Source organism: Arachis ipaensis, chromosome B1 (genome assembly GCF_059453495.1).
Source record: "Arachis ipaensis isolate K30076 ecotype BB chromosome B1, ASM5945349v1, whole genome shotgun sequence".
Classification (NCBI taxonomy): domain Eukaryota; kingdom Viridiplantae; phylum Streptophyta; class Magnoliopsida; order Fabales; family Fabaceae; genus Arachis; species Arachis ipaensis.
In genome coordinates, this window is record NC_142436.1 from 105,836,403 (window position 1) to 105,908,491 (window position 72,089).

The following is a 72,089-nucleotide window of genomic DNA, read 5'->3' on the forward strand; positions in this document are numbered from 1 at the left end:
GCTATGTGCATTCGCAAGTCCTGTAATTTCTGCTTTCTATGCGTGCGCGCAGGCTTCTGTGCCTACGCACACGACTCATTTTGGGCGTTAATAGGGCAACCTACCCTGTTGAGAAGCAGTTTCCTTTTCTTCTTATTCTCACTGCTGCTGCTCTCTCCACCTCCGCCCAATCTCGGGCGACCCTGCCGCCGGCCACTGCCGTCGTTACCCCGCCACCACCTTTCTCTCTCATACTCTCATACTCTCTCTCTCTCTCTCTCTCTCTCTCTCTCTCTCTCTCACTTCTCTTCTCTTTTCTTTTCTTTCTTTATTTCCTTTCTCTTTTCTTTTCTTCACCACCGGTGAGTTTTCTCCCTCCGGTGTTTTTTCGGTGAACCAACCGCCGCAAGTTCGCAGTGGCTATAAGAAGTGCCATTGTTTCTTCCCCAATTCTTGTTTTCTCAACCTTCAATTTTCAGGTGCTTATTTTCTATTTTTGTTGATTTTTGATATAGTGTTTATTGTCTTTTCATGTTGCTTAGATTAAATTTAGAGCTTTTCCTTGTCCCTTTGTTTTGCAAGTGTCGATATATGATTATTGGGTTGATTATGATTGAATTTGTTCATTAATTGTGATAAGCTTGTACATTGCATACCACATGTTTGATTAAATACCTCTATGAACATTTTGTTTCATTCATATGACATGGCCATCATATGTGTTCAATTTATCTCTTGTTAGGCATATTGTATGAATTGTGCAACTTCAATTATGACTTTTGATGGTAGTCGAGTGAACTCACCAATGCATTTCCTTGCTTGTGATGTGCGATTTTGGTGTAAATGCATTGTGCTTTGTGGAGTTGAAATTTAATTTTTCATTACGGAATTATTGAATAGGTGATCACTTTACAAATGTTCAATCTTTGATGATGTCTTGATCAAACATCTTTTGACTTTAAATCAAGGACATTGTACATGTGATTACCACTTCTTGTAAATGAACAATTGACAACCCTTATTAGTGCTTCCTCAGTAATTTTATTTTATTCTTGCTCAATGATCTCGAAAATCTTTTATCTTCAGTTTCAGGATGCGAAAGAAGGGTAAGGCACCAGTTACTTCACCGGTTGTGCAAACTACAGCTCGCCCTCTTGATATTTGGTGGAATCGCCAAGGTGATAAACCGAGTACCTTGGTTAACCGAAGAGCCGACTCCTAATTCGAGGCAATTGAGAAATGCACAATCCATATGGAGCGAACATTGAAGGTTCCAAGCCAGTACAAGGCGACCATTCATCAAAGGATTGCCTCGCTTTATTGGGAATTTCTCGAGTAAGAACCCATTGAAGTCAATGAATCTTTGGTGCGGGAATTCTATGTGAACTACCATGATTGGGAACTGAAGTCAGTATTCCTCCGAGGAATGATGTTGGATACTTCCAATCAAGCTCTAAAAGCTATTCTGCACATCCCCCAAATTTTGCCTGAGAATGATGATTATTTAAGGGAAGAATATCTCTGACTCCCGTTCTTGGGAGAATAGGTTGTCCTGGTGCATTATGGGAGTATAGCAAAGGGAGGAATTCCGTTCCCACTAGTATTGCTTACTCTGATTTGAATGCCGAGGCTCGTATATGGCATTAGATTGTGGCGGACTACATCATCCCGAGCACCCATGCTACCCATGTCAGATTTAGGACTGCTTTGCTATTTTGGGCTATCATGGAAGGAAAGCATATAGCCATTGTACCTTTGATGCGTAAATCGATTTGAAAATTGGTTGAGAAGAAAAACATCAACATTCCATTTCCATCGATGGTGATGCGCTTAGCAAACGCAGTGGGGGTAGAGAGGCAACCAACGAACATCATGTTCGAGTTTCCTAGAGGCAACAAGTTCATTTCGAGGGGAGAATTGGATGGATCATCAAAGACAACACCCTGATGAATGGATTTTTGATGGTTTAGAATTTCATAATAAATTCTCGTTGCTAGTATAGTTTCTAAACCAACAATAATCCTTTCATACAAAAAATTATTTATCACAAGTACAAACCCTTAATAAAACTAATAACCGAAGTATTTAAACCTCGGGCCGTCTCTCAAAGGAATTGCAGGGTAGTGTTCTTGTTATTGGCTATGGACATGTATATTTTGGGTTTTGAATAAGAGACAAGAAAAGTAAGTGGCAAAGGAATTCAAACGATGAAAAGGTCTTGCCAAGGTTTGGTGGTCAAGGATCTCTATCCTTATCACTAACCACAATATGATAATTTGCAAGGATCAATCCCATTAAATCATCCTCTAACAAGTAGAGGAAAGTCAAATGAGCTATATCAATCCAAGTCCATAAGTCCTAGCTATTTACTAACTGAATTAATGAGAGCTAGAATCAATGGCTACCAACTATCAATCACTTGGACATTAGTAACTCAAGAATTCCTAAGTTACCTTCCCAAGCCAAGAACATAAAATTCTACTTTAACATCCTTTCAAGAATTTTGACAAACACTTGGAAGGTATAAAAGGAAATCATAGTAAATTGACAACAAGAATGAAATCTAACAATAACTAAGTGTAAATAATTACCTCAAATTGCATTAAAAGAAAATAAATGGAACAAGATTAGATCAACAACAAAGTATAGAGACAAAATAGAGAAAATTACAACAAGAGAATAGAAGAACAAGATGTAGCAACAAAGAATTGAAAGGTAGAAGTAGATGAAAACATGAATTAAAGCCTAGATCTAAGCTTATTAACCTAAACCTAATCCTAATTCTAGAGAGAAGAGAGAGCTTCTCTCTCTAGAAACTAACTAAAGCATTAACTAAACTAAACTATTTCCTCATGTGTAAAGTAATGCATTCCCCTTCAATCCTTGGTCCTTTTAACCTTTTTCCGCCGAAATTCAGCTCCAAACTGGGCCAGGGGCACTTCTGAATTCGCCAGGCATGATTTCACTAAAGAAGTCACATGCGGACATCGATGCGTATGCGTACAGCACGCGTGCGCGTCCTTGGAGTTTTACGATCCACGCGTGCGTGTCCATTGCGCGTGCGCGTGGATGAGTGCATCCCAAATCTTTGGCTTTCCATGATTTCTCCACTTTGCATGCTTTCCTCTTCAATCCTTTGATCCATTCCTAGCCTTTTCAACCTGAATTCACTTAACAAACAAATCAAGGCATCTAGTGGAACCAAAAGTGGATAAAAGTCATCAAATTAAAGGCCTAAAAGCATGTTTTCACACTTAATTGAATAAATGTGAGAAAAGGTTAATAAAATGCTCTAAATTCAACACAAGATAAACCCTAAAAATGGGGTTTATCGACCTCCCCACACTTAAACCATAGCATGTCCTCATGGTAAATCAAGAAGGAAACAAGGGGTATGATATTTATTCAATGCAACTAAACTATATGCAAACTATCTATATGAATGCAAATGCTTGGTCAAAACAAATTAACTTCCAAGAAAACATAGAGACACATAGGGCTAAGGCAATGGATATTAAATCAAACCAAACCTACAATTGTATTGAATTATCAAAAAGATTTACAAACTTGCATGAAGAAGAATGATCATGGTGAAAACATGTAGTTGAGCAATCGAACCCTCACCGGATGTGTATCCGCTCTAGTCACTCAAGTGTTTAGGCGTTGATTCACTCAATTCCCTCCTAATCATGCTTTCCAAGATTTGTTCTTCATCTAACAATCAACAATTATTCAATGCGTGCATACAATTATCATGAGGACTTTCTCAAAGGTTGTAATGGGGCTAGGGTCAAGGTAGGGTCATATATGGTTAAGTGGACTAGAATTTGAATCTTTGATTAGCCTAGACTTTCCCACCTAACCTATGATAACCTATACAACTAAGTTCTAACCTAACTATCCATTCTTCACTTTTTCACATACTCATGCATTTTCTTTTCATTTCACAACACTTATGCATTGATTCTTATTGAACTTTACTTTGGGGCATTTTGTCCCCTTTTTATTGCTTTTCTCTTTTTTTTCTTTCTTTTTTCTATATTTTTCCTTTCTTTTCTTTTCTTTTCATATTCACTTTTCTTTTTCTTTTGCTTTTCTCATTTTTGTTTTTTTTCTTTTAAACTATATACAAGAATATCAATGCATAAGGTCTAACATTTGATTAATACATGAGCATGCACCCAATTCCCAAATATGGAAATACAAAACACCCTTTTATCCCAACCAATGTTCCCAAATCTCCCCAAACTTGAATAATAAGCACTCTCACTAGCCTAGGCTAATCAAAGATCCAAACAAGGGACATTTATTATTTTTCGCTTTAGGCTTGTAATGTGCTAAAATAAAGAATAATTAGGTTAAGCATAGGCTCAAAATTGGCTAACAATAGACGGTAAAAGGTAGGCCATTTGGGTAAGTGAGCTTTATGAAACAATAGCCTCAATCATATAAATGCATGTATACAAGGAATAATGGACATATAGAATTAAACAAATCAAGGATCACAATTATAGAAAGAGAATAATGCACAAAAGAAAGAAAATAAGTGGTTATAAGATGTAACCACATCATTAGGCTCAAATCTCACATGCTTGTATTTTTAGCTCAAAAACATGCTTCACAAAATATATAATTCAAGCAAGTTCCACAAAAATTTTTTTCAATCAAATGGGGTGGCGCCCTATGGATAAATTCTTTGGAAATTTTCATTGTTTGACTAAGCTTATTATATGTGCATCCTAAATGCAATGTTGTGATTTAGAAATTTTAAAATTTCCTTAGTTTATCCCTTCTTTTTCAATCAAACCAAATTTCTTATGGGAAAAGGGTAAACTTGGATTTCAACAATCCAAAATACTTTTCTAATCACAACCAAAGAGCTAAAACAACTACATAAAGCAAATCCAACTAAAGAGATCAAATGTCTACAATGATCCAAAATCTAAAATGCAACAAACTAAAGCAAAAGTATCCCAAAATACTAATATGTACAATAATCCATAAGTGCAAAATAAACCAAAGTGAAAATGCTAAAAGTAACACAAAATACGGGATAAATGTCCGAAATTGTTCACCCAAAATAGTAATTCCACCGACGGTGACGACGGTGACCACCCCACACTTAGAATGAAGCATCATCCTCGATGCTATGGCTCAGATTTGGGGTGATGGTCAACAGTCGCATCCGGTTGGGACTGAGGCTGTGGCTCCACGAAGGTCTGCTGCGCCTCTGGGGTCGCCTGGGTCAGTGGGGCGCCTCTGGCTGAGCCTGCTCCTCCTCCTCTACGGAAGAAGGGTCAACATCAGGGGGCATCTCGGCACCCAATGCTACTAGCATCTGATCCACTCGATCAAGGCATCGCATGATGCGGTGCTCACTATGCTCCATAAATCGGAAAAGACGCTGTACCAGTAGATATATCGGCTGGGGTGCTGGTGGTGGTGCTATAGGTGCTGCTGGTGCCGTAGAAGGACCTGCTACAGCTGAAGAGGAAGAAGGTCCAGGTGTTACTGCTGCTGAGGCTCGAGCTCTAGATCGACGCCGGGATGGAGGCTTCTCATTCACCCATGTCCCCCACGGAATCAGGCTCTCCTTCCCGTGGACTGGGGGTGGTGACTCGTCATCCGCTCTCCCTGGAGCACCGGCTCGCTGAGTGATAAACCCCAATTTTGTGGTTTATATTAGGTAGAATTTGGGGGGTTTTGTCAATATTTTTCACACTTATTCACAAGAATTGAATGGTTTTGTGTTCCCTTCCTAATATTGCTTCATGATGGAAAACATACTTCTTTTGCCTTAAAATGGCTATATTTTGATCCTCTTTTATTACCATTCGATGTCGTGACGTGTTTGTTGAGTGATTTTAGAATTAATAGGACAAGAATGGCCTAGAAGAGGGAAAGAAAGCATGCACAAGAGGAAGGAACATGAAGATTTGGATTTTGGGAGTTTCAGCATGGGCGCGCAAGCGCACCACCCGCACACGCGTGGATGTGGACAGCTGGAAATGGCGCGCGTAGATCGGTGCATCTACACGGATTAGAGAAATCCACACCCGCGCGCACGCATACATGGCGTGCACGAGTGGATCGCAAAATCAATCGGCGCGCACGCACGCTTGGCGCGTACGCGCGATAAGCTGCACGTGACCTCATTAAAGGAAATCGTATCTGGCGATTTCTGAGGCTCAAGAGGCCCAAATTCAAGCTGGTTCTGTATGGAAAAGACCCAAGGATGCTAGGGAGAAAGGGAGGGATCATTCATTCACACTTAGACACAATTTTTAGCTAGTTTTTTGTTCTTGTTCTTCTAGAGAGAGAAACCCTTGTTCGTCTCTAGATCTAGTTTTGATTTGATCTTCCCTTGTTGAATTCTGAATTGGATCTTGTTAATTACTAGTTTTAATTGCTTAATTTGAATTCCTTAGTATAATTTTGTTTAGATCTTGTGTTAGTTTTATGTTTTCTTGTCAATTGTTATTTTATACCCATTTCATGAATGTTGTGAATCTTGAATTGTTAATGTTACATTGATGATTTTCATGATTAATTGTGTTGTTTGAGTGATTGTATATTGATATTGTTAGTGGGTACTTGTTAATTTCAATTTAATTGTAATTTGAATATGTCTTTTAGTAATGCTTACCATGTGTTTGATGAAATGTTTCCTTTGATTATGGAGTAGTTCTTTTTACTCTTAATCTAGGCTAAGGGAATTGGGTAAACTTGAGTCATTGGGTCTAATGGATTTGATGATTTGGGAGCCTGATGAGCGGATATTTATACGCTTTTTGGCATTGTTTTTACATAGTTTTTAGTATGATTTAGTTAGTTTTTAGTATATTTTTATTAGTTTTTAATTAAAAACCACATTTCTGGACTTTACTATGAGTTTGTGTATTTTTCTGTGATTTCAGATATTTTCTGGCTGAAATTGAGGGACTTGAGCAAAAACCAGATTCAGAGGCTGAAGAAGGACTGTAGATGTTGTTGGATTCTGACCTCCCTTCACTCAAAGTTGATTTTCTGGAGGTACAGAAGTCCAAATGGTGCACTCTCAATTGCGTTGCAAAGTTGACATCCAGGGCTTTTCAGCAATATATAATAGTCCATACTTTGCCCGAGTTTTGAGGATGCAAACTGGCGTTCAACGCTAGCTTCCTGCCCTATTCTGGAGTTAAACGCCAAGAACAGGTTGCAAAGTGGAGTTAAATGCCAGAAATAGGTTACAAACTGGCGTTCAACTCCAAGAGAAGCCTCTACACGTGTAAAGCTCAATGCTCAGCCCAAGCACACACCAAGTGGACCCCAGAAGTGGATTTCTGCATCATTTACTCATTTTTGTAAACCCTAGTAACTAGTTTAGTATAAATAGGACTTTTTACTATTGTGTTTACATCTTTTGGACTATCTTGGAATCTTTGGATTATCTTTTGATCCTTTGATCACATTTTTGGGCTGGCCATTCGGCCATGCCTAGACCTTGTTCTTATGTATTTTCAACGGTAGAGTTTCTACACACCATAGATTAAGGTGTGGAGCTTGATGCACATAAACTAGTTATGCTACGATTTAGGAAATTGCACGATCGGCAAAATTCCTTCCGGCAAGTGCACCGGTTATCGTCAAGTAAAAACTCACAATAGAGTGAGGTCGAATCCCACAAGGATTGGTTGAATGAGCAATTCGGATTAGAAGTGTGTTCTAATTGAGCGGAATCAAGGTTTGAGATGAGAATTGCGGAATGTAAAATTGGCGGGAAAAGTAAATAGCAAGAAAATTAAATGGCGGAATCTTAAATTGCATGAATTAAAGAGCAGAATGTAAATTGCTGAAATTAAAAGGGAATGGGGGTGATTGCAAGAATTGAGTTGCAGAATGTAAAGAGAAGATGGAAATCAGAAATGGGAATTCATTGGGTTATAGGAGATATTGAGATCTCCGAATCAAAACATGTTTATCTCTTCCTCAACCAATGCGTTCATTGAATTTTGCTTGGCAATCTTATATGATTGGATCCCAATTCCTTAGCTCACCAATGCTCTCTAAAAACAAACAAATTCCCAATCCCTTGGTTTAAATGTTCATAAGAAGAGATGATGCTTGATCACTGATTATACCACACAATTTCATGAACCACAATTTGGTAGGATTACATGTCACAATATCCATCCAAACCCCAATCCAATCCACTGTGAGAAAGCTTCTCTAGCATGAATCCTCCATTCCTTTCCCAAGGCTCCGAAGGATTCCAAGTATGAGTAGTTTCTTTCCCAAGACAACTACTCAATGGAATTAGATCGAGAAGCTTTCTAACAAAATTCAAGAGAAAAGATTGAAGAAGAAGATAAACTATTATTGATTCATTGAATTACAATAGAGCTCCCTAACCCAATGAAAGGGGGTTTAGTGAATCATAGCTCTGAATTCAATTACAAAGAAAAGGAAAACTAGCTAAAAGTGAAAGTAAAAGTCCCCTCTAACTTAACTTCTATCCTATTTATACACTTTCTATATTGAGCTTCAGTTGTGCTTCTTGGGCTTTGAGGCCTCTCCTTGCTTTCCTTTTGCCTTGGGTTTATGATCCATAATCTTGATGAGGTTGTTGATCCAAATCCTGTAACATTTATTGAGCCAACTTAGTGATAATCAAATAATGACACATGACTCAATAAATTGAGATTTCAAACTCATCAATCCTTCAGGCCCAATCCCATAAACCATGATATTCAATTGGGTTTCATACCAAAGTAAGTTTAAGTTAATATTTGTGCTCAAAGACTAACTTAAATCACAATATTTTTGGCCCAGAAACCTTTTCCAAGAGTGGCGTTTAAGTTGTAGTTTAAGCTTAAACTGCAGCTTAAACGCCAGACACTTCCAGTGAGGCCTTTTGTAGAAGCACGTTTAAGCTTCAGTTTAAGGTTAAACTGAAGCTTAAACGTGGAAATGGAAGAAGGTAGCCCTGGAGAGTCATGTAGTCGAACACGTTTAAGCTTCAGTTTAAGGTTAAACTGAAGCTTAAACGTGGAGATAGGAAGGGCAGCCCTGGAGGTCGAACACGTTTAACCTCCAGTTTGAGGTTAAACTGGAGGTTAAACGTGGAAAAGGGTGGAGGCATACTGGAGGTCGAACACGTTTAACCTCCAGTTTGAGGTCAAACTGGAGGTTAAACGTGGAAGCTTAGAATGGTGGCCCTGGAGGTGTCGAACACGTTTAACCTCCAGTTTGAGGTCAAACTGGAGGTTAAACGTGGAAATGGAGAGAGCAACCCTGGAGTAGAAAAGCTGTCGAACACGTTTAAGCTCCAGTTTGAGGTCAAACTGGAGCTTAAACGTGGAATGGCTCCCTGGTACTCTTCCTGGTTCTGGCGTTTAACCTCCAGTTTGAGGTCAAACTGGAGGTTAAACGTGGAACTCCTCCCTGGGTGGCATACTCATTCTGGCGTTTAACCTCCAGTTTGAGGTCAAACTGGAGGTTAAACGTGGAATGCTTCTTTAGTGAGGCTTTTCATTCTGGCGTTTAACCTCCAGTTTGAGGTCAAACTGGAGGTTAAACTTCAATTCCAGCATTTCTTATCCTTCATGATTTTTGGCGTTTAAGCTCTAGTTTAGGCTTAAACTGGAACTTAAACTCCACATGTGATATTCAAGCTTCCTTTATTGATTTTGTTGCTTCCTTGCCTAGCCTCTTCTTCCCTGAAATCATCCAAGCAATTGCATCAAAGTCTTGCAAAATTTCATGAGAAATCTTCCATTCATAGCATTTAAGTATTATAACTAAAACTCATGGAATATGCATCAAAATCATGTTGTTTGGATGGTTCATTGCTTTGTTCTTCATTTAACCATTTTTGGTTACTTTAAGCTCAAGAAAATGCATAAAACAACTAAAACTAACAGAAAAATGCTAGTGAAACTAGCCTATGATGCCTTGGCATCACAACACCAAACTTAATACTTGCTTGTCCCTAAGCAAGTCCTGAGTTATTTGAGAAGAAAGTATGAAACAGAAAGCAATTACATTGGCTATATTACCAAGCATTTGAAGTTCATCAGAAGGGTTTTATGCAGAAAGTTGCAGCATCACTTTTTCATACTTATCAGGTAGGATTATCACTTTTTCATTGCATCCATCAAACATTGCTATGGCCTCTTGTTATTCTTATGTCTTTGGCACTTTTCTCTTCTTTGTTTTTCTTTTCTTTTTCTTAGAGCTTCTTTTGCTCCTTGTTTGCTTAGTGTCATGTGTTGCACAAGCCTTTGGCATTTTCTTTTTCTTATCAGTGCACTACACATATCCACTTTAGGCATTTTAGTTCACATTTCTTCTTGAGACATTGGTGCCCAGCACCTCTTTGTGTGACTAAATGTTTTGTATTTAGGTTGCTCTTGATAATGGACTTTTGGTTGATAATCCCGGGTTAGTTAACCCAAGTTACCAAGTGTTGAAACACTCCTCAGAACCTATTCATCCAAGCATATCCTTAATACATAAACACCACAGGCATTTGTCTCAGAAGTTCAAACCATTGGTACCTAGCTTATTTTCTCAATTTTTTTTTGCTTTTTGGTTGCCTTTTTCCGTGGCTTTTTCTTTTTCTTTTTCTTTCTTTTTCATGGCCAAAGACATTTATTCATCAAGATCCATAGACAATTTTCACTTTCTACATAAAAAATGATAATTCTACACTCTAATTTTAGTGATCTGACTAAACAATCAAGCATGCATACCACCACTTAATTCTACTTGATTTGTCACTAATTTAGCCAAGTTACTTTTGTTCAAACTTTTCTTTTATTTTTGGAAACAGAACAAGCATGGAACGCACTTGTTTAAGAAGGTGAAGTTATATCCAAACATCCAGGCATTCACTTTATTCAAAGCACTTAACAAACACACATACTAAAAAAAACGACTCATAAAAAAAAAGACTCCACATAACACTTAAATGACTTATGATGAAAACACGTTCATAAAGACAATTCACCAATTATCATTTGATTATTAAGGAACGAGACCACCTCTTATTTATTGCTTGGTTCTTCTTAATTCTTGGGATCCTGCTTCTTCTTGCTTCCTGCCTCTTTTTGACCACTTGTGCCTCCCTTGTCTTTTCTTATGAGCTTTTTCCAGAATCCAGCCTTTTTCATCGTTTCTTCCACTCCTTTTTCAAGGATCATTGCCTTGTTTATTTCTCCTTCTTTCCTCCCTTTGAAATACTCATCATAAGCTGGGAATGCTGGGTCCATCTTGTGTAGATGTTCCCCTATGTAGTTAAGCTTGATTTGCGAACTGATGTTGTAATCAGCTTGGACTGAGTATCTTGCATTCTGTAAAGTGGTGGCTTCCTTGATTGCCAAGACATTGGCATCTTGGTGTTGGCATATGTGGCTGAAGGATTCCTGTAAGTGTAAATTTTGTTCCCTTTGCAGATCGAAGAATCTTGATTCAAAGTTCCTTTGCATATCCATCATTTTTAGATGAAAGTCCTCTTGTCTCTCCTGAGACCTCATGTATTGTTGAGACATTCCTTCCATGATTTCCTGCATTCTGCTCATATCCATGGGGTCTCTGGGAATTCGTTGTCTTCTTTCAGGAGTTGCTTGCTCTTCTTCTCTATCTTCTCCTTCCTGTCTTTCTTGTTCTGCTTCTTGCTCGGCTTCCACTTGTTGCCCTTCTTCATTTCTTCTTCTTGTATGTCTTGGAGGAGTTGGGCCAAGAGTCATTCTGTGCGCAGTTATGGCCAGTCCAGGATATAGCCAATTAGGTCTTTCATCCTCAAGTGGTACTTGGGCATCGATGCATAGTCTAATGATAGTGCTAGGGAAGTGGAGCCAGGATTCAGGGTCACTTTTCTCACTAAACTCTTGTATCTGTTCAGCAATGAGTTTATGAACTTTGATCTCCCCTCCAACCATAATGCAATGTAGCAAGATGGCTCTTTTAGGGACTATTTCTGAAGAGTTTGCAGTGGGTAGGATGGATCTCCTAACTATTGCATACCACCCTTTAGCTTCAGGTGTTAGGTCTCCCCTTCTCAAGACTCTTGGGGCCCCTCTTGTTTTTCTCACCCATTCAGCTCTGATGGCACAAAGGTCTTCAGCAATAGTTGTATAGTCAGGTTCTCCTATCATCCTTTCTTCATAACTTGCTTGGCTGAAATGTATGTTTTTCAGGCCAAGAGTTTTCATGATTGCTTTGGGACTGAAGTCAACTTCCACCCCTCTCACATAGCTTTTGTATGTGGGATTCTTGGTTTGATCCTCCCTTACTGCATTTGCATAAAACTCTTTCACCAAGTTGATGTTGATTTTAGTGATTGGCTTAGTCAGGAGCTCCCACTTCCTCTTTTTGATCTTTTCCCAAACACCTGGGAACTCATCCTTTTCAAGGTCAAAGGGGACCTCAGCTAGTACCGTTTTAGGTCTCATCCATTCGGCTTGAATCTCATGGAAAACTGATCTGTATCTCCATGCATCGAATTCCCTGTTTTCCTCCATTGGCTGCTTGTCTTTTCTTCTTTTGTGGCTAGATGAAGCTGCCATTGATTCTTTAGTTTTGGTAAGTGACAAGCTAAAGTTGACAAGGTAAAGCAAGAAGTGTTGTTGGAAGTGTGGTGAGGTTGTTTTCGGCAAGAGATAGTTATGCTATGATGAAGGAAAATGTGTATGGAGGAGAATTGGTGGTGTGGGACTCGTTCCCCAAGTGGTTCTTTATAGTGCCCATGAGTGAAAAATGAACGGCTAGGGTGGTTTGTGAAGGGTGGCTTGATGGTAAATATATGAATTGTAGATAAGGACGATTGGCTTTTCATTTTCTTGGAAGTATTCTGGATGCATTAGGTTGTACATGTAGCTTTCTTTTCTTGCAGAACTTCCTTTTCCCATGTGTTAGTTTCAAAGATTTGTGAATTTTCTTTTTGACCAAGCACGTACCTCCCTTTGTCTTTTTCCTCCATTTTTGTCTTTTCTTTTGTACCTGCACAAACAAACAAATTTGCTATCATTTTTCGGTCCATGTGAATTATGAATAGTATTTGCACATGTAAATCAATGCTTGTCTTTATGAGCTTATAGCCGTGACTTCTACATGTATGCACACTTATTATTTGGACACCAAACTTAGTGTTTGGTTAAGTCTCCTGATGACATGAAATCCATATTGGTTGTCCTTAATGAGTGTGCATAATTCTAATAAATCATAGTCACCTTGGCTCTTTGATTCTAAACAAAGTGACTACCCTAAGTAATTGAAACCAAAGTATTAAAACATGTGAATGGTATACTTGTCATGAATTTTGAAATCCAGAGGAACTTCTTGCTTTTCATAAACTGTGTTCAAAAAGAACACCAAACTTAATGTTTGGTTGTGCACCTTGAATGAAAGATGGAATTCAATTTGAGTAAGATTTGGGAGTGCCATCAGGCACACCAAACTTAGAGATCCATTGTAATTTACATGCAAGGTTTAGTGCACTTAATCAATAGTTGTCCTGAGGATTCAAGTTCATGCATAAGAAACCATGCTTTATTAGATGTAAAGCAAAGCACTAAAGATTAAGGATACTAAAAACATGGGTTGCCTCCCATGAAGCGCTTCTTTAACGTCACTAGCTTGACGGTTGTCCCTTGTTAGGGTGGATTGTAGTGCTTGACGTCTTCTCCTCTCACTATGAAAACGTCCCCACTTGATTCATTCATGATCTCTAAATGTTCCATAGAAAGAACTTTCCTGATTGTGAACACTTGAGGGAGCTGGGAAGGAATGGTTTTGAGGCCAGGTGGGATTGGCAGATAATGACTTGATATCACGTTATCTCCCGGAGAAAAACCTTCAGTGGGAATTTTCTTGTTTCTCCATCCTCTTGGCAATCTCCCTATCACTCTTCCCTTTCTCTTGAGGATTTCTTCATTGACCTTTATGTCAGGAGGATCCTTCTGATCTGTTTCCACTGATTCTTGTGGCTCTAACTCTTGCAACTCTTGTTTGCCTTCCAATGACTGTTTTAGAGTCTCAGCTGCTGGATTACTTTCCTCCAAACACGGATGGCTACTATCATCTTTAGGCTTTTCAGGTTCTGGTTCAGGCTCAGATGCAGGTTTGAAGACTTTGAAAATGAGCTGTTCATCATGTATTCTCAGAATTAGCTCTCCTTGTTCTACATCTATGAGCGCTCTAGTAGTGGCTAGAAATGGTCTGCCCAGAATGATAGGGTGTAAGTAGCTTTCCTCCATGTCCACAATGACAAAGTCTGTGGGGAAATAATAATCCCCCACTTTCACCAGCACATTTTCAACTACCCCTTCAGCTTGCTTTTGAGTTTTGTCAGCCAGTTGTATGATTACATCAGTGGATCTCACCTCATTCAGTTGTAGCCTCTTCATAAGAGTTAGAGGCATCACATTTATGCTAGCTCCTAGATCACAGAATCCTCTGTCAATTTTTGTTTCCCCTATGATGCAAGGGATATGAAAACTTCCTGGGTCCGTTTTCTTAGAGAGTGTGTCCTTCTTGATGAGAGCACTGCATTCTTTGTTCATTGTTACCGTTTGTCCTCCCTTCAAAACTCTTTTCTTGCTTAACAATTCCTTTAAATACTTAATGTGTGTGGGCATTTGATGAAGAATCTCAAGAAAGGGAATATTGACATGAAGAGAGTTAAATGTCTCTAGAAACCTTGAGTAGGTTTTCCTTTTTTCACCTCCTCCTAACCTCTCAGGAAATGGTGCTTTTGGTTGGTATATTTCCATCATGCCTTTTTGCAGTTCCTTGGCTTGCTCAGTTCCACCTTCTTGCTTAACTTCTTCCACACCTTCCTTCAAGATTTCTGGTTCCTGTTCTGAGGGCCTGATTCCTTCTTCTTCTGAGACTTCCTTCATTATGGTGATGGCTTTGCATTCTTCCCATCTTACTCTCTTTTGTTCCCCTTTAGGATTCTTTTCTGTGTCACTATGGAACACTGCAGTTGATTTGGGTGCCTGTTGAGATAGCTCTCCTACTTGAGATTCCATCCTTTTGAGTTTTTCACCATGGTTTCTTAAGGTAGTTCTCACATCATCCCTGAAGCTCTTCAATTCAACTATGTCTTGACTCATGGTTGCCATCATTCCTTCTATCCGGTTTAATTGATCTTGAAATTGTTGGTTCGGATTAGGTTGGGTATGTTGATTATTTTGGCCATAATATGGTGGTTGGGAGTAGGTGCTTTGTGTGGCTTGGTATGATCTTTGGTTGGAGTTTTGGTATGTGGAATTGTTATGTTGGTTGTGGTTGTAAGGTTTGTGGTTTTGTGGTTGGGTTTGTTGGTTTCCCCACCCAAAGTTTGGGTGGTTTCTCCAGCCTGGGTTGTAAGTGTTGGAATGTGGATCATATGATTGCCTTTGTTGGTTTCCCACATAGTTAGCCTCATCCCAATCACCTCCTTCAATGCCTATTTCCTCTTGATCTTGTGTGTGTATTGCAGCCACTTGCTTTGTTTCTAATTGCCTGGTAAGCTCTGCTAGTTGCTTGGCAAACACCTTGTTTTGGGCTAGAATTGTATCAACATGGTTCAGCTCCATGACTCCCTTAGTGTTGTGCCTTTCTGATGCATAGTAGTACTCATTCTCAGCCACTGTCTCGATCACTTCAATGGCTTCTTCCACAGTCTTTTTCCTGTTCAATGAACCTCCTGATGAATGGTCTACAGCCTTCCTTGATTCATAAGAGAGCCCATCATAGAAGATGTGCAGTTGCACCCAATCATGGAACATGTTTGGTGGGCATTTCCTTGTCAAGTCCTTGAATCTCTCCCATGCCTCGTAGAGAGTTTCACCATCTTGTTGTCTAAAAGTCTGAACCTCAGATCGAAGCCTATTGACCTTTTGTGGAGGGTAGAAACGTGCCAGAAACTTGCTTTCCACCTCATCCCATGTTGTTAGACTCCCCCTTGGGAATGATTCCAGCCACTTAGCTGCTTTGTCCCTAAGTGAAAATGGGAACAAAAGCAGTTTATAGGCATCTTCCTGGACTCCATTGGACTTCACAGTGTCACAAATTCTCAGGAATTTTGTGAGATGTTGGTTTGGGTCTTCATTAGCACTTCCTCCAAAGGAACAATGATTTTCCACAAGTGATATTAGCTGTGGCTTGAGCTCAAAATTGTTGGCCTGAATGGGTGGTTTCTGGATGCTACTACCACAATTCCCAGAGGTTGGGTTTATGTATGAACTAAGAACCCTCCTCTCAGGGATGGCATCGTTTCCATCAGCTCTCTCATGGTTGTGAACTTCTCTATCCATGTTGAGATCTAAAGCTTCCTCAAAATTGTCCTCAGATTCTCCTTCAGATTCCTCTTCTCCCACTACTCTCTTCCCTCTTGCTTCCCTTCTAAGTCTATGAAGGGTCCTCTCTGGTTCGGTATATGGAGGAGTTGATGTCTCTCCTCTCCTACCTGTCATACAAGAACACAGCTCAAACACAAACAAGTGAAATACTATTGGTTAATGGAAGAGTATGGTTAGCTCAATTGAGGAATTAATTCAAACAGTTAGTGAGTCAGTGAGTTAGTTGAATGAATTTAAAGGCATAAAGAAGGAAAGCATGTAACCAAGTGCAGAAATTAAAATTCAACAAGTATCTTGAACAGAATTAACAAAGCAAGAGAAAATTGCTCAATCTAGTTAGCTTCCAATTTGAGAATTGTCAATCGAAAACCAATCCCTGGCAACGGCGCCATAAACTTGATGCACATAAACTAGTTATGCTACGATTTAGGAAATTGCACGATCGGCAAAATTCCTTCCGGCAAGTGCACCGGTTATCGTCAAGTAAAAACTCACAATAGAGTGAGGTCGAATCCCACAAGGATTGGTTGAATGAGCAATTCGGATTAGAAGTGTGTTCTAATTGAGCGGAATCAAGGTTTGAGATGAGAATTACGGAATGTAAAATTGGCGGGAAAAATAAATAACAAGAAAATTAAATGGCGGAATCTTAAATTGCATGAATTAAAGAGCAGAATGTAAATTGCTGAAATTAAAAGGGAATGGGGGTGATTGCAAGAATTGAGTTGCAGAATGTAAAGAGAAGATGGAAATCAGAAATGGGAATTCATTGGGTTATAGGAGATATTGAGATCTCCGAATCAAAACATGTTTATCTCTTCCTCAACCAATGCGTTCATTGAATTTTGCTTGGCAATCTTATATGATTGGATCCCAATTCCTTGGCTCACCAATGCTCTCTAAAAACAAACAAATTCCCAATCCCTTGGTTTAAATGTTCATAAGAAGAGATGATGCTTGATCACTGATTATACCACACAATTTCATGAACCACAATTTGGTAGGATTACATGTCACAATATCCATCCAAACCCCAATCCAATCCACTGTGAGAAAGCTTCTCTAGCATGAATCCTCCATTCCTTTCCCAAGGCTCCGAAGGATTCCAAGTATGAGTAGTTTCTTTCCCAAGACAACTACTCAATGGAATTAGATCGAGAAGCTTTCTAACAAAATTCAAGAGAAAAGATTGAAGAAGAAGATAAACTATTATTGATTCATTGAATTACAATAGAGCTCCCTAACCCAATGAAAGGGGGTTTAGTGAATCGTAGCTCTGAATTCAATTACAAAGAAAAGGAAAACTAGCTAAAAGTGAAAGTAAAAGTCCCCTCTAACTTAACTTCTATCCTATTTATACACTTTCTATATTGAGCTTCAGTTGTGCTTCTTGGGCTTTGAGGCCTCTCCTTGCTTTCCTTTTGCCTTGGGTTTATGATCCATAATCTTGATGAGGTTGTTGATCCAAATCCTGTAACATTTATTGAGCCAACTTAGTGATAATCAAATAATGACACATGACTCAATAAATTGAGATTTCAAACTCATCAATCCTTCAGGCCCAATCCCATAAACCATGATATTCAATTGGGTTTCATACCAAAGTAAGTTTAAGTTAATATTTGTGCTCAAAGACTAACTTAAATCACAATATTTTTGGCCCAGAAACCTTTTCCAAGAGTGGCGTTTAAGTTGTAGTTTAAGCTTAAACTGCAGCTTAAACGCCAGACACTTCCAGTGTGATGCCAAGGCATCATAGGCTAGTTTCACTAGCATTTTTCTGTTAGTTTTAGTTGTTTTATGCATTTTCTTGAGCTTAAAGTAACCAAAAATGGTTAAATGAAGAACAAAGCAATGAACCATCCAAACAACATGATTTTGATGCATATTCCATGAGTTTTAGTTATAATACTTAAATGCTATGAATGGAAGATTTCTCATGAAATTTTGCAAGACTTTGATGCAATTGCTTGGATGATTTCAGGGAAGAAGAGGCTAGGCAAGGAAGCAACAAAATCAATAAAGGAAGCTTGAATATCACATGTGGAGTTTAAGTTCCAGTTTAAGCCTAAACTAGAGCTTAAACGCCAAAAATCATGAAGGATAAGAAATGCTGGAATTGAAGTTTAACCTCCAGTTTGACCTCAAACTGGAGGTTAAACGCCAGAATGAAAAGCCTCACTAAAGAAGCATTCCACGTTTAACCTCCAGTTTGACCTCAAACTGGAGGTTAAACGCCAGAATGAGTATGCCACCCAGGGAGGAGTTCCACGTTTAACCTCCAGTTTGACCTCAAACTGGAGGTTAAACGCCAGAACCAGGAAGAGTACCAGGGAGCCATTCCACGTTTAAGCTCCAGTTTGACCTCAAACTGGAGCTTAAACGTGTTCGACAGCTTTTCTACTCCAGGGTTGCTCTCTCCATTTCCACGTTTAACCTCCAGTTTGACCTCAAACTGGAGGTTAAACGTGTTCGACACCTCCAGGGCCACCATTCTAAGCTTCCACGTTTAACCTCCAGTTTGACCTCAAACTGGAGGTTAAACGTGTTCGACCTCCAGTATGCCTCCACCCTTTTCCACGTTTAACCTCCAGTTTAACCTCAAACTGGAGGTTAAACGTGTTCGACCTCCAGGGCTGCCCTTCCTATCTCCACGTTTAAGCTTCAGTTTAACCTTAAACTGAAGCTTAAACGTGTTCGACTACATGACTCTCCAGGGCTACCTTCTTCCATTTCCACGTTTAAGCTTCAGTTTAACCTTAAACTGAAGCTTAAACGTGCTTCTACAAAAGGCCTCACTGGAAGTGTCTGGCGTTTAAGCTGCAGTTTAAGCTTAAACTACAACTTAAACGCCACTCTTGGAAAAGGTTTCTGGGCCAAAAATATTGTGATTTAAGTTAGTCTTTGAGCACAAATATTAACTTAAACTTACTTTGGTATGAAACCCAATTGAATATCATGGTTTATGGGATTGGGCCTGAAGGATTGATGAGTTTGAAATCTCAATTTATTGAGTCATGTGTCATTATTTGATTATCACTAAGTTGGCTCAATAAATGTTACAGGATTTGGATCAACAACCTCATCAAGATTATGGATCATAAACCCAAGGCAAAAGGAAAGCAAGGAGAGGCCTCAAAGCCCAAGAAGCACAACTGAAGCTCAATATAGAAAGTGTATAAATAGGATAGAAGTTAAGTTAGAGGGGACTTTTACTTTCACTTTTAGCTAGTTTTCCTTTTCTTTGTAATTGAATTCAGAGCTACGATTCACTAAACCCCCTTTCATTGGGTTAGGGAGCTCTATTGTAATTCAATGAATCAATAATAGTTTATCTTCTTCTTCAATCTTTTCTCTTGAATTTTGTTAGAAAGCTTCTCGATCTAATTCCATTGAGTAGTTGTCTTGGGAAAGAAACTACTCATACTTGGAATCCTTCGGAGCCTTGGGAAAGGAATGGAGGATTCATGCTAGAGAAGCTTTCTCACAGTGGATTGGATTGGGGTTTGGATGGATATTGTGACATGTAATCCTACCAAATTGTGGTTCATGAAATTGTGTGGTATAATCAGTGATCAAGCATCATCTCTTCATATGAACATTTAAACCAAGGGATTGGGAATTTGTTTGTTTTTAGAGAGCATTGGTGAGCCAAGGAATTGGGATCCAATCATATAAGATTGCCAAGCAAAATTCAATGAACGCATTGGTTGAGGAAGAGATAAACATGTTTTGATTCGGAGATCTCAATATCTCCTATAACCCAATGAATTCCCATTTCTGATTTCCATCTTCTCTTTACATTCTGCAACTCAATTCTTGCAATCACCCCCATTCCCTTTTAATTTCAGCAATTTACATTCTGCTCTTTAATTCATGCAATTTAAGATTCCGCCATTTAATTTTCTTGTTATTTACTTTTCCCGCCAATTTTACATTCCGCAATTCTCATCTCAAACCTTGATTCCGCTCAATTAGAACACACTTCTAATCCGAATTGCTCATTCAACCAATCCTTGTGGGATTCGACCTCACTCTATTGTGAGTTTTTACTTGACGATAACCGGTGCACTTGCCGGAAGGAATTTTGCCGATCGTGCAATTTCCTAAATCGTAGCATAACTAGTTTATGTGCATCAAGTTTATGGCGCCGTTGCCGGGGATTGGTTTTCGATTGACAATTCTCAAATTGGAAGCTAACTAGATTGAGCAATTTTCTCTTGCTTTGTTAATTCTGTTCAAGATACTTGTTGAATTTTAATTTCTGCACTTGGTTACATGCTTTCCTTCTTTATGCCTTTAAATTCATTCAACTAACTCACTGACTCACTAACTGTTTGAATTAATTCCTCAATTGAGCTAACCATACTCTTCCATTAACCAATAGTATTTCACTTGTTTGTGTTTGAGCTGTGTTCTTGTATGACAGGTAGGAGAGGAGAGACATCAACTCCTCCATATACCGAACCAGAGAGGACCCTTCATAGACTTAGAAGGGAAGCAAGAGGGAAGAGAGTAGTGGGAGAAGAGGAATCTGAAGGAGAATCTGAGGACAATTTTGAGGAAGCTTTAGATCTCAACATGGATAGAGAAGTTCACAACCATGAGAGAGCTGATGGAAACGATGCCATCCCTGAGAGGAGGGTTCTTAGTTCATACATAAACCCAACCTCTGGGAATTGTGGTAGTAGCATCCAGAAACCACCCATTCAGGCCAACAATTTTGAGCTCAAGCCACAGCTAATATCACTTGTGGAAAATCATTGTTCCTTTGGAGGAAGTGCTAATGAAGACCCAAACCAACATCTCACAAAATTCCTGAGAATTTGTGACACTGTGAAGTCCAATGGAGTCCAGGAAGATGCCTATAAACTGCTTTTGTTCCCATTTTCACTTAGGGACAAGGCAGCTAAGTGGCTGGAATCATTCCCAAGGGGGAGTCTAACAACATGGGATGAGGTGGAAAGCAAGTTTCTGGCACGTTTCTACCCTCCACAAAAGGTCAATAGGCTTCGATCTGAGGTTCAGACTTTTAGACAACAAGATGGTGAAACTCTCTACGAGGCATGGGAGAGATTCAAGGACTTGACAAGGAAATGCCCACCAAACATGTTCCATGATTGGGTGCAACTGCACATCTTCTATGATGGGCTCTCTTATGAATCAAGGAAGGCTGTAGACCATTCATCAGGAGGTTCATTGAACAGGAAAAAGACTGTGGAAGAAGCCATTGAAGTGATCGAGACAGTGGCTGAGAATGAGTACTACTATGCATCAGAAAGGCACAACACTAAGGGAGTCATGGAGCTGAACCATGTTGATACAATTCTAGCCCAAAACAAGGTGTTTGCCAAGCAACTAGCAGAGCTTACCAGGCAATTAGAAACAAAGCAAGTGGCTGCAATACACACACAAGATCAAGAGGAAATAGGCATTGAAGGAGGTGATTGGGATGAGGCTAACTATGTGGGAAACCAACAAAGGCAATCATATGATCCACATTCCAACACTTACAACCCAGGCTGGAGAAACCACCCAAACTTTGGGTGGGGAAACCAACAAACCCAACCACAAAACCACAAACCTTACAACCACAACCAACATAACAATTCCACATACCAAAACTCCAACCAAAGATCATACCAAGCCACACAAAGCACCTACTCCCAACCACCATATCATGGCCAAAATAATCAACATACCCAACCTAATCCGAACCAACAATTTCAAGATCAATTAAACCGGATAGAAGGAATGCTTGCAACCATGAGCCAAGACATAATTGAATTGAAAGCTTTTAAGGAAGAAGTAAATTCTAACTTGCAAAACCAAGGAGCTGCCATCCAGAAGCTAGAAAATCAAATTTTGTATTTGACTAAGCAAGCCCCTGGGACAAGCGGTTCTCATGCTGCCAAGGCTATTGCAAGGGAAGAATGTAAGGCCATAACCATCAGAAGTGGAAAGAATCTAAAGGAGATTTCAAGGGAAACCACAGAGGATGAAGCAAAGGAAAATGTGAAAGACAAAGAACAAGGACAATCTGTTACACCGTTTGCAACAAAAGAAAAAGAAAAAGAGGTCCTGAAGCCTTACACACCTAAAGCACCTTATCCTCAACGTTTGATGAAAAGTGAAAAGGATGGCCAATTCTCCAGGTTCTTGGAGATTTTCAAGAAGCTTCAAATCAACATTCCCTTTGCTGAGGCAATAGAGCAAATGCCACTCTATGCAAAATTCTTAAAAGAATTAATGACCAAGAAGAGAAGCTGGAGAAATGAGGAAACTGTGTTGTTAACTGAAGAATGCAGTGCCATCATTCAGCACAAATTGCCTCAGAAATTGAAGGACCCAGGCAGTTTCCAAATCCCCTGCATTATAGGAGAAGTCATGGTGGAGAAGGCCTTGTGTGATTTAGGGGCCAGCATCAATTTGATGTCGCTAACAATGATGAGAAGAATGAAGATTGAGGAAGCCAAACCAACAAGAATGGCCCTCCAATTGGCAGATCGAACTTTTAAATTCCCTCATGGGATAGTTGAGGATTTGTTGGTGAAAGTGGGAGAATTTATATTTCCTGCTGATTTTGTGGTGTTAGATATGGAGGAAGAAGCCAAAGCTTCAATAATTCTGGGAAGACCCTTCCTAGCTACTGCTGGAGCCATCATAGATGTACAAAAGGGTGAACTCACTCTTAGACTACATGATGAGAAATTGGTGTTTAATGTATTCAAGGCAATGAGCTATCCATCAGAATCACTAAGGGAATGCATGAGGGTTGATGTAGTGGACATTGCAGTACAAGAAACTTTTGAGGAAACAATAAAGGAATTGGCAGAGGAGGAGTTCACCAAGGACATTGAAGTTAGTGATATCAAGGGTGCTGACACAACCATGCTAAGCATGCCAGAGAGAGTGAAAGAAGAAAAGGAAGCACCAAAACCTGAGCTCAAAGCCTTGCCCCCTAATCTCAAGTATGCATACTTGGGTAGTGATGAGAGTCACCCTGTTATCATTAGCTCTGCCCTGAGCCAAGAACAGGAAGAAGAATTGATCAAGGTGCTGCAAACTCATCAAGATGCCATTGGATGGACCCTAGCTGATTTGAAGGGGATAAGTTCATCCATATGCATGCATAAAATCTTGTTAGAAGAGGATGCTAGACCCTCCATTCAAGCTCAGAGAAGATTGAATCCCGTCATGAAAGAAGTGGTACAAAAGGAAGTCAAGAAGTTATGGCAGGCAGGGGTAATCTACCCCATTTCTGATAGCCCATGGGTTAGTCCCATCCATGTAGTTCCTAAGAAAGGTGGCATAACTGTGGTACCAAATGAGAAGAACGAACTCATACCCACAAGAACCGTCACTGGGTGGAGGATGTGCATAGACTACAGGAAGCTCAATGAAGCCACCAGAAAGGATCATTTCCCACTCCCATTCATGGATCAGATGCTTGAAAGGCTTGCCGGACATGCTTACTATTGCTTCTTGGATGGATATTCAGGATACAACCAAATAGTAGTTGATCCGAGTGATCAAGAGAAAACATCATTTGTTTGTCCATATGGAGTTTTTGCTTATAGACGCATGCCCTTTGGATTGTGCAATGCACCTGCCACTTTCCAAAGATGCATGCTGTCCATCTTTTCAGACATGATTGAAAAATTTATTGAGGTCTTCATGGACGATTTTTCTGTATTTGGGGATTCTTTTCCCAGCTGCCTACACCACCTTGCCTTGGTGCTTAAGAGGTGCCAAGAGACTAACCTAGTATTAAACTGGGAAAAGTGTCATTTCATGGTCACAGAAGGAATAGTCCTTGGCCACAAAATCTCTAATAGAGGCATGGAGGTGGACAGAGCTAAGGTGGAAATCATTGAAAAACTACCTCCACCAAGTAATGTCAAGGCAGTTAGGAGTTTTTTGGGACACGCTGGTTTTTACAGAAGGTTTATTAGAGACTTTTCTAAAATAGCCAAACCTTTGAGTAACTTGCTTGTCTCTGATACACCCTTTGTATTTGATAAAAATTGTATGCTAGCCTATGAACTTTTGAAGCAAAAACTTTCCTCTGCACCTATCATTGCCCCACCTGATTGGAACTTACCTTTTGAACTGATGTGTGATGCATCAGACCTTGCTATTGGGGCCGTGTTAGGACAAAGGAAAGACAATTTGGTGCATGTGATTTATTATGCCAGTAAAGTCTTGAATGCTAACCAAAAGAATTACACAACCACTGAAAAAGAACTCTTGGCAATAGTCTTTGCATTTGACAAATTTAGATCTTATCTCATTGGATCTAAAGTCATTGTCTTCACTGATCATTCAGCTTTAAAATATTTACTTGCTAAACAAGAATCTAAACCAAGACTTATTAGATGGGTTCTTTTGTTGCAGGAATTTGACATTGAAATCAAAGACAAGAAGGGTGTAGAGAACAAGGTGGCAGATCATTTATCAAGGATACCATGTGAAGAAGGAAGCACACAAAGCACACATATAAATGAGTACTTTCCTGATGAACAACTCATGGTAATTCACAAAGCACCCTGGTTTGCAGACATAGCAAATTTCAAGGCCACTGGGAGTTTACCTTTGGAATTTAACAAACATCAAAGGAAGAAATTGGTAAATGATGCCAAATACTTCATCTGGGACGAACCATACTTGTTCAAAAAATGTTCCGATGGCATACTCAGAAGATGCATATCCGAGGAAGAAGGAAGGGAAGTTTTATGGGACTGCCATGGCTCCACTTATGGAGGGCACTTTGCAGGAGAAAGAACAGCAGCTAAGGTGTTGCAGTGTGGTTTTTATTGGCCCACTATCTTCAAAGATGCAAAAGAATTAGTGAAGCACTGCCATGAATGCCAGAAAGCTGGGAACTTGCCAAGAAGAAATGAAATGCCACAACAATTCATTCTGGAACTTGAATTGTTTGATGTATGGGGGATAGATTTCATGGGACCATTTCCCTCCTCATACTCAAATAATTACATTCTTGTGGCAGTAGACTATGTCTCCAAATGGGTTGAAGCAATAGCAACTCCAACCAATGATAATAAGGTAGTCATGAACTTCCTCAGAAAACACATTTTTTGCCGTTTTGGGGTTCCAAGAGCAATCATCAGTGATGGAGGAAGCCACTTCTGCAACAAACCATTAGAGGCATTGCTTCTAAAATATGGAGTCAAACACAGGGTAGCCACACCATACCATCCACAGACAAGTGGGCAAGCCGAAATATCTAACAGAGAACTCAAAAGGATCCTGGAAAAGACTGTGGGAACTTCAAGGAAGGACTGGTCGATTAAGCTAGATGATGCTCTTTGGGCATATAGGACAGCTTTCAAAACACCAATTGGAATGTCTCCTTACCAACTAGTATATGGAAAAGCTTGCCATCTGCCACTGGAGTTGGAGCACAAGGCATACTGGGCCTTGAAACTTCTGAACTTGGACAACAAAGCCGCTGGAGAAAGAAGGATGTTGCAAATTCAAGAGTTGGAAGAATTCAGAGCGGAAGCTTATGAGAATGCCAAAATTTACAAAGAAAGAGCAAAGAAGAAGCATGACAGCAACATAGCCCCAAGGAAATTTGAAGAAGGGCAAAAAGTATGGCTCTACAATTCTAGGCTGAAGCTATTTCCAGGAAAGCTAAAATCAAGGTGGTCTGGACCATTCCTTGTCACCAAGGTCTCCAATTATGGACAAGTAGAAATCATGGAAGAAAAGTCACAACGAACCTTCATTGTTAACGGTCAAAGACTCAAACATTACTTGGGAGATGTGGAGGAGAAGGACAAAGTCAAATATCACCTCAACTGAGGAAGCTGACCGTCAAGCTAATGACGTTAAAGAAGCGCTTGTTGGGAGGCAACCCAACCTGAGGTAATACCTTGTTGCTGTTTCTTTTATTTGTTTCAATAAAAAGGGTAAAGTAGTTTCTGTGCATTGCAAAGAATTAAGTTTGGTGTTTCACCCCAAACAATGAATTCATGGATCAATAAGTCAAAGGGGAATGTGTGACTCTAAGTTTGGTGTTCCACCATAAAGATCAACTGAACACAACAACCTTTGAATTATATGAAAGGAACAACTATTCTAAGCAGTCACAGAAATGCTTAAAACCCTTAGTAGCGACATCATTCCAAGATAACTCAAGGATTCAAAGAACAGAGAGAAGTAAGTGGGAGACTAAGTTTGGTGTTCACACACCAACCTAAGAATCCGATACTTACCCACACATAGTTGAGCTAACCACTCAAGTGCTTGAGAAGCAAGCAACTTCATTACTCTTTGCAGGAAAGGAAACAAGAACCTTAAAGCATGAAGCAACATTTAGGAAGAAGAAGGAGAAATCAAATTGTTTCCTGACAACAAAGAGAAAACAAGGAATTTCACAAGGTGGTATTGTTCCTTGATAATTCTTTAAAAAGGGCAAACAAAAGCATGCGTGTTCTGGTTTGAACTGTAAATGTTGAATCTTTCTGGAATGTGTAGTTTTTTTTTTTTTTTAGTATGTCTGTTTGTTAATTGCTTTGAATAAAGTGAATGCCTAGATGTTTGGATATAACTTCACCTTCTTAAACAAGTGCGTGCCATGCTTGTTCTGTTTCCAAAAATAAAAGAAAAGTTTGAACAAAAGTAACTTGGCTAAATTAGTGACAAATCAAGTAGAATTAAGTGGTGGTATGCATGCTTGATTGTTTAGTCAGATCACTAAAATTAGAGTGTAGAATTATCATTTTTTATGTAGAAAGTGAAAATTGTCTATGGATCTTGATGAATAAATGTCTTTGGCCATGAAAAAGAAAGAAAAAGAAAAAGAAAAAGCCACGGAAAAAGGCAACCAAAAAGCAAAAAAAAAAATTGAGAAAATAAGCTAGGTACCAATGGTTTGAACTTCTGAGACAAATGCCTGTGGTGTTTATGTATTAAGGATATGCTTGGATGAATAGGTTCTGAGGAGTGTTTCAACACTTGGTAACTTGGGTTAACTAACCCGGGATTATCAACCAAAAGTCCATTGTCAAGAGCAACCTAAATACAAAACATTTAGTCACACAAAGAGGTGCTGGGCACCAATGTCTCAAGAAGAAATGTGAACTAAAATGCCTAAAGTGGATATGTGTAGTGCACTGATAAGAAAAAGAAAATGCCAAAGGCTTGTGCAACACATGACACTAAGCAAACAAGGAGCAAAAGAAGCTCTAAGAAAAAGAAAAGAAAAACAAAGAAGAGAAAAGTGCCAAAGACATAAGAATAACAAGAGGCCATAGCAATGTTTGATGGATGCAATGAAAAAGTGATAATCCTACCTGATAAGTATGAAAAAGTGATGCTGCAACTTTCTGCATAAAACCCTTCTGATGAACTTCAAATGCTTGCTAATATAGCCAATGTAATTGCTTTCTGTTTCATACTTTCTTCTCAAATAACTCAGGACTTGCTTAGGGACAAGCAAGTATTAAGTTTGGTGTTGTGATGCCAAGGCATCATAGGCTAGTTTCACTAGCATTTTTCTGTTAGTTTTAGTTGTTTTATGCATTTTCTTGAGCTTAAAGTAACCAAAAATGGTTAAATGAAGAACAAAGCAATGAACCATCCAAACAACATGATTTTGATGCATATTCCATGAGTTTTAGTTATAATACTTAAATGCTATGAATGGAAGATTTCTCATGAAATTTTGCAAGACTTTGATGCAATTGCTTGGATGATTTCAGGGAAGAAGAGGCTAGGCAAGGAAGCAACAAAATCAATAAAGGAAGCTTGAATATCACATGTGGAGTTTAAGTTCCAGTTTAAGCCTAAACTAGAGCTTAAACGCCAAAAATCATGAAGGATAAGAAATGCTGGAATTGAAGTTTAACCTCCAGTTTGACCTCAAACTGGAGGTTAAACGCCAGAATGAAAAGCCTCACTAAAGAAGCATTCCACGTTTAACCTCCAGTTTGACCTCAAACTGGAGGTTAAACGCCAGAATGAGTATGCCACCCAGGGAGGAGTTCCACGTTTAACCTCCAGTTTGACCTCAAACTGGAGGTTAAACGCCAGAACCAGGAAGAGTACCAGGGAGCCATTCCACGTTTAAGCTCCAGTTTGACCTCAAACTGGAGCTTAAACGTGTTCGACAGCTTTTCTACTCCAGGGTTGCTCTCTCCATTTCCACGTTTAACCTCCAGTTTGACCTCAAACTGGAGGTTAAACGTGTTCGACACCTCCAGGGCCACCATTCTAAGCTTCCACGTTTAACCTCCAGTTTGACCTCAAACTGGAGGTTAAACGTGTTCGACCTCCAGTATGCCTCCACCCTTTTCCACGTTTAACCTCCAGTTTAACCTCAAACTGGAGGTTAAACGTGTTCGACCTCCAGGGCTGCCCTTCCTATCTCCACGTTTAAGCTTCAGTTTAACCTTAAACTGAAGCTTAAACGTGTTCGACTACATGACTCTCCAGGGCTACCTTCTTCCATTTCCACGTTTAAGCTTCAGTTTAACCTTAAACTGAAGCTTAAACGTGCTTCTACAAAAGGCCTCACTGGAAGTGTCTGGCGTTTAAGCTGCAGTTTAAGCTTAAACTACAACTTAAACGCCACTCTTGGAAAAGGTTTCTGGGCCAAAAATATTGTGATTTAAGTTAGTCTTTGAGCACAAATATTAACTTAAACTTACTTTGGTATGAAACCCAATTGAATATCATGGTTTATGGGATTGGGCCTGAAGGATTGATGAGTTTGAAATCTCAATTTATTGAGTCATGTGTCATTATTTGATTATCACTAAGTTGGCTCAATAAATGTTACAGGATTTGGATCAACAACCTCATCAAGATTATGGATCATAAACCCAAGGCAAAAGGAAAGCAAGGAGAGGCCTCAAAGCCCAAGAAGCACAACTGAAGCTCAATATAGAAAGTGTATAAATAGGATAGAAGTTAAGTTAGAGAGGACTTTTACTTTCACTTTTAGCTAGTTTTCCTTTTCTTTGTAATGGAATTCAGAGCTATGATTCACTAAACCCCCTTTCATTGGGTTAGGGAGCTCTATTGTAATTCAATGAATCAATAATAGTTTATCTTCTTCTTCAATCTTTTCTCTTGAATTTTGTTAGAAAGCTTCTCGATCTAATTCCATTGAGTAGTTGTCTTGGGAAAGAAACTACTCATACTTGGAATCCTTCGGAGCCTTGGGAAAGGAATGGAGGATTCATGCTAGAGAAGCTTTCTCACAGTGGATTGGATTGGGGTTTGGATGGATATTGTGACATGTAATCCTACCAAATTGTGGTTCATGAAATTGTGTGGTATAATCAGTGATCAAGCATCATCTCTTCTTATGAACATTTAAACCAAGGGATTGGGAATTTGTTTGTTTTTAGAGAGCATTCCATAAACTTGATGCACATAAACTAGTTATGCTACGATTTAGGAAATTGCACGATCGGCAAAATTCCTTCCGGCAAGTGCACCGGTTATCGTCAAGTAAAAACTCACAATAGAGTGAGGTTGAATCCCACAAGGATTGGTTGAATGAGCAATTCGGATTAGAAGTGTGTTCTAGTTGAGCGGAATCAAGGTTTGAGATGAGAATTGCGGAATGTAAAATTGGCGGGAAAAGTAAATAACAAGAAAATTAAATGGCGGAATCTTAAATTGCATGAATTAAAGAGCAGAATGTAAATTGCTGAAATTAAAAGGGAATGGGGGTGATTGCAAGAATTGAGTTGCAGAATGTAAAGAGAAGATGGAAATCAGAAATGGGAATTCATTGGGTTATAGGAGATATTGAGATCTCCGAATCAAAACATGTTTATCTCTTCCTCAACCAATGCGTTCATTGAATTTTGCTTGGCAATCTTATATGATTGGATCCCAATTCCTTGGCTCACCAATGCTCTCTAAAAACAAACAAATTCCCAATCCCTTGGTTTAAATGTTCATAAGAAGAGATGATGCTTGATCACTGATTATACCACACAATTTCATGAACCACAATTTGGTAGGATTACATGTCACAATATCCATCCAAACCCCAATCCAATCCACTGTGAGAAAGCTTCTCTAGCATGAATCCTCCATTCCTTTCCCAAGGCTCCGAAGGATTCCAAGTATGAGTAGTTTCTTTCCCAAGACAACTACTCAATGGAATTAGATCGAGAAGCTTTCTAACAAAATTCAAGAGAAAAGATTGAAGAAGAAGATAAACTATTATTGATTCATTGAATTACAATAGAGCTCCCTAACCCAATGAAAGGGGGTTTAGTGAATCATAGCTCTGAATTCAATTACAAAGAAAAGGAAAACTAGCTAAAAGTGAAAGTAAAAGTCCTCTCTAACTTAACTTCTATCCTATTTTCGACTACATGACTCTCCAGGGCTACCTTCTTCCATTTCCACGTTTAAGCTTCAGTTTAACCTTAAACTGAAGCTTAAACGTGCTTCTACAAAAGGCCTCACTGGAAGTGTCTGGCGTTTAAGCTGCAGTTTAAGCTTAAACTACAACTTAAACGCCACTCTTGGAAAAGGTTTCTGGGCCAAAAATATTGTGATTTAAGTTAGTCTTTGAGCACAAATATTAACTTAAACTTACTTTGGTATGAAACCCAATTGAATATCATGGTTTATGGGATTGGGCCTGAAGGATTGATGAGTTTGAAATCTCAATTTATTGAGTCATGTGTCATTATTTGATTATCACTAAGTTGGCTCAATAAATGTTACAGGATTTGGATCAACAACCTCATCAAGATTATGGATCATAAACCCAAGGCAAAAGGAAAGCAAGGAGAGGCCTCAAAGCCCAAGAAGCACAACTGAAGCTCAATATAGAAAGTGTATAAATAGGATAGAAGTTAAGTTAGAGGGGACTTTTACTTTCACTTTTAGCTAGTTTTCCTTTTCTTTGTAATTGAATTCAGAGCTATGATTCACTAAACCCCCTTTCATTGGGTTAGGGAGCTCTATTGTAATTCAATGAATCAATAATAGTTTATCTTCTTCTTCAATCTTTTCTCTTGAATTTTGTTAGAAAGCTTCTCGATCTAATTCCATTGAGTAGTTGTCTTGGGAAAGAAACTACTCATACTTGGAATCCTTCGGAGCCTTGGGAAAGGAATGGAGGATTCATGCTAGAGAAGCTTTCTCACAGTGGATTGGATTGGGGTTTGGATGGATATTGTGACATGTAATCCTACCAAATTGTGGTTCATGAAATTGTGTGGTATAATCAGTGATCAAGCATCATCTCTTCTTATGAACATTTAAACCAAGGGATTGGGAATTTGTTTGTTTTTAGAGAGCATTGGTGAGCCAAGGAATTGGGATCCAATCATATAAGTTTGCCAAGCAAAATTCAATGAACGCATTGGTTGAGGAAGAGATAAACATGTTTTGATTCGGAGATCTCAATATCTCCTATAACCCAATGAATTCCCATTTCTGATTTCCATCTTCTCTTTACATTCTGCAACTCAATTCTTGCAATCACCCCCATTCCCTTTTAATTTCAGCAATTTACATTCTGCTCTTTAATTCATGCAATTTAAGATTCCGCCATTTAATTTTCTTGTTATTTACTTTTCCCACCAATTTTACATTCCGCAATTCTCATCTCAAACCTTGATTCCGCTCAACTAGAACACACTTCTAATCCGAATTGCTCATTCAACCAATCCTTGTGGGATTCGACCTCACTCTATTGTGAGTTTTTACTTGACGATAACCGGTGCACTTGCCGGAAGGAATTTTGCCGATCGTGCAATTTCCTAAATCGTAGCATAACTAGTTTATGTGCATCAAGTTTATGGCGCCGTTGCCGGGGATTGGTTTTCGATTGACAATTCTCAAATTGGAAGCTAACTAGATTGAGCAATTTTCTCTTGCTTTGTTAATTCTGTTCAAGATACTTGTTGAATTTTAATTTCTGCACTTGGTTACATGCTTTCCTTCTTTATGCCTTTAAATTCATTCAACTAACTCACTGACTCACTAACTGTTTGAATTAATTCCTCAATTGAGCTAACCATACTCTTCCATTAACCAATAGTATTTCACTTGTTTGTGTTTGAGCTGTGTTCTTGTATGACAGGTAGGAGAGGAGAGACATCAACTCCTCCATATACCGAACCAGAGAGGACCCTTCATAGACTTAGAAGGGAAGCAAGAGGGAAGAGAGTAGTGGGAGAAGAGGAATCTGAAGGAGAATCTGAGGACAATTTTGAGGAAGCTTTAGATCTCAACATGGATAGAGAAGTTCACAACCATGAGAGAGCTGATGGAAACGATGCCATCCCTGAGAGGAGGGTTCTTAGTTCATACATAAACCCAACCTCTAGGGGTGTTCATGGTTTGGTTAATCCAAAAACCAAACTAGTTTTTTGGTTAACCAAAAATATAGTATTGGTTAATTAACCAAATTGGTTTTACATGATGAAACCGGTTATTAACCGGTTAGTAAATTTCAAAACCGGTTTTTAACCGGTTATTAAAATAAAAATCGGTTTTTAAAAAATAACCGGTTTTTATATAAAAAACTGGTTTTAGTACTAAAAAATTGGTTTTTATACCATAAAATTGGTTTTTACATGTAAAAATATATTTTTACACAAAAATTAATATTTTTACATATAAAACCCAAATTTTTACACAAAAAACCGTTTTTTGTCCCAAAAATCGGTTTTTTATACTAAAAAATTGGTTTTTATACCATAAAATTGGTTTTTACATGTAAAAATAGATTTTTACACAAAAATTAATATTTTTACATACAAAAACCTAAAATTTTAAACCTTTTTTTAATTAAATTATTTTAATCTAATTTTTTTCTTTCTAAATGATACGAGTAACATTTGTAAATAATGAAGTCCCTTCCATTGCTTTCGTTCCTTTTTCTTTCTTATCTCTTTTCAATATTTTCTATAAATAATTTTTTCTCTTTCTCTCTCTCTCTCTCCTCTTCTCTTTCTTTTCTCTCTCTCTCTCTCTCTCTCTCTCCCATTTTTCTCTCTCCTCCTCTCTTTCTCTTCTCTCTCTCCCCCTCCTCTCTATCTATCTCTCTCTCCCCTTCCCCCTTTTTCTCCCCTCCCCTTTCGTTCTCTCTATCCTTCTCTCCCTCTCTCTCCCCCTCCCTCTTTCTCTCTCCCCTCCTCTCCCTCTCTCCTTCTCTCTCCCCTCTTCTCTTTTCTCTCTCTCCTTCTCTCTCCCCATCCTCTCTCGCTCTCTCTCCCTCTCTCTTTCTCTCTCTTTGTCCTCTTTCTCTCTCTGCTTCTCTCTCTCTTATCCTTCTTCTCTCTTCTTATCTCTCTCCTTTTTTTCTTTCTCCTCCTCTATCTTCGCCTCCTCTCTCTCTTCTCTCTCACTTTAGAGAGAAGAGGAGAAAAGAGATAGAAGAGGGATAGAGATTGAGAGAAGGTTGAGAGAGAAAGAGAAAAGAGAGAGTAAGAAAAGAAAGAGGAGAAGGAGAGAAAATGAAGAGAGGAAGAGGAGGAGAGAGAGAAAGAAGAAAAGGAAAGAGAGATGAGCGAGAGAGAGAAAGAGAGAAAAGAAAAGAGAGAGAGAGAGAAAGATAGGGGAGGTAAAGGAGAGAGAGAGGAAGGAGATGGAAGAGAGAGAGAGAAAGAGAGAGAGAAGGGAAAAGAGAGGAGAAAGTAGAGAGATATGGGAGAGAGAGAGAGAAGGAAAGGAGAGGAGAGAGAGAGAGGAGGTGGAGAGATAGAAAAAGGGGAGAGATGATTAGAGAGAGAAAGGGGAGGAGAGAGAGGAAGAGAGAGAACGGAGGGGGAGAAAGAGGGCAAGGAAAGAGAGAGAGAGAGAGGAAGTGAGAGAGCGGAGAGAAGGAGAGAGAGATAGAGAGAGAAGGAGAGAAAGAGAGAGGGAGAGAGAGAAAGAGGGAAGGGGAGAGAGAGGGAGAGAAGGATAGAGATACAAGGGAGAGAGAAAGAAAGACGAGGTGGAGAGAGAGAGAAAGAGAGAGAGAGAGGGAGGGAGGGAGGGGAGAGAGAGAGAGAAAGAGAGGAAGATAGGGAAAGAGAGAGATAGGGGAGAGAGAAGAGGAGAGAAAGAGGGAAAAAGGAGAGAGAGAGAGAGAGAGAGAGAGAGAGAGAGAGAGAGAAGCGGAGAGAGAAGGAAAGGAGAGAGGAGATAAAGAGAAAAATGAGTTAGAGAGAGAAGGGAGAGAGAGGGGGGAAGGAAAGGGGAGAGAGAGGGAAAAGGGAGAGAAATAGGGGGAAAAGAAAAGAGAGAAGGGGATAGAGAATAGAGAGAGAGTGAAAGGATAGGGAGAGAGAAAAGGAGAGGAGGAGAAAGAGGAAAATGAGAGAGAGAGAGAGAGAGAGAGAGAAAGAGAGAGAAAGAAGGGAGGGAGAGAGAGAGAAAGAGAGAGTAAGGGGGAGAGGGAGGGAGGGAGGGAGAGAGAAAGGGAGAGGAAGGGAGAGAGAGAGAGAGTGAGAGAGAGAGAGAGAAAGAGTATGTAATTTGGTTTTGAAATTAGGTTTTGATTTTAATTTGGTTTTGGTTTTGGTTAACCGGTTAAAAACCGGTTTTTTTTAATTTGGTTTTGGTTAACCAATTCTAAAAAATATGGATATGGTTTTTAAATTGTTTCATTAAACTGGTTAACCAAAATGTGGTTATGGTTTTTTAACCGGTTAACCACATTTTGGTTTTTTTATGAACACCCCTACCAACCTCTGGGAATTGTGGTAGTAGCATCCAGAAACCACCCATTCAGGCCAACAATTTTGAGCTCAAGCCACAGCTAATATCACTTGTGGAAAATCATTGTTCCTTTGGAGGAAGTGCTAATGAAGACCCAAACCAACATCTCACAAAATTCCTGAGAATTTGTGACACTGTGAAGTCCAATGGAGTCCAGGAAGATGCCTATAAACTGCTTTTGTTCCCATTTTCACTTAGGGACAAAGCAGCTAAGTGGCTGGAATCATTCCCAAGGGGGAGTCTAACAACATGGGATGAGGTAGAAAGCAAGTTTCTGGCACGTTTCTACCCTCCACAAAAGGTCAATAGGCTTCGATCTGAGGTTCAGACTTTTAGACAACAAGATGGTGAAACTCTCTACGAGGCATGGGAGAGATTCAAGGACTTGACAAGGAAATGCCCACCAAACATGTTCCATGATTGGGTGCAACTGCACATCTTCTATGATGGGCTCTCTTATGAATCAAGGAAGGCTGTAGACCATTCATCAGGAGGTTCATTGAACAGGAAAAAGACTGTGGAAGAAGCCATTGAAGTGATCGAGACAGTGGCTGAGAATGAGTACTACTATGCATCAGAAAGGCACAACACTAAGGGAGTCATGGAGCTGAACCATGTTGATACAATTCTAGCCCAAAACAAGGTGTTTGCCAAGCAACTAGCAGAGCTTACCAGGCAATTAGAAACAAAGCAAGTGGCTGCAATACACACACAAGATCAAGAGGAAATAGGCATTGAAGGAGGTGATTGGGATGAGGCTAACTATGTGGGAAACCAACAAAGGCAATCATATGATCCACATTCCAACACTTACAACCCAGGCTGGAGAAACCACCCAAACTTTGGGTGGGGAAACCAACAAACCCAACCACAAAACCACAAACCTTACAACCACAACCAACATAACAATTCCACATACCAAAACTCCAACCAAAGATCATACCAAGCCACACAAAGCACCTACTCCCAACCACCATATCATGGCCAAAATAATCAACATACCCAACCTAATCCGAACCAACAATTTCAAGATCAATTAAACCGGATAGAAGGAATGCTTGCAACCATGAGCCAAGACATAATTGAATTGAAAGCTTTTAAGGAAGAAGTAAATTCTAACTTGCAAAACCAAGGAGCTGCCATCCAGAAGCTAGAAAATCAAATTTTGTATTTGACTAAGCAAGCCCCTGGGACAAGCGGTTCTCATGCTGCCAAGGCTATTGCAAGGGAAGAATGTAAGGCCATAACCCTCAGAAGTGGAAAGAATCTAAAGGAGATTTCAAGGGAAACCACAGAGGATGAAGCAAAGGAAAATGTGAAAGACAAAGAACAAGGACAATCTGTTACACCGTTTGCAACAAAAGAAAAAGAAAAAGAGGTCCTGAAGCCTTACACACCTAAAGCACCTTATCCTCAACGTTTGATGAAAAGTGAAAAGGATGGCCAATTCTCCAGGTTCTTGGAGATTTTCAAGAAGCTTCAAATCAACATTCCCTTTGCTGAGGCAATAGAGCAAATGCCACTCTATGCAAAATTCTTAAAAGAATTAATGACCAAGAAGAGAAGCTGGAGAAATGAGGAAACTGTGTTGTTAACTGAAGAATGCAGTGCCATCATTCAGCACAAATTGCCTCAGAAATTGAAGGACCCAGGCAGTTTCCAAATCCCCTGCATTATAGGAGAAGTCATGGTGGAGAAGGCCTTGTGTGATTTAGGGGCCAGCATCAATTTGATGTCGCTAACAATGATGAGAAGAATGAAGATTGAGGAAGCCAAACTAACAAGAATGGCCCTCCAATTGGCAGATCAAACTTTTAAATTCCCTCATGGGATAGTTGAGGATTTGTTGGTGAAAGTGGGAGAATTTATATTTCCTGCTGATTTTGTGGTGTTAGATATGGAGGAAGAAGCCAAAGCTTCAATAATTCTGGGAAGACCCTTCCTAGCTACTGCTGGAGCCATCATAGATGTACAAAAGGGTGAACTCACTCTTAGACTACATGATGAGAAATTGGTGTTTAATGTATTCAAGGCAATGAGCTATCCATCAGAATCACTAAGGGAATGCATGAGGGTTGATGTAGTGGACATTGCAGTACAAGAAACTTTTGAGGAAACAATAAAGGAATTGGCAGAGGAGGAGTTCACCAAGGACATTGAAGTTAGTGATATCAAGGGTGCTGACACAACCATGCTAAGCATGCCAGAGAGAGTGAAAGAAGAAAAGGAAGCACCAAAACCTGAGCTCAAAGCCTTGCCCCCTAATCTCAAGTATGCATACTTGGGTAGTGATGAGAGTCACCCTGTTATCATTAGCTCTGCCCTGAGCCAAGAACAGGAAGAAGAATTGATCAAGGTGCTGCAAACTCATCAAGATGCCATTGGATGGACCCTAGCTGATTTGAAGGGGATAAGTTCATCCATATGCATGCATAAAATCTTGTTAGAAGAGGATGCTAGACCCTCCATTCAAGCTCAGAGAAGATTGAATCCCGTCATGAAAGAAGTGGTACAAAAGGAAGTCAAGAAGTTATGGCAGGCAGGGGTAATCTACCCCATTTCTGATAGCCCATGGGTTAGTCCCATCCATGTAGTTCCTAAGAAAGGTGGCATAACTGTGGTACCAAATGAGAAGAACGAACTCATACCCACAAGAACCGTCACTGGGTGGAGGATGTGCATAGACTACAGGAAGCTCAATGAAGCCACCAGAAAGGATCATTTCCCACTCCCATTCATGGATCAGATGCTTGAAAGGCTTGCCGGACATGCTTACTATTGCTTCTTGGATGGATATTCAGGATACAACCAAATAGTAGTTGATCCGAGTGATCAAGAGAAAACATCATTTGTTTGTCCATATGGAGTTTTTGCTTATAGACGCATGCCCTTTGGATTGTGCAATGCACCTGCCACTTTCCAAAGATGCATGCTGTCCATCTTTTCAGACATGATTGAAAAATTTATTAAGGTCTTCATGGACGATTTTTCTGTATTTGGGGATTCTTTTCCCAGCTGCCTACACCACCTTGCCTTGGTGCTTAAGAGGTGCCAAGAGACTAACCTAGTATTAAACTGGGAAAAGTGTCATTTCATGGTCACAGAAGGAATAGTCCTTGGCCACAAAATCTCTAATAGAGGCATGGAGGTGGACAGAGCTAAGGTGGAAATCATTGAAAAACTACCTCCACCAAGTAATGTCAAGGCAGTTAGGAGTTTTTTGGGACACGCTGGTTTTTACAGAAGGTTTATTAGAGACTTTTCTAAAATAGCCAAACCTTTGAGTAACTTGCTTGTCTCTGATACACCCTTTGTATTTGATAAAAATTGTATGCTAGCCTATGAACTTTTGAAGCAAAAACTTTCCTCTGCACCTATCATTGCCCCACCTGATTGGAACTTACCTTTTGAACTGATGTGTGATGCATCAGACCTTGCTATTGGGGCCGTGTTAGGACAAAGGAAAGACAATTTGGTGCATGTGATTTATTATGCCAGTAAAGTCTTGAATGCTAACCAAAAGAATTACACAACCACTGAAAAAGAACTCTTGGCAATAGTCTTTGCATTTGACAAATTTAGATCTTATCTCATTGGATCTAAAGTCATTGTCTTCACTGATCATTCAGCTTTAAAATATTTACTTGCTAAACAAGAATCTAAACCAAGACTTATTAGATGGGTTCTTTTGTTGCAGGAATTTGACATTGAAATCAAAGACAAGAAGGGTGTAGAGAACAAGGTGGCAGATCATTTATCAAGGATACCATGTGAAGAAGGAAGCACACAAAGCACACATATAAATGAGTACGTTCCTGATGAACAACTCATGGTAATTCACAAAGCACCCTGGTTTGCAGACATAGCAAATTTCAAGGCCACTGGGAGTTTACCTTTGGAATTTAACAAACATCAAAGGAAGAAATTGGTAAATGATGCCAAATACTTCATCTGGGACGAACCATACTTGTTCAAAAAATGTTCCGATGGCATACTCAGAAGATGCATATCCGAGGAAGAAGGAAGGGAAGTTTTATGGGACTGCCATGGCTCCACTTATGGAGGGCACTTTGCAGGAGAAAGAACAGCAGCTAAGGTGTTGCAGTGTGGTTTTTATTGGCCCACTATCTTCAAAGATGCAAAAGAATTAGTGAAGCACTGCCATGAATGCCAGAAAGCTGGGAACTTGCCAAGAAGAAATGAAATGCCACAACAATTCATTCTGGAACTTGAATTGTTTGATGTATGGGGGATAGATTTCATGGGACCATTTCCCTCCTCATACTCAAATAATTACATTCTTGTGGCAGTAGACTATGTCTCCAAATGGGTTGAAGCAATAGCAACTCCAACCAATGATAATAAGGTAGTCATGAACTTCCTCAGAAAACACATTTTTTGCCGTTTTGGGGTTCCAAGAGCAATCATCAGTGATGGAGGAAGCCACTTCTGCAACAAACCATTAGAGGCATTGCTTCTAAAATATGGAGTCAAACACAGGGTAGCCACACCATACCATCCACAGACAAGTGGGCAAGCCGAAATATCTAACAGAGAACTCAAAAGGATCCTGGAAAAGACTGTGGGAACTTCAAGGAAGGACTGGTCGATTAAGCTAGATGATGCTCTTTGGGCATATAGGACAGCTTTCAAAACACCAATTGGAATGTCTCCTTACCAACTAGTATATGGAAAAGCTTGCCATCTGCCACTGGAGTTGGAGCACAAGGCATACTGGGCCTTGAAACTTCTGAACTTGGACAACAAAGCCGCTGGAGAAAGAAGGATGTTGCAAATTCAAGAGTTGGAAGAATTCAGAGCGGAAGCTTATGAGAATGCCAAAATTTACAAAGAAAGAGCAAAGAAGAAGCATGACAGCAACATAGCCCCAAGGAAATTTGAAGAAGGGCAAAAAGTATTGCTCTACAATTCTAGGCTGAAGCTATTTCCAGGAAAGCTAAAATCAAGGTGGTCTGGACCATTCCTTGTCACCAAGGTCTCCAATTATGGACAAGTAGAAATCATGGAAGAAAAGTCACAACGAACCTTCATTGTTAACGGTCAAAGACTCAAACATTACTTGGGAGATGTGGAGGAGAAGGACAAAGTCAAATATCACCTCAACTGAGGAAGCTGACCGTCAAGCTAATGACGTTAAAGAAGCGCTTGTTGGGAGGCAACCCAACCTGAGGTAATACCTTGTTGCTGTTTCTTTTATTTGTTTCAATAAAAAGGGTAAAGTAGTTTCTGTGCATTGCAAAGAATTAAGTTTGGTGTTTCACACCAAACAATGAATTCATGGATCAATAAGTCAAAGGGGAATGTGTGACTCTAAGTTTGGTGTTCCACCATAAAGATCAACTGAACACAACAACCTTTGAATTATATGAAAGGAACAACTATTCTAAGCAGTCACAGAAATGCTTAAAACCCTTAGTAGCGACATCATTCCAAGATAACTCAAGGATTCAAAGAACAGAGAGAAGTAAGTGGGAGACTAAGTTTGGTGTTCACACACCAACCTAAGAATCCGATACTTACCCACACATAGTTGAGCTAACCACTCAAGTGCTTGAGAAGCAAGCAACTTCATTACTCTTTGCAGGAAAGGAAACAAGAACCTTAAAGCATGAAGCAACATTTAGGAAGAAGAAGGAGAAATCAAATTGTTTCCTGACAACAAAGAGAAAACAAGGAATTTCACAAGGTGGTATTGTTCCTTGATAATTCTTTAAAAAGGGCAAACAAAAGCATGCGTGTTCTGGTTTGAACTGTAAATGTTGAATCTTTCTGGAATGTGTAGTTTTTTTTTTTTTTAGTATGTCTGTTTGTTAATTGCTTTGAATAAAGTGAATGCCTAGATGTTTGGATATAACTTCACCTTCTTAAACAAGTGCGTGCCATGCTTGTTCTGTTTCCAAAAATAAAAGAAAAGTTTGAACAAAAGTAACTTGGCTAAATTAGTGACAAATCAAGTAGAATTAAGTGGTGGTATGCATGCTTGATTGTTTAGTCAGATCACTAAAATTAGAGTGTAGAATTATCATTTTTTATGTAGAAAGTGAAAATTGTCTATGGATCTTGATGAATAAATGTCTTTGGCCATGAAAAAGAAAGAAAAAGAAAAAGAAAAAGCCACGGAAAAAGGTAACCAAAAAGCAAAAAAAAAAAAATTGAGAAAATAAGCTAGGTACCAATGGTTTGAACTTCTGAGACAAATGCCTGTGGTGTTTATGTATTAAGGATATGCTTGGATGAATAGGTTCTGAGGAGTGTTTCAACACTTGGTAACTTGGGTTAACTAACCCGGGATTATCAACCAAAAGTCCATTGTCAAGAGCAACCTAAATACAAAACATTTAGTCACACAAAGAGGTGCTGGGCACCAATGTCTCAAGAAGAAATGTGAACTAAAATGCCTAAAGTGGATATGTGTAGTGCACTGATAAGAAAAAGAAAATGCCAAAGGCTTGTGCAACACATGACACTAAGCAAACAAGGAGCAAAAGAAGCTCTAAGAAAAAGAAAAGAAAAACAAAGAAGAGAAAAGTGCCAAAGACATAAGAATAACAAGAGGCCATAGCAATGTTTGATGGATGCAATGAAAAAGTGATAATCCTACCTGATAAGTATGAAAAAGTGATGCTGCAACTTTCTGCATAAAACCCTTCTGATGAACTTCAAATGCTTGCTAATATAGCCAATGGAATTGCTTTCTGTTTCATACTTTCTTCTCAAATAACTCAGGACTTGCTTAGGGACAAGCAAGTATTAAGTTTGGTGTTGTGATGCCAAGGCATCATAGGCTAGTTTCACTAGCATTTTTCTGTTAGTTTTAGTTGTTTTATGCATTTTCTTGAGCTTAAAGTAACCAAAAATGGTTAAATGAAGAACAAAGCAATGAACCATCCAAACAACATGATTTTGATGCATATTCCATGAGTTTTAGTTATAATACTTAAATGCTATGAATGGAAGATTTCTCATGAAATTTTGCAAGACTTTGATGCAATTGCTTGGATGATTTCAGGGAAGAAGAGGCTAGGCAAGGAAGCAACAAAATCAATAAAGGAAGCTTGAATATCACATGTGGAGTTTAAGTTCCAGTTTAAGCCTAAACTAGAGCTTAAACGCCAAAAATCATGAAGGATAAGAAATGCTGGAATTGAAGTTTAACCTCCAGTTTGACCTCAAACTGGAGGTTAAACGCCAGAATGAAAAGCCTCACTAAAGAAGCATTCCACGTTTAACCTCCAGTTTGACCTCAAACTGGAGGTTAAACGCCAGAATGAGTATGCCACCCAGGGAGGAGTTCCACGTTTAACCTCCAGTTTGACCTCAAACTGGAGGTTAAACGCCAGAACCAGGAAGAGTACCAGGGAGCCATTCCACGTTTAAGCTCCAGTTTGACCTCAAACTGGAGCTTAAACGTGTTCGACAGCTTTTCTACTCCAGGGTTGCTCTCTCCATTTCCACGTTTAACCTCCAGTTTGACCTCAAACTGGAGGTTAAACGTGTTCGACACCTCCAGGGCCACCATTCTAAGCTTCCACGTTTAACCTCCAGTTTGACCTCAAACTGGAGGTTAAACGTGTTCGACCTCGAGTATGCCTCCACCCTTTTCCACGTTTAACCTCCAGTTTAACCTCAAACTGGAGGTTAAACGTGTTCGACCTCCAGGGCTGCCCTTCCTATCTCCACGTTTAAGCTTCAGTTTAACCTTAAACTGAAGCTTAAACGTGTTCGACTACATGACTCTCCAGGGCTACCTTCTTCCATTTCCACGTTTAAGCTTCAGTTTAACCTTAAACTGAAGCTTAAACGTGCTTCTACAAAAGGCCTCACTGGAAGTGTCTGGCGTTTAAGCTGCAGTTTAAGCTTAAACTACAACTTAAACGCCACTCTTGGAAAAGGTTTCTGGGCCAAAAATATTGTGATTTAAGTTAGTCTTTGAGCACAAATATTAACTTAAACTTACTTTGGTATGAAACCCAATTGAATATCATGGTTTATGGGATTGGGCCTGAAGGATTGATGAGTTTGAAATCTCAATTTATTGAGTCATGTGTCATTATTTGATTATCACTAAGTTGGCTCAATAAATGTTACAGGATTTGGATCAACAACCTCATCAAGATTATGGATCATAAACCCAAGGCAAAAGGAAAGCAAGGAGAGGCCTCAAAGCCCAAGAAGCACAACTGAAGCTCAATATAGAAAGTGTATAAATAGGATAGAAGTTAAGTTAGAGAGGACTTTTACTTTCACTTTTAGCTAGTTTTCCTTTTCTTTGTAATTGAATTCAGAGCTATGATTCACTAAACCCCCTTTCATTGGGTTAGGGAGCTCTATTGTAATTCAATGAATCAATAATAGTTTATCTTCTTCTTCAATCTTTTCTCTTGAATTTTGTTAGAAAGCTTCTCGATCTAATTCCATTGAGTAGTTGTCTTGGGAAAGAAACTACTCATACTTGGAATCCTTCGGAGCCTTGGGAAAGGAATGGAGGATTCATGCTAGAGAAGCTTTCTCACAGTGGATTGGATTGGGGTTTGGATGGATATTGTGACATGTAATCCTACCAAATTGTGGTTCATGAAATTGTGTGGTATAATCAGTGATCAAGCATCATCTCTTCTTATGAACATTTAAACCAAGGGATTGGGAATTTGTTTGTTTTTAGAGAGCATTGGTGAGCCAAGGAATTGGGATCCAATCATATAAGATTGCCAAGCAAAATTCAATGAACGCATTGGTTGAGGAAGAGATAAACATGTTTTGATTCGGAGATCTCAATATCTCCTATAACCCAATGAATTCCCATTTCTGATTTCCATCTTCTCTTTACATTCTGCAACTCAATTCTTGCAATCACCCCCATTCCCTTTTAATTTCAGCAATTTACATTCTGCTCTTTAATTCATGCAATTTAAGATTCCGCCATTTAATTTTCTTGTTATTTACTTTTCCCGCCAATTTTACATTCCGCAATTCTCATCTCAAACCTTGATTCCGCTCAACTAGAACACACTTCTAATCCGAATTGCTCATTCAACCAATCCTTGTGGGATTCGACCTCACTCTATTGTGAGTTTTTACTTGACGATAACCGGTGCACTTGCCGGAAGGAATTTTGCCGATCGTGCAATTTCCTAAATCGTAGCATAACTAGTTTATGTGCATCAAGTTTATGGCGCCGTTGCCGGGGATTGGTTTTCGATTGACAATTCTCAAATTGGAAGCTAACTAGATTGAGCAATTTTCTCTTGCTTTGTTAATTCTGTTCAAGATACTTGTTGAATTTTAATTTCTGCACTTGGTTACATGCTTTCCTTCTTTATGCCTTTAAATTCATTCAACTAACTCACTGACTCACTAACTGTTTGAATTAATTCCTCAATTGAGCTAACCATACTCTTCCATTAACCAATAGTATTTCACTTGTTTGTGTTTGAGCTGTGTTCTTGTATGACAGGTAGGAGAGGAGAGACATCAACTCCTCCATATACCGAACCAGAGAGGACCCTTCATAGACTTAGAAGGGAAGCAAGAGGGAAGAGAGTAGTGGGAGAAGAGGAATCTGAAGGAGAATCTGAGGACAATTTTGAGGAAGCTTTAGATCTCAACATGGATAGAGAAGTTCACAACCATGAGAGAGCTGATGGAAACGATGCCATCCCTGAGAGGAGGGTTCTTAGTTCATACATAAACCCAACCTCTGGGAATTGTGGTAGTAGCATCCAGAAACCACCCATTCAGGCCAACAATTTTGAGCTCAAGCCACAGCTAATATCACTTGTGGAAAATCATTGTTCCTTTGGAGGAAGTGCTAATGAAGACCCAAACCAACATCTCACAAAATTCCTGAGAATTTGTGACACTGTGAAGTCCAATGGAGTCCAGGAAGATGCCTATAAACTGCTTTTGTTCCCATTTTCACTTAGGGACAAAGCAGCTAAGTGGCTGGAATCATTCCCAAGGGGGAGTCTAACAACATGGGATGAGGTGGAAAGCAAGTTTCTGGCACGTTTCTACCCTCCACAAAAGGTCAATAGGCTTCGATCTGAGGTTCAGACTTTTAGACAACAAGATGGTGAAACTCTCTACGAGGCATGGGAGAGATTCAAGGACTTGACAAGGAAATGCCCACCAAACATGTTCCATGATTGGGTGCAACTGCACATCTTCTATGATGGGCTCTCTTATGAATCAAGGAAGGCTGTAGACCATTCATCAGGAGGTTCATTGAACAGGAAAAAGACTGTGGAAGAAGCCATTGAAGTGATCGAGACAGTGGCTGAGAATGAGTACTACTATGCATCAGAAAGGCACAACACTAAGGGAGTCATGGAGCTGAACCATGTTGATACAATTCTAGCCCAAAACAAGGTGTTTGCCAAGCAACTAGCAGAGCTTACCAGGCAATTAGAAACAAAGCAAGTGGCTGCAATACACACACAAGATCAAGAGGAAATAGGCATTGAAGGAGGTGATTGGGATGAGGCTAACTATGTGGGAAACCAACAAAGGCAATCATATGATCCACATTCCAACACTTACAACCCAGGCTGGAGAAACCACCCAAACTTTGGGTGGGGAAACCAACAAACCCAACCACAAAACCACAAACCTTACAACCACAACCAACATAACAATTCCACATACCAAAACTCCAACCAAAGATCATACCAAGCCACACAAAGCACCTACTCCCAACCACCATATCATGGCCAAAATAATCAACATACCCAACCTAATCCGAACCAACAATTTCAAGATCAATTAAACCGGATAGAAGGAATGCTTGCAACCATGAGCCAAGACATAATTGAATTGAAAGCTTTTAAGGAAGAAGTAAATTCTAACTTGCAAAACCAAGGAGCTGCCATCCAGAAGCTAGAAAATCAAATTTTGTATTTGACTAAGCAAGCCCCTGGGACAAGCGGTTCTCATGCTGCCAAGGCTATTGCAAGGGAAGAATGTAAGGCCATAACCCTCAGAAGTGGAAAGAATCTAAAGGAGATTTCAAGGGAAACCACAGAGGATGAAGCAAAGGAAAATGTGAAAGACAAAGAACAAGGACAATCTGTTACACCGTTTGCAACAAAAGAAAAAGAAAAAGAGGTCCTGAAGCCTTACACACCTAAAGCACCTTATCCTCAACGTTTGATGAAAAGTGAAAAGGATGGCCAATTCTCCAGGTTCTTGGAGATTTTCAAGAAGCTTCAAATCAACATTCCCTTTGCTGAGGCAATAGAGCAAATGCCACTCTATGCAAAATTCTTAAAAGAATTAATGACCAAGAAGAGAAGCTGGAGAAATGAGGAAACTGTGTTGTTAACTGAAGAATGCAGTGCCATCATTCAGCACAAATTGCCTCAGAAATTGAAGGACCCAGGCAGTTTCCAAATCCCCTGCATTATAGGAGAAGTCATGGTGGAGAAGGCCTTGTGTGATTTAGGGGCCAGCATCAATTTGATGTCGCTAACAATGATGAGAAGAATGAAGATTGAGGAAGCCAAACTAACAAGAATGGCCCTCCAATTGGCAGATCAAACTTTTAAATTCCCTCATGGGATAGTTGAGGATTTGTTGGTGAAAGTGGGAGAATTTATATTTCCTGCTGATTTTGTGGTGTTAGATATGGAGGAAGAAGCCAAAGCTTCAATAATTCTGGGAAGACCCTTCCTAGCTACTGCTGGAGCCATCATAGATGTACAAAAGGGTGAACTCACTCTTAGACTACATGATGAGAAATTGGTGTTTAATGTATTCAAGGCAATGAGCTATCCATCAGAATCACTAAGGGAATGCATGAGGGTTGATGTAGTGGACATTGCAGTACAAGAAACTTTTGAGGAAACAATAAAGGAATTGGCAGAGGAGGAGTTCACCAAGGACATTGAAGTTAGTGATATCAAGGGTGCTGACACAACCATGCTAAGCATGCCAGAGAGAGTGAAAGAAGAAAAGGAAGCACCAAAACCTGAGCTCAAAGCCTTGCCCCCTAATCTCAAGTATGCATACTTGGGTAGTGATGAGAGTCACCCTGTTATCATTAGCTCTGCCCTGAGCCAAGAACAGGAAGAAGAATTGATCAAGGTGCTGCAAACTCATCAAGATGCCATTGGATGGACCCTAGCTGATTTGAAGGGGATAAGTTCATCCATATGCATGCATAAAATCTTGTTAGAAGAGGATGCTAGACCCTCCATTCAAGCTCAGAGAAGATTGAATCCCGTCATGAAAGAAGTGGTACAAAAGGAAGTCAAGAAGTTACGGCAGGCAGGGGTAATCTACCCCATTTCTGATAGCCCATGGGTTAGTCCCATCCATGTAGTTCCTAAGAAAGGTGGCATAACTGTGGTACCAAATGAGAAGAACGAACTCATACCCACAAGAACCGTCACTGGGTGGAGGATGTGCATAGACTACAGGAAGCTCAATGAAGCCACCAGAAAGGATCATTTCCCACTCCCATTCATGGATCAGATGCTTGAAAGGCTTGCCGGACATGCTTACTATTGCTTCTTGGATGGATATTCAGGATACAACCAAATAGTAGTTGATCCGAGTGATCAAGAGAAAACATCATTTGTTTGTCCATATGGAGTTTTTGCTTATAGACGCATGCCCTTTGGATTGTGCAATGCACCTGCCACTTTCCAAAGATGCATGCTGTCCATCTTTTCAGACATGATTGAAAAATTTATTGAGGTCTTCATGGACGATTTTTCTGTATTTGGGGATTCTTTTCCCAGCTGCCTACACCACCTTGCCTTGGTGCTTAAGAGGTGCCAAGAGACTAACCTAGTATTAAACTGGGAAAAGTGTCATTTCATGGTCACAGAAGGAATAGTCCTTGGCCACAAAATCTCTAATAGAGGCATGGAGGTGGACAGAGCTAAGGTGGAAATCATTGAAAAACTACCTCCACCAAGTAATGTCAAGGTAGTTAGGAGTTTTTTGGGACACGCTGGTTTTTACAGAAGGTTTATTAGAGACTTTTCTAAAATAGCCAAACCTTTGAGTAACTTGCTTGTCTCTGATACACCCTTTGTATTTGATAAAAATTGTATGCTAGCCTATGAACTTTTGAAGCAAAAACTTTCCTCTGCACCTATCATTGCCCCACCTGATTGGAACTTACCTTTTGAACTGATGTGTGATGCATCAGACCTTGCTATTGGGGCCGTGTTAGGACAAAGGAAAGACAATTTGGTGCATGTGATTTATTATGCCAGTAAAGTCTTGAATGCTAACCAAAAGAATTACACAACCACTGAAAAAGAACTCTTGGCAATAGTCTTTGCATTTGACAAATTTAGATCTTATCTCATTGGATCTAAAGTCATTGTCTTCACTGATCATTCAGCTTTAAAATATTTACTTGCTAAACAAGAATCTAAACCAAGACTTATTAGATGGGTTCTTTTGTTGCAGGAATTTGACATTGAAATCAAAGACAAGAAGGGTGTAGAGAACAAGGTGGCAGATCATTTATCAAGGATACCATGTGAAGAAGGAAGCACACAAAGCACACATATAAATGAGTACTTTCCTGATGAACAACTCATGGTAATTCACAAAGCACCCTGGTTTGCAGACATAGCAAATTTCAAGGCCACTGGGAGTTTACCTTTGGAATTTAACAAACATCAAAGGAAGAAATTGGTAAATGATGCCAAATACTTCATCTGGGACGAACCATACTTGTTCAAAAAATGTTCCGATGGCATACTCAGAAGATGCATATCCGAGGAAGAAGGAAGGGAAGTTTTATGGGACTGCCATGGCTCCACTTATGGAGGGCACTTTGCAGGAGAAAGAACAGCAGCTAAGGTGTTGCAGTGTGGTTTTTATTGGCCCACTATCTTCAAAGATGCAAAAGAATTAGTGAAGCACTGCCATGAATGCCAGAAAGCTGGGAACTTGCCAAGAAGAAATGAAATGCCACAACAATTCATTCTGGAACTTGAATTGTTTGATGTATGGGGGATAGATTTCATGGGACCATTTCCCTCCTCATACTCAAATAATTACATTCTTGTGGCAGTAGACTATGTCTCCAAATGGGTTGAAGCAATAGCAACTCCAACCAATGATAATAAGGTAGTCATGAACTTCCTCAGAAAACACATTTTTTGCCGTTTTGGGGTTCCAAGAGCAATCATCAGTGATGGAGGAAGCCACTTCTGCAACAAACCATTAGAGGCATTGCTTCTAAAATATGGAGTCAAACACAGGGTAGCCACACCATACCATCCACAGACAAGTGGGCAAGCCGAAATATCTAACAGAGAACTCAAAAGGATCCTGGAAAAGACTGTGGGAACTTCAAGGAAGGACTGGTCGATTAAGCTAGATGATGCTCTTTGGGCATATAGGACAGCTTTCAAAACACCAATTGGAATGTCTCCTTACCAACTAGTATATGGAAAAGCTTGCCATCTGCCACTGGAGTTGGAGCACAAGGCATACTGGGCCTTGAAACTTCTGAACTTGGACAACAAAGCCGCTGGAGAAAGAAGGATGTTGCAAATTCAAGAGTTGGAAGAATTCAGAGCGGAAGCTTATGAGAATGCCAAAATTTACAAAGAAAGAGCAAAGAAGAAGCATGACAGCAACATAGCCCCAAGGAAATTTGAAGAAGGGCAAAAAGTATTGCTCTACAATTCTAGGCTGAAGCTATTTCCAAGAAAGCTAAAATCAAGGTGGTCTGGACCATTCCTTGTCACCAAGGTCTCCAATTATGGACAAGTAGAAATCATGGAAGAAAAGTCACAACGAACCTTCATTGTTAACGGTCAAAGACTCAAACATTACTTGGGAGATGTGGAGGAGAAGGACAAAGTCAAATATCACCTCAACTGAGGAAGCTGACCGTCAAGCTAATGACGTTAAAGAAGCGCTTGTTGGGAGGCAACCCAACCTGAGGTAATACCTTGTTGCTGTTTCTTTTATTTGTTTCAATAAAAAGGGTAAAGTAGTTTCTGTGCATTGCAAAGAATTAAGTTTGGTGTTTCACACCAAACAATGAATTCATGGATCAATAAGTCAAAGGGGAATGTGTGACTCTAAGTTTGGTGTTCCACCATAAAGATCAACTGAACACAACAACCTTTGAATTATATGAAAGGAACAACTATTCTAAGCAGTCACAGAAATGCTTAAAACCCTTAGTAGCGACATCATTCCAAGATAACTCAAGGATTCAAAGAACAGAGAGAAGTAAGTGGGAGACTAAGTTTGGTGTTCACACACCAACCTAAGAATCCGATACTTACCCACACATAGTTGAGCTAACCACTCAAGTGCTTGAGAAGCAAGCAACTTCATTACTCTTTGCAGGAAAGGAAACAAGAACCTTAAAGCATGAAGCAACATTTAGGAAGAAGAAGGAGAAATCAAATTGTTTCCTGACAACAAAGAGAAAACAAGGAATTTCACAAGGTGGTATTGTTCCTTGATAATTCTTTAAAAAGGGCAAACAAAAGCATGCGTGTTCTGGTTTGAACTGTAAATGTTGAATCTTTCTGGAATGTGTAGTTTTTTTTTTTTTTTAGTATGTCTGTTTGTTAATTGCTTTGAATAAAGTGAATGCCTAGATGTTTGGATATAACTTCACCTTCTTAAACAAGTGCGTGCCATGCTTGTTCTGTTTCCAAAAATAAAAGAAAAGTTTGAACAAAAGTAACTTGGCTAAATTAGTGACAAATCAAGTAGAATTAAGTGGTGGTATGCATGCTTGATTGTTTAGTCAGATCACTAAAATTAGAGTGTAGAATTATCATTTTTTATGTAGAAAGTGAAAATTATCTATGGATCTTGATGAATAAATGTCTTTGGCCATGAAAAAGAAAGAAAAAGAAAAAGAAAAAGCCACGGAAAAAGGCAACCAAAAAGCAAAAAAAAAAAAATTGAGAAAATAAGCTAGGTACCAATGGTTTGAACTTCTGAGACAAATGCCTGTGGTGTTTATGTATTAAGGATATGCTTGGATGAATAGGTTCTGAGGAGTGTTTCAACACTTGGTAACTTGGGTTAACTAACCCGGGATTATCAACCAAAAGTCCATTGTCAAGAGCAACCTAAATACAAAACATTTAGTCACACAAAGAGGTGCTGGGCACCAATGTCTCAAGAAGAAATGTGAACTAAAATGCCTAAAGTGGATATGTGTAGTGCACTGATAAGAAAAAGAAAATGCCAAAGGCTTGTGCAACACATGACACTAAGCAAACAAGGAGCAAAAGAAGCTCTAAGAAAAAGAAAAGAAAAACAAAGAAGAGAAAAGTGCCAAAGACATAAGAATAACAAGAGGCCATAGCAATGTTTGATGGATGCAATGAAAAAGTGATAATCCTACCTGATAAGTATGAAAAAGTGATGCTGCAACTTTCTGCATAAAACCCTTCTGATGAACTTCAAATGCTTGCTAATATAGCCAATGGAATTGCTTTCTGTTTCATACTTTCTTCTCAAATAACTCAGGACTTGCTTAGGGACAAGCAAGTATTAAGTTTGGTGTTGTGATGCCAAGGCATCATAGGCTAGTTTCACTAGCATTTTTCTGTTAGTTTTAGTTGTTTTATGCATTTTCTTGAGCTTAAAGTAACCAAAAATGGTTAAATGAAGAACAAAGCAATGAACCATCCAAACAACATGATTTTGATGCATATTCCATGAGTTTTAGTTATAATACTTAAATGCTATGAATGGAAGATTTCTCATGAAATTTTGCAAGACTTTGATGCAATTGCTTGGATGATTTCAGGGAAGAAGAGGCTAGGCAAGGAAGCAACAAAATCAATAAAGGAAGCTTGAATATCACATGTGGAGTTTAAGTTCCAGTTTAAGCCTAAACTAGAGCTTAAACGCCAAAAATCATGAAGGATAAGAAATGCTGGAATTGAAGTTTAACCTCCAGTTTGACCTCAAACTGGAGGTTAAACGCCAGAATGAAAAGCCTCACTAAAGAAGCATTCCACGTTTAACCTCCAGTTTGACCTCAAACTGGAGGTTAAACGCCAGAATGAGTATGCCACCCAGGGAGGAGTTCCACGTTTAACCTCCAGTTTGACCTCAAACTGGAGGTTAAACGCCAGAACCAGGAAGAGTACCAGGGAGCCATTCCACGTTTAAGCTCCAGTTTGTCCTCAAACTGGAGCTTAAACGTGTTCGACAGCTTTTCTACTCCAGGGTTGCTCTCTCCATTTCCACGTTTAACCTCCAGTTTGACCTCAAACTGGAGGTTAAACGTGTTCGACACCTCCAGGGCCACCATTCTAAGCTTCCACGTTTAACCTCCAGTTTGACCTCAAACTGGAGGTTAAACGTGTTCGACCTCCAGTATGCCTCCACCCTTTTCCACGTTTAACCTCTAGTTTAACCTCAAACTGGAGGTTAAACGTGTTCGACCTCCAGGGCTGCCCTTCCTATCACCACGTTTAAGCTTCAGTTTAACCTTAAACTGAAGCTTAAACGTGTTCGACTACATGACTCTCCAGGGCTACCTTCTTCCATTTCCACGTTTAAGCTTCAGTTTAACCTTAAACTGAAGCTTAAACGTGCTTCTACAAAAGGCCTCACTGGAAGTGTCTGGCGTTTAAGCTGCAGTTTAAGCTTAAACTACAACTTAAACGCCACTCTTGGAAAAGGTTTCTGGGCCAAAAATATTGTGATTTAAGTTAGTCTTTGAGCACAAATATTAACTTAAACTTACTTTGGTATGAAACCCAATTGAATATCATGGTTTATGGGATTGGGCCTGAAGGATTGATGAGTTTGAAATCTCAATTTATTGAGTCATGTGTCATTATTTGATTATCACTAAGTTGGCTCAATAAATGTTACAGGATTTGGATCAACAACCTCATCAAGATTATGGATCATAAACCCAAGGCAAAAGGAAAGCAAGGAGAGGCCTCAAAGCCCAAGAAGCACAACTGAAGCTCAATATAGAAAGTGTATAAATAGGATAGAAGTTAAGTTAGAGAGGACTTTTACTTTCACTTTTAGCTAGTTTTCCTTTTCTTTGTAATTGAATTCAGAGCTATGATTCACTAAACCCCCTTTCATTGGGTTAGGGAGCTCTATTGTAATTCAATGAATCAATAATAGTTTATCTTCTTCTTCAATCTTTTCTCTTGAATTTTGTTAGAAAGCTTCTCGATCTAATTCCATTGAGTAGTTGTCTTGGGAAAGAAACTACTCATACTTGGAATCCTTCGGAGCCTTGGGAAAGGAATGGAGGATTCATGCTAGAGAAGCTTTCTCACAGTGGATTGGATTGGGGTTTGGATGGATATTGTGACATGTAATCCTACCAAATTGTGGTTCATGAAATTGTGTGGTATAATCAGTGATCAAGCATCATCTCTTCTTATGAACATTTAAACCAAGGGATTGGGAATTTGTTTGTTTTTAGAGAGCATTGGTGAGCCAAGGAATTGGGATCCAATCATATAAGATTGCCAAGCAAAATTCAATGAACGCATTGGTTGAGGAAGAGATAAACATGTTTTGATTCGGAGATCTCAATATCTCCTATAACCCAATGAATTCCCATTTCTGATTTCCATCTTCTCTTTACATTCTGCAACTCAATTCTTGCAATCACCCCCATTCCCTTTTAATTTCAGCAATTTACATTCTGCTCTTTAATTCATGCAATTTAAGATTCCGCCATTTAATTTTCTTGTTATTTACTTTTCCCGCCAATTTTACATTCCGCAATTCTCATCTCAAACCTTGATTCCGCTCAACTAGAACACACTTCTAATCCGAATTGCTCATTCAACCAATCCTTGTGGGATTCGACCTCACTCTATTGTGAGTTTTTACTTGACGATAACCGGTGCACTTGCCGGAAGGAATTTTGCCGATCGTGCAATTTCCTAAATCGTAGCATAACTAGTTTATGTGCATCAAGTTTATGGCGCCGTTGCCGGGGATTGGTTTTCGATTGACAATTCTCAAATTGGAAGCTAACTAGATTGAGCAATTTTCTCTTGCTTTGTTAATTCTGTTCAAGATACTTGTTGAATTTTAATTTCTGCACTTGGTTACATGCTTTCCTTCTTTATGCCTTTAAATTCATTCAACTAACTCACTGACTCACTAACTGTTTGAATTAATTCCTCAATTGAGCTAACCATACTCTTCCATTAACCAATAGTATTTCACTTGTTTGTGTTTGAGCTGTGTTCTTGTATGACAGGTAGGAGAGGAGAGACATCAACTCCTCCATATACCGAACCAGAGAGGACCCTTCATAGACTTAGAAGGGAAGCAAGAGGGAAGAGAGTAGTGGGAGAAGAGGAATCTGAAGGAGAATCTGAGGACAATTTTGAGGAAGCTTTAGATCTCAACATGGATAGAGAAGTTCACAACCATGAGAGAGCTGATGGAAACGATGCCATCCCTGAGAGGAGGGTTCTTAGTTCATACATAAACCCAACCTCTGGGAATTGTGGTAGTAGCATCCAGAAACCACCCATTCAGGCCAACAATTTTGAGCTCAAGCCACAGCTAATATCACTTGTGGAAAATCATTGTTCCTTTGGAGGAAGTGCTAATGAAGACCCAAACCAACATCTCACAAAATTCCTGAGAATTTGTGACACTGTGAAGTCCAATGGAGTCCAGGAAGATGCCTATAAACTGCTTTTGTTCCCATTTTCACTTAGGGACAAAGCAGCTAAGTGGCTGGAATCATTCCCAAGGGGGAGTCTAACAACATGGGATGAGGTGGAAAGCAAGTTTCTGGCACGTTTCTACCCTCCACAAAAGGTCAATAGGCTTCGATCTGAGGTTCAGACTTTTAGACAACAAGATGGTGAAACTCTCTACGAGGCATGGGAGAGATTCAAGGACTTGACAAGGAAATGCCCACCAAACATGTTCCATGATTGGGTGCAACTGCACATCTTCTATGATGGGCTCTCTTATGAATCAAGGAAGGCTGTAGACCATTCATCAGGAGGTTCATTGAACAGGAAAAAGACTGTGGAAGAAGCCATTGAAGTGATCGAGACAGTGGCTGAGAATGAGTACTACTATGCATCAGAAAGGCACAACACTAAGGGAGTCATGGAGCTGAACCATGTTGATACAATTCTAGCCCAAAACAAGGTGTTTGCCAAGCAACTAGCAGAGCTTACCAGGCAATTAGAAACAAAGCAAGTGGCTGCAATACACACACAAGATCAAGAGGAAATAGGCATTGAAGGAGGTGATTGGGATGAGGCTAACTATGTGGGAAACCAACAAAGGCAATCATATGATCCACATTCCAACACTTACAACCCAGGCTGGAGAAACCACCCAAACTTTGGGTGGGGAAACCAACAAACCCAACCACAAAACCACAAACCTTACAACCACAACCAACATAACAATTCCACATACCAAAACTCCAACCAAAGATCATACCAAGCCACACAAAGCACCTACTCCCAACCACCATATCATGGCCAAAATAATCAACATACCCAACCTAATCCGAACCAACAATTTCAAGATCAATTAAACCGGATAGAAGGAATGCTTGCAACCATGAGCCAAGACATAATTGAATTGAAAGCTTTTAAGGAAGAAGTAAATTCTAACTTGCAAAACCAAGGAGCTGCCATCCAGAAGCTAGAAAATCAAATTTTGTATTTGACTAAGCAAGCCCCTGGGACAAGCGGTTCTCATGCTGCCAAGGCTATTGCAAGGGAAGAATGTAAGGCCATAACCCTCAGAAGTGGAAAGAATCTAAAGGAGATTTCAAGGGAAACCACAGAGGATGAAGCAAAGGAAAATGTGAAAGACAAAGAACAAGGACAATCTGTTACACCGTTTGCAACAAAAGAAAAAGAAAAAGAGGTCCTGAAGCCTTACACACCTAAAGCACCTTATCCTCAACGTTTGATGAAAAGTGAAAAGGATGGCCAATTCTCCAGGTTCTTGGAGATTTTCAAGAAGCTTCAAATCAACATTCCCTTTGCTGAGGCAATAGAGCAAATGCCACTCTATGCAAAATTCTTAAAAGAATTAATGACCAAGAAGAGAAGCTGGAGAAATGAGGAAACTGTGTTGTTAACTGAAGAATGCAGTGCCATCATTCAGCACAAATTGCCTCAGAAATTGAAGGACCCAGGCAGTTTCCAAATCCCCTGCATTATAGGAGAAGTCATGGTGGAGAAGGCCTTGTGTGATTTAGGGGCCAGCATCAATTTGATGTCGCTAACAATGATGAGAAGAATGAAGATTGAGGAAGCCAAACTAACAAGAATGGCCCTCCAATTGGCAGATCAAACTTTTAAATTCCCTCATGGGATAGTTGAGGATTTGTTGGTGAAAGTGGGAGAATTTATATTTCCTGCTGATTTTGTGGTGTTAGATATGGAGGAAGAAGCCAAAGCTTCAATAATTCTGGGAAGACCCTTCCTAGCTACTGCTGGAGCCATCATAGATGTACAAAAGGGTGAACTCACTCTTAGACTACATGATGAGAAATTGGTGTTTAATGTATTCAAGGCAATGAGCTATCCATCAGAATCACTAAGGGAATGCATGAGGGTTGATGTAGTGGACATTGCAGTACAAGAAACTTTTGAGGAAACAATAAAGGAATTGGCAGAGGAGGAGTTCACCAAGGACATTGAAGTTAGTGATATCAAGGGTGCTGACACAACCATGCTAAGCATGCCAGAGAGAGTGAAAGAAGAAAAGGAAGCACCAAAACCTGAGCTCAAAGCCTTGCCCCCTAATCTCAAGTATGCATACTTGGGTAGTGATGAGAGTCACCCTGTTATCATTAGCTCTGCCCTGAGCCAAGAACAGGAAGAAGAATTGATCAAGGTGCTGCAAACTCATCAAGATGCCATTGGATGGACCCTAGCTGATTTGAAGGGGATAAGTTCATCCATATGCATGCATAAAATCTTGTTAGAAGAGGATGCTAGACCCTCCATTCAAGCTCAGAGAAGATTGAATCCCGTCATGAAAGAAGTGGTACAAAAGGAAGTCAAGAAGTTACGGCAGGCAGGGGTAATCTACCCCATTTCTGATAGACCATGGGTTAGTCCCATCCATGTAGTTCCTAAGAAAGGTGGCATAACTGTGGTACCAAATGAGAAGAACGAACTCATACCCACAAGAACCGTCACTGGGTGGAGGATGTGCATAGACTACAGGAAGCTCAATGAAGCCACCAGAAAGGATCATTTCCCACTCCCATTCATGGATCAGATGCTTGAAAGGCTTGCCGGACATGCTTACTATTGCTTCTTGGATGGATATTCAGGATACAACCAAATAGTAGTTGATCCGAGTGATCAAGAGAAAACATCATTTGTTTGTCCATATGGAGTTTTTGCTTATAGACGCATGCCCTTTGGATTGTGCAATGCACCTGCCACTTTCCAAAGATGCATGCTGTCCATCTTTTCAGACATGATTGAAAAATTTATTGAGGTCTTCATGGACGATTTTTCTGTATTTGGGGATTCTTTTCCCAGCTGCCTACACCACCTTGCCTTGGTGCTTAAGAGGTGCCAAGAGACTAACCTAGTATTAAACTGGGAAAAGTGTCATTTCATGGTCACAGAAGGAATAGTCCTTGGCCACAAAATCTCTAATAGAGGCATGGAGGTGGACAGAGCTAAGGTGGAAATCATTGAAAAACTACCTCCACCAAGTAATGTCAAGGCAGTTAGGAGTTTTTTGGGACACGCTGGTTTTTACAGAAGGTTTATTAGAGACTTTTCTAAAATAGCCAAACCTTTGAGTAACTTGCTTGTCTCTGATACACCCTTTGTATTTGATAAAAATTGTATGCTAGCCTATGAACTTTTGAAGCAAAAACTTTCCTCTGCACCTATCATTGCCCCACCTGATTGGAACTTACCTTTTGAACTGATGTGTGATGCATCAGACCTTGCTATTGGGGCCGTGTTAGGACAAAGGAAAGACAATTTGGTGCATGTGATTTATTATGCCAGTAAAGTCTTGAATGCTAACCAAAAGAATTACACAACCACTGAAAAAGAACTCTTGGCAATAGTCTTTGCATTTGACAAATTTAGATCTTATCTCATTGGATCTAAAGTCATTGTCTTCACTGATCATTCAGCTTTAAAATATTTACTTGCTAAACAAGAATCTAAACCAAGACTTATTAGATGGGTTCTTTTGTTGCAGGAATTTGACATTGAAATCAAAGACAAGAAGGGTGTAGAGAACAAGGTGGCAGATCATTTATCAAGGATACCATGTGAAGAAGGAAGCACACAAAGCACACATATAAATGAGTACTTTCCTGATGAACAACTCATGGTAATTCACAAAGCACCCTGGTTTGCAGACATAGCAAATTTCAAGGCCACTGGGAGTTTACCTTTGGAATTTAACAAACATCAAAGGAAGAAATTGGTAAATGATGCCAAATACTTCATCTGGGACGAACCATACTTGTTCAAAAAATGTTCCGATGGCATACTCAGAAGATGCATATCCGAGGAAGAAGGAAGGGAAGTTTTATGGGACTGCCATGGCTCCACTTATGGAGGGCACTTTGCAGGAGAAAGAACAGCAGCTAAGGTGTTGCAGTGTGGTTTTTATTGGCCCACTATCTTCAAAGATGCAAAAGAATTAGTGAAGCACTGCCATGAATGCCAGAAAGCTGGGAACTTGCCAAGAAGAAATGAAATGCCACAACAATTCATTCTGGAACTTGAATTGTTTGATGTATGGGGGATAGATTTCATGGGACCATTTCCCTCCTCATACTCAAATAATTACATTCTTGTGGCAGTAGACTATGTCTCCAAATGGGTTGAAGCAATAGCAACTCCAACCAATGATAATAAGGTAGTCATGAACTTCCTCAGAAAACACATTTTTTGCCGTTTTGGGGTTCTAAGAGCAATCATCAGTGATGGAGGAAGCCACTTCTGCAACAAACCATTAGAGGCATTGCTTCTAAAATATGGAGTCAAACACAGGGTAGCCACACCATACCATCCACAGACAAGTGGGCAAGCCGAAATATCTAACAGAGAACTCAAAAGGATCCTGGAAAAGACTGTGGGAACTTCAAGGAAGGACTGGTCGATTAAGCTAGATGATGCTCTTTGGGCATATAGGACAGCTTTCAAAACACCAATTGGAATGTCTCCTTACCAACTAGTATATGGAAAAGCTTGCCATCTGCCACTGGAGTTGGAGCACAAGGCATACTGGGCCTTGAAACTTCTGAACTTGGACAACAAAGCCGCTGGAGAAAGAAGGATGTTGCAAATTCAAGAGTTGGAAGAATTCAGAGCGGAAGCTTATGAGAATGCCAAAATTTACAAAGAAAGAGCAAAGAAGAAGCATGACAGCAACATAGCCCCAAGGAAATTTGAAGAAGGGCAAAAAGTATTGCTCTACAATTCTAGGCTGAAGCTATTTCCAAGAAAGCTAAAATCAAGGTGGTCTGGACCATTCCTTGTCACCAAGGTCTCCAATTATGGACAAGTAGAAATCATGGAAGAAAAGTCACAACGAACCTTCATTGTTAACGGTCAAAGACTCAAACATTACTTGGGAGATGTGGAGGAGAAGGACAAAGTCAAATATCACCTCAACTGAGGAAGCTGACCGTCAAGCTAATGACGTTAAAGAAGCGCTTGTTGGGAGGCAACCCAACCTGAGGTAATACCTTGTTGCTGTTTCTTTTATTTGTTTCAATAAAAAGGGTAAAGTAGTTTCTGTGCATTGCAAAGAATTAAGTTTGGTGTTTCACACCAAACAATGAATTCATGGATCAATAAGTCAAAGGGGAATGTGTGACTCTAAGTTTGGTGTTCCACCATAAAGATCAACTGAACACAACAACCTTTGAATTATATGAAAGGAACAACTATTCTAAGCAGTCACAGAAATGCTTAAAACCCTTAGTAGCGACATCATTCCAAGATAACTCAAGGATTCAAAGAACAGAGAGAAGTAAGTGGGAGACTAAGTTTGGTGTTCACACACCAACCTAAGAATCCGATACTTACCCACACATAGTTGAGCTAACCACTCAAGTGCTTGAGAAGCAAGCAACTTCATTACTCTTTGCAGGAAAGGAAACAAGAACCTTAAAGCATGAAGCAACATTTAGGAAGAAGAAGGAGAAATCAAATTGTTTCCTGACAACAAAGAGAAAACAAGGAATTTCACAAGGTGGTATTGTTCCTTGATAATTCTTTAAAAAGGGCAAACAAAAGCATGCGTGTTCTGGTTTGAACTGTAAATGTTGAATCTTTCTGGAATGTGTAGTTTTTTTTTTTTTTTTAGTATGTCTGTTTGTTAATTGCTTTGAATAAAGTGAATGCCTAGATGTTTGGATATAACTTCACCTTCTTAAACAAGTGCGTGCCATGCTTGTTCTGTTTCCAAAAATAAAAGAAAAGTTTGAACAAAAGTAACTTGGCTAAATTAGTGACAAATCAAGTAGAATTAAGTGGTGGTATGCATGCTTGATTGTTTAGTCAGATCACTAAAATTAGAGTGTAGAATTATCATTTTTTATGTAGAAAGTGAAAATTATCTATGGATCTTGATGAATAAATGTCTTTGGCCATGAAAAAGAAAGAAAAAGAAAAAGAAAAAGCCACGGAAAAAGGCAACCAAAAAGCAAAAAAAAAAAAATTGAGAAAATAAGCTAGGTACCAATGGTTTGAACTTCTGAGACAAATGCCTGTGGTGTTTATGTATTAAGGATATGCTTGGATGAATAGGTTCTGAGGAGTGTTTCAACACTTGGTAACTTGGGTTAACTAACCCGGGATTATCAACCAAAAGTCCATTGTCAAGAGCAACCTAAATACAAAACATTTAGTCACACAAAGAGGTGCTGGGCACCAATGTCTCAAGAAGAAATGTGAACTAAAATGCCTAAAGTGGATATGTGTAGTGCACTGATAAGAAAAAGAAAATGCCAAAGGCTTGTGCAACACATGACACTAAGCAAACAAGGAGCAAAAGAAGCTCTAAGAAAAAGAAAAGAAAAACAAAGAAGAGAAAAGTGCCAAAGACATAAGAATAACAAGAGGCCATAGCAATGTTTGATGGATGCAATGAAAAAGTGATAATCCTACCTGATAAGTATGAAAAAGTGATGCTGCAACTTTCTGCATAAAACCCTTCTGATGAACTTCAAATGCTTGCTAATATAGCCAATGGAATTGCTTTCTGTTTCATACTTTCTTCTCAAATAACTCAGGACTTGCTTAGGGACAAGCAAGTATTAAGTTTGGTGTTGTGATGCCAAGGCATCATAGGCTAGTTTCACTAGCATTTTTCTGTTAGTTTTAGTTGTTTTATGCATTTTCTTGAGCTTAAAGTAACCAAAAATGGTTAAATGAAGAACAAAGCAATGAACCATCCAAACAACATGATTTTGATGCATATTCCATGAGTTTTAGTTATAATACTTAAATGCTATGAATGGAAGATTTCTCATGAAATTTTGCAAGACTTTGATGCAATTGCTTGGATGATTTCAGGGAAGAAGAGGCTAGGCAAGGAAACAACAAAATCAATAAAGGAAGCTTGAATATCACATGTGGAGTTTAAGTTCCAGTTTAAGCCTAAACTAGAGCTTAAACGCCAAAAATCATGAAGGATAAGAAATGCTGGAATTGAAGTTTAACCTCCAGTTTGACCTCAAACTGGAGGTTAAACGCCAGAATGAAAAGCCTCACTAAAGAAGCATTCCACGTTTAACCTCCAGTTTGACCTCAAACTGGAGGTTAAACGCCAGAATGAGTATGCCACCCAGGGAGGAGTTCCACGTTTAACCTCCAGTTTGACCTCAAACTGGAGGTTAAACGCCAGAACCAGGAAGAGTACCAGGGAGCCATTCCACGTTTAAGCTCCAGTTTGTCCTCAAACTGGAGCTTAAACGTGTTCGACAGCTTTTCTACTCCAGGGTTGCTCTCTCCATTTCCACGTTTAACCTCCAGTTTGACCTCAAACTGGAGGTTAAACGTGTTCGACACCTCCAGGGCCACCATTCTAAGCTTCCACGTTTAACCTCCAGTTTGACCTCAAACTGGAGGTTAAACGTGTTCGACCTCCAGTATGCCTCCACCCTTTTCCACGTTTAACCTCCAGTTTAACCTCAAACTGGAGGTTAAACGTGTTCGACCTCCAGGGCTGCCCTTCCTATCACCACGTTTAAGCTTCAGTTTAACCTTAAACTGAAGCTTAAACGTGTTCGACTACATGACTCTCCAGGGCTACCTTCTTCCATTTCCACGTTTAAGCTTCAGTTTAACCTTAAACTGAAGCTTAAACGTGCTTCTACAAAAGGCCTCACTGGAAGTGTCTGGCGTTTAAGCTGCAGTTTAAGCTTAAACTACAACTTAAACGCCACTCTTGGAAAAGGTTTCTGGGCCAAAAATATTGTGATTTAAGTTAGTCTTTGAGCACAAATATTAACTTAAACTTACTTTGGTATGAAACCCAATTGAATATCATGGTTTATGGGATTGGGCCTGAAGGATTGATGAGTTTGAAATCTCAATTTATTGAGTCATGTGTCATTATTTGATTATCACTAAGTTGGCTCAATAAATGTTACAGGATTTGGATCAACAACCTCATCAAGATTATGGATCATAAACCCAAGGCAAAAGGAAAGCAAGGAGAGGCCTCAAAGCCCAAGAAGCACAACTGAAGCTCAATATAGAAAGTGTATAAATAGGATAGAAGTTAAGTTAGAGAGGACTTTTACTTTCACTTTTAGCTAGTTTTCCTTTTCTTTGTAATTGAATTCAGAGCTATGATTCACTAAACCCCCTTTCATTGGGTTAGGGAGCTCTATTGTAATTCAATGAATCAATAATAGTTTATCTTCTTCTTCAATCTTTTCTCTTGAATTTTGTTAGAAAGCTTCTCGATCTAATTCCATTGAGTAGTTGTCTTGGGAAAGAAACTACTCATACTTGGAATCCTTCGGAGCCTTGGGAAAGGAATGGAGGATTCATGCTAGAGAAGCTTTCTCACAGTGGATTGGATTGGGGTTTGGATGGATATTGTGACATGTAATCCTACCAAATTGTGGTTCATGAAATTGTGTGGTATAATCAGTGATCAAGCATCATCTCTTCTTATGAACATTTAAACCAAGGGATTGGGAATTTGTTTGTTTTTAGAGAGCATTGGTGAGCCAAGGAATTGGGATCCAATCATATAAGATTGCCAAGCAAAATTCAATGAACGCATTGGTTGAGGAAGAGATAAACATGTTTTGATTCGGAGATCTCAATATCTCCTATAACCCAATGAATTCCCATTTCTGATTTCCATCTTCTCTTTACATTCTGCAACTCAATTCTTGCAATCACCCCCATTCCCTTTTAATTTCAGCAATTTACATTCTGCTCTTTAATTCATGCAATTTAAGATTCCGCCATTTAATTTTCTTGTTATTTACTTTTCCCGCCAATTTTACATTCCGCAATTCTCATCTCAAACCTTGATTCCGCTCAACTAGAACACACTTCTAATCCGAATTGCTCATTCAACCAATCCTTGTGGGATTCGACCTCACTCTATTGTGAGTTTTTACTTGACGATAACCGGTGCACTTGCCGGAAGGAATTTTGCCGATCGTGCAATTTCCTAAATCGTAGCATAACTAGTTTATGTGCATCAAGTTTATGGCGCCGTTGCCGGGGATTGGTTTTCGATTGACAATTCTCAAATTGGAAGCTAACTAGATTGAGCAATTTTCTCTTGCTTTGTTAATTCTGTTCAAGATACTTGTTGAATTTTAATTTCTGCACTTGGTTACATGCTTTCCTTCTTTATGCCTTTAAATTCATTCAACTAACTCACTGACTCACTAACTGTTTGAATTAATTCCTCAATTGAGCTAACCATACTCTTCCATTAACCAATAGTATTTCACTTGTTTGTGTTTGAGCTGTGTTCTTGTATGACAGGTAGGAGAGGAGAGACATCAACTCCTCCATATACCGAACCAGAGAGGACCCTTCATAGACTTAGAAGGGAAGCAAGAGGGAAGAGAGTAGTGGGAGAAGAGGAATCTGAAGGAGAATCTGAGGACAATTTTGAGGAAGCTTTAGATCTCAACATGGATAGAGAAGTTCACAACCATGAGAGAGCTGATGGAAACGATGCCATCCCTGAGAGGAGGGTTCTTAGTTCATACATAAACCCAACCTCTGGGAATTGTGGTAGTAGCATCCAGAAACCACCCATTCAGGCCAACAATTTTGAGCTCAAGCCACAGCTAATATCACTTGTGGAAAATCATTGTTCCTTTGGAGGAAGTGCTAATGAAGACCCAAACCAACATCTCACAAAATTCCTGAGAATTTGTGACACTGTGAAGTCCAATGGAGTCCAGGAAGATGCCTATAAACTGCTTTTGTTCCCATTTTCACTTAGGGACAAAGCAGCTAAGTGGCTGGAATCATTCCCAAGGGGGAGTCTAACAACATGGGATGAGGTGGAAAGCAAGTTTCTGGCACGTTTCTACCCTCCACAAAAGGTCAATAGGCTTCGATCTGAGGTTCAGACTTTTAGACAACAAGATGGTGAAACTCTCTACGAGGCATGGGAGAGATTCAAGGACTTGACAAGGAAATGCCCACCAAACATGTTCCATGATTGGGTGCAACTGCACATCTTCTATGATGGGCTCTCTTATGAATCAAGGAAGGCTGTAGACCATTCATCAGGAGGTTCATTGAACAGGAAAAAGACTGTGGAAGAAGCCATTGAAGTGATCGAGACAGTGGCTGAGAATGAGTACTACTATGCATCAGAAAGGCACAACACTAAGGGAGTCATGGAGCTGAACCATGTTGATACAATTCTAGCCCAAAACAAGGTGTTTGCCAAGCAACTAGCAGAGCTTACCAGGCAATTAGAAACAAAGCAAGTGGCTGCAATACACACACAAGATCAAGAGGAAATAGGCATTGAAGGAGGTGATTGGGATGAGGCTAACTATGTGGGAAACCAACAAAGGCAATCATATGATCCACATTCCAACACTTACAACCCAGGCTGGAGAAACCACCCAAACTTTGGGTGGGGAAACCAACAAACCCAACCACAAAACCACAAACCTTACAACCACAACCAACATAACAATTCCACATACCAAAACTCCAACCAAAGATCATACCAAGCCACACAAAGCACCTACTCCCAACCACCATATCATGGCCAAAATAATCAACATACCCAACCTAATCCGAACCAACAATTTCAAGATCAATTAAACCGGATAGAAGGAATGATGGCAACCATGAGTCAAGACATAGTTGAATTGAAGAGCTTCAGGGATGATGTGAGAACTACCTTAAGAAACCATGGTGAAAAACTCAAAAGGATGGAATCTCAAGTAGGAGAGCTATCTCAACAGGCACCCAAATCAACTGCAGTGTTCCCTAGTGACACAGAAAAGAATCCTAAAGGGGAACAAAAGAGAGTAAGATGGGAAGAATGCAAAGCCATCACCATAATGAAGGAAGTCTCAGAAGAAGAAGGAATCAGGCCCTCAGAACAGGAACCAGAAATCTTGAAGGAAGGTGTGGAAGAAGTTAAGTAAGAAGGTGGAACTGAGCAAGCCAAGGAACTGCAAAAAGGCATGATGGAAATATACCAACCAAAAGCACCATTTCCTGAGAGGTTAGGAGGAGGTGAAAAAAGGAAAACCTACTCAAGGTTTCTAGAGACATTTAACTCTCTTCATGTCAATATTCCCTTTCTTGAGATTCTTCATCAAATGCCCACACACATCAAGTATTTAAAGGAATTGTTAAGCAAGAAAAGAGTTTTGAAGGGAGGACAAACGGTAACAATGAACAAAGAATGCAGTGCTCTCATCAAGAAGGACACACTCTCTAAGAAAACGGACCCAGGAAGTTTTCATATCCCTTGCATCATAGGGGAAACAAAAATTGACAGAGGATTCTGTGATCTAGGAGCTAGCATAAATGTGATGCCTCTAACTCTTATGAAGAGGCTACAACTGAATGAGGTGAGATCCACTGATGTAATCATACAACTGGCTGACAAAACTCAGAAGCAAGCTGAAGGGGTAGTTGAAAATGTGCTGGTGAAAGTGGGGGATTATTATTTCCCCACAGACTTTGTCATTGTGGACATGGAGGAAAGCTACTTACACCCTATCATTCTGGGAAGACCATTTCTAGCCACTACTAGAGCGCTCATAGATGTAGAACAAGGAGAGCTAATTCTGAGAATACATGATGAACAGCTCATTTTCAAAGTCTTCAAACCTGCATCTGAGCCTGAACCAGAACCTGAAAAGCCTAAAGATGATAGTAGCCATCCGTGTTTGGAGGAAAGTAATCCAGCAGCTGAGACTCTAAAACAGTCATTGGAAGGCAAACAAGAGTTGCAAGAGTTAGAGCCACAAGAATCAGTGGAAACAGATCAGAAGGATCCTCCTGACATAAAGGTCAATGAAGAAATCCTCAAGAGAAAGGGAAGAGTGATAGGGAGATTGCCAAGAGGATGGAGAAACAAGAAAATTCCCACTGAAGGTTTTTCTCCGGGAGATAACGTGATATCAAGTCATTATCTGCCAATCCCACCTGGCCTCAAAACCATTCCTTCCCAGCTCCCTCAAGTGTTCACAATCAGGAAAGTTCTTTCTATGGAACATTTAGAGATCATGAATGAATCAAGTGGGGACGTTTTCATAGTGAGAGGAGAAGACGTCAAGCACTACAATCCACCCTAACAAGGGACAACCGTCAAGCTAGTGACGTTAAAGAAGCGCTTCATGGGAGGCAACCCATGTTTTTAGTATCCTTAATCTTTAGTGCTTTGCTTTACATCTAATAAAGCATGGTTTCTTATGCATGAACTTGAATCCTCAGGACAACTATTGATTAAGTGCACTAAACCTTGCATGTAAATTACAATGGATCTCTAAGTTTGGTGTGCCTGATGGCACTCCCAAATCTTACTCAAATTGAATTCCATCTTTCATTCAAGGTGCACAACCAAACATTAAGTTTGGTGTTCTTTTTGAACACAGTTTATGAAAAGCAAGAAGTTCCTCTGGATTTCAAAATTCATGACAAGTATACCATTCACATGTTTTAATACTTTGGTTTCAATTACTTAGGGTAGTCACTTTGTTTAGAATCAAAGAGCCAAGGTGACTATGATTTATTAGAATTATGCACACTCATTAAGGACAACCAATATGGATTTCATGTCATCAGGAGACTTAACCAAACACTAAGTTTGGTGTCCAAATAATAAGTGTGCATACATGTAGAAGTCACGGCTATAAGCTCATAAAGACAAGCATTGATTTACATGTGCAAATACTATTCATAATTCACATGGACCGAAAAATGATAGCAAATTTGTTTGTTTGTGCAGGTACAAAAGAAAAGACAAAAATGGAGGAAAAAGACAAAGGGAGGTACGTGCTTGGTCAAAAAGAAAATTCACAAATCTTTGAAACTAACACATGGGAAAAGGAAGTTCTGCAAGAAAAGAAAGCTACATGTACAACCTAATGCATCCAGAATACTTCCAAGAAAATGAAAAGCCAATCGTCCTTATCTACAATTCATATATTTACCATCAAGCCACCCTTCACAAACCACCCTAGCCGTTCATTTTTCACTCATGGGCACTATAAAGAACCACTTGGGGAACGAGTCCCACACCACCAATTCTCCTCCATACACATTTTCCTTCATCATAGCATAACTATCTCTTGCCGAAAACAACCTCACCACACTTCCAACAACACTTCTTGCTTTACCTTGTCAACTTTAGCTTGTCACTTACCAAAACTAAAGAATCAATGGCAGCTTCATCTAGCCACAAAAGAAGAAAAGACAAGCAGCCAATGGAGGAAAACAGGGAATTCGATGCATGGAGATACAGATCAGTTTTCCATGAGATTCAAGCCGAATGGATGAGACCTAAAACGGTACTAGCTGAGGTCCCCTTTGACCTTGAAAAGGATGAGTTCCCAGGTGTTTGGGAAAAGATCAAAAAGAGGAAGTGGGAGCTCCTGACTAAGCCAATCACTAAAATCAACATCAACTTGGTGAAAGAGTTTTATGCAAATGCAGTAAGGGAGGATCAAACCAAGAATCCCACATACAAAAGCTATGTGAGAGGGGTGGAAGTTGACTTCAGTCCCAAAGCAATCATGAAAACTCTTGGCCTGAAAAACATACATTTCAGCCAAGCAAGTTATGAAGAAAGGATGATAGGAGAACCTGACTATACAACTATTGCTGAAGACCTTTGTGCCATCAGAGCTGAATGGGTGAGAAAAACAAGAGGGGCCCCAAGAGTCTTGAGAAGGGGAGACCTAACACCTGAAGCTAAAGGGTGGTATGCAATAGTTAGGAGATCCATCCTACCCACTGCAAACTCTTCAGAAATAGTCCCTAAAAGAGCCATCTTGCTACATTGCATTATGGTTGGAGGGGAGATCAAAGTTCATAAACTCATTGCTGAACAGATACAAGAGTTTAGTGAGAAAAGTGACCCTGAATCCTGGCTCCACTTCCCTAGCACTATCATTAGACTATGCATCGATGCCCAAGTACCACTTGAGGATGAAAGACCTAATTGGCTATATCCTGGACTGGCCATAACTGCGCACAGAATGACTCTTGGCCCAACTCCTCCAAGACATACAAGAAGAAGAAATGAAGAAGGGCAACAAGTGGAAGCCGAGCAAGAAGCAGAACAAGAAAGACAGGAAGGAGAAGATAGAGAAGAAGAGCAAGAAGAGCAAGCAACTCCTGAAAGAAGACAACGAATTCCCAGAGACCCCATGGATATGAGCAGAATGCAGGAAATCATGGAAGGAATGTCTCAACAATACATGAGGTCTCAGGAGAGACAAGAGGACTTTCATCTAAAAATGATGGATATGCAAAGGAACTTTGAATCAAGATTCTTCGATCTGCAAAGGGAACAAAATTTACACTTACAGGAATCCTTCAGCCACATATGCCAACACCAAGATGCCAATGTCTTGGCAATCAAGGAAGCCACCACTTTACAGAATGCAAGATACTCAGTCCAAGCTGATTACAACATCAGTTCGCAAATCAAGCTTAACTACATAGGGGAACATCTACACAAGATGGACCCAGCATTCCCAGCTTATGATGAGTATTTCAAAGGGAGGAAAGAAGGAGAAATAAACAAGGCAATGATCCTTGAAAAAGGAGTGGAAGAAACGATGAAAAAGGCTGGATTCTGGAAAAAGCTCATAAGAAAAGACAAGGGAGGCACAAGTGGTCAAAAAGAGGCAGGAAGCAAGAAGAAGCAGGATCCCAAGAATTAAGAAGAACCAAGCAATAAATAAGAGGTGGTCTCGTTCCTTAATAATCAAATGATAATTGGTGAATTGTCTTTATGAACGTGTTTTCATCATAAGTCATTTAAGTGTTATGTGGAGTCTTTTTTTTATGAGTCGTTTTTTTTAGTATGTGTGTTTGTTAAGTGCTTTGAATAAAGTGAATGCCTGGATGTTTGGATATAACTTCACCTTCTTAAACAAGTGCGTGCCATGCTTGTTCTGTTTCCAAAAATAAAAGAAAAGTTTGAACAAAAGTAACTTGGCTAAATTAGTGACAAATCAAGTAGAATTAAGTGGTGGTATGCATGCTTGATTGTTTAGTCAGATCACTAAAATTAGAGTGTAGAATTATCATTTTTTATGTAGAAAGTGAAAATTGTCTATGGATCTTGATGAATAAATGTCTTTGGCCATGAAAAAGAAAGAAAAAGAAAAAGAAAAAGCCACGGAAAAAGGCAACCAAAAAGCAAAAAAAAAAATTGAGAAAATAAGCTAGGTACCAATGGTTTGAACTTCTGAGACAAATGCCTGTGGTGTTTATGTATTAAGGATATGCTTGGATGAATAGGTTCTGAGGAGTGTTTCAACACTTGGTAACTTGGGTTAACTAACCCGGGATTATCAACCAAAAGTCCATTATCAAGAGCAACCTAAATACAAAACATTTAGTCACACAAAGAGGTGCTGGGCACCAATGTCTCAAGAAGAAATGTGAACTAAAATGCCTAAAGTGGATATGTGTAGTGCACTGATAAGAAAAAGAAAATGCCAAAGGCTTGTGCAACACATGACACTAAGCAAACAAGGAGCAAAAGAAGCTCTAAGAAAAAGAAAAGAAAAACAAAGAAGAGAAAAGTGCCAAAGACATAAGAATAACAAGAGGCCATAGCAATGTTTGATGGATGCAATGAAAAAGTGATAATCCTACCTGATAAGTATGAAAAAGTGATGCTGCAACTTTCTGCATAAAACCCTTCTGATGAACTTCAAATGCTTGCTAATATAGCCAATGTAATTGCTTTCTGTTTCATACTTTCTTCTCAAATAACTCAGGACTTGCTTAGGGACAAGCAAGTATTAAGTTTGGTGTTGTGATGCCAAGGCATCATAGGCTAGTTTCACTAGCATTTTTCTGTTAGTTTTAGTTGTTTTATGCATTTTCTTGAGCTTAAAGTAACCAAAAATGGTTAAATGAAGAACAAAGCAATGAACCATCCAAACAACATGATTTTGATGCATATTCCATGAGTTTTAGTTATAATACTTAAATGCTATGAATGGAAGATTTCTCATGAAATTTTGCAAGACTTTGATGCAATTGCTTGGATGATTTCAGGGAAGAAGAGGCTAGGCAAGGAAGCAACAAAATCAATAAAGGAAGCTTGAATATCACATGTGGAGTTTAAGTTCCAGTTTAAGCCTAAACTAGAGCTTAAACGCCAAAAATCATGAAGGATAAGAAATGCTGGAATTGAAGTTTAACCTCCAGTTTGACCTCAAACTGGAGGTTAAACGCCAGAATGAAAAGCCTCACTAAAGAAGCATTCCACGTTTAACCTCCAGTTTGACCTCAAACTGGAGGTTAAACGCCAGAATGAGTATGCCACCCAGGGAGGTTAAACGCCAGAACCAGGAAGAGTACCAGGGAGCCATTCCACGTTTAAGCTCCAGTTTGACCTCAAACTGGAGCTTAAACGTGTTCGACAGCTTTTCTACTCCAGGGTTGCTCTCTCCATTTCCACGTTTAACCTCCAGTTTGACCTCAAACTGGAGGTTAAACGTGTTCGACACCTCCAGGGCCACCATTCTAAGCTTCCACGTTTAACCTCCAATTTGACCTCAAACTGGAGGTTAAACGTGTTCGACCTCCAGTATGCCTCCACCCTTTTCCACGTTTAACCTCCAGTTTAACCTCAAACTGGAGGTTAAACGTGTTCGACCTCCAGGGCTGCCCTTCCTATCTCCACGTTTAAGCTTCAGTTTAACCTTAAACTGAAGCTTAAACGTGTTCGACTACATGACTCTCCAGGGCTACCTTCTTCCATTTCCACGTTTAAGCTTCAGTTTAACCTTAAACTGAAGCTTAAACGTGCTTCTACAAAAGGCCTCACTGGAAGTGTCTGGCGTTTAAGCTGCAGTTTAAGCTTAAACTACAACTTAAACGCCACTCTTGGAAAAGGTTTCTGGGCCAAAAATATTGTGATTTAAGTTAGTCTTTGAGCACAAATATTAACTTAAACTTACTTTGGTATGAAACCCAATTGAATATCATGGTTTATGGGATTGGGCCTGAAGGATTGATGAGTTTGAAATCTCAATTTATTGAGTCATGTGTCATTATTTGATTATCACTAAGTTGGCTCAATAAATGTTACAGGATTTGGATCAACAACCTCATCAAGATTATGGATCATAAACCCAAGGCAAAAGGAAAGCAAGGAGAGGCCTCAAAGCCCAAGAAGCACAACTGAAGCTCAATATAGAAAGTGTATAAATAGGATAGAAGTTAAGTTAGAGGGGACTTTTACTTTCACTTTTAGCTAGTTTTCATATCTTTGTAATTGAATTCAGAGCTATGACTCACTAAACCCCCTTTCATTGGGTTAGGGAGCTCTATTGAAATTCAATGAATCAATAATAGTTTATCTTCTTCTTCAATCTTTTCTCTTGAATTTTGTTAGAAA

The 72,089-nt window shown here is 39.6% G+C and overlaps 6 non-coding genes across 6 annotated transcripts; 1 reads left to right on the forward strand and 5 right to left on the reverse strand.

Annotated features, from left to right (window-relative positions):
- The first annotated feature begins 15,732 nt into the window (after positions 1 to 15,732).
- LOC148577788 (small nucleolar RNA R71) lies at positions 15,733 to 15,836 on the forward strand. Its single transcript, XR_015904370.1, has one exon. It is a non-coding gene; the product is annotated as a small nucleolar RNA R71 (small nucleolar RNA).
- Positions 15,837 to 21,314: 5,478 nt separating this feature from the next.
- On the reverse strand, positions 21,315 to 21,418 carry LOC148577789 (small nucleolar RNA R71). The gene has a single exon (XR_015904378.1). It is a non-coding gene; the product is annotated as a small nucleolar RNA R71 (small nucleolar RNA).
- A 13,913-nt stretch (positions 21,419 to 35,331) lies between these two features.
- On the reverse strand, positions 35,332 to 35,435 carry LOC148577790 (small nucleolar RNA R71). Its single transcript, XR_015904389.1, has one exon. It is a non-coding gene; the product is annotated as a small nucleolar RNA R71 (small nucleolar RNA).
- A 9,642-nt stretch (positions 35,436 to 45,077) lies between these two features.
- LOC148577791 (small nucleolar RNA R71) lies at positions 45,078 to 45,181 on the reverse strand. The gene has a single exon (XR_015904395.1). It is a non-coding gene; the product is annotated as a small nucleolar RNA R71 (small nucleolar RNA).
- A 9,643-nt stretch (positions 45,182 to 54,824) lies between these two features.
- Positions 54,825 to 54,928, reverse strand: LOC148577792 (small nucleolar RNA R71). The gene has a single exon (XR_015904396.1). It is a non-coding gene; the product is annotated as a small nucleolar RNA R71 (small nucleolar RNA).
- Positions 54,929 to 64,572: 9,644 nt separating this feature from the next.
- Positions 64,573 to 64,676, reverse strand: LOC148577793 (small nucleolar RNA R71). The gene has a single exon (XR_015904397.1). It is a non-coding gene; the product is annotated as a small nucleolar RNA R71 (small nucleolar RNA).
- Positions 64,677 to 72,089: the final 7,413 nt, after the last annotated feature.